Source organism: Medicago sativa, chromosome 4, assembly GCF_051527215.1.
Source record: "Medicago sativa cultivar Bolivia chromosome 4, Bolivia_mono, whole genome shotgun sequence".
Classification (NCBI taxonomy): domain Eukaryota; kingdom Viridiplantae; phylum Streptophyta; class Magnoliopsida; order Fabales; family Fabaceae; genus Medicago; species Medicago sativa.
In genome coordinates this window covers 64418118-64470336 of record NC_140752.1, presented here as the reverse complement: position 1 = coordinate 64470336, position 52219 = coordinate 64418118, and the positions used below count along the sequence as shown (strand labels likewise).

Genomic DNA, 52219 nt, shown 5'->3' with positions numbered 1-52219 from the left:
ACCAAAAAATTGTTTTTTAAAATGGGAAGCCAAAACTTCACTTTTTTAACTTTTTTAATAAAATAGAACGATCAATTTAACTTTTTTAATAAAATAGAACGATCAAAAGTGTGTATAAATTATAAGCAAAAGTTAACTTTTTCTAAATAATTGAGGTTGGAGAGAGTATGTCACATCAACATACATGGGGATGAAAACTAATGTGTTTGGTCTCTAATAAAGACTAAATACTTTAGTTATTGAATAAATCTAAAAAAAAGTTAACTTTTGCTTATAATTGAGGCTGGAGAGAGTATGTCACATGAGCATTATTAGTGATGAAAATTTAGAGAGAAAAATGTGAAATTGAGAGACCAAAAAATTGTTTTTTAAAATGGGAAACCAAAACTTCACTTTTTTAACTTTTTTAATAAAATAGAACGATCAATTTAACTTTTTTAATAAAATAGAACGATCAAAAGTGTGTATAAACTGTCAGCAGGCCAACCCTGTAACGAATATAGAGACCTAACTCAACCCTACAAAACCAGCTTGTACGGTGTTGTATGGTGAGGAGTGCCTCCTCTTATAAATCTCAATTTTTAACTTTTTTTAATAAAATAGAACGATCAATTTAACTTTTTTAATAAAATAGAACGATCAAAAGTGTGTACAAATTATAAGCAAAAGTTAACTTTTTCTAAATAATTGAGGTTGGAGAGAGTATGTCACATCAACATACATGGGGATGAAAACTAATGTGTTTGGTCTCTAATAAAGACTAAATACTTTAGTTATTGAATAAATCTAAAAAAAGTTAACTTTTGCTTATAATTGAGGCTGGAGAGAGTATGTCACATGAGCATTATTAGTGATGAAAATTTAGAGAGAAAAATGTGAAATTGAGAGACCAAAAAATTGTTTTTTAAAATGGGAAACCAAAACTTTACTTTTTTAACTTTTTTAATAAAATAGAACGATCAATTTAACTTTTTTAATAAAATAGAACGATCAAAAGTGTGTATAAACTGTCAGCAGGCCAACCCTGTAACGAATATAGAGACCTAACTCAACCCTACAAAATCGGCTTGTACGGTGTTGTATGGTGAGGAGTGCCTCCTCTTATAAATCTCAATTTTTAACTTTTTTAATAAAATAGAACGATCAATTTAACTTTTTTAATAAAATAGAACGATCAAAAGTGTGTATAAATTATAAGCAAAAGTTAACTTTTTCTAAATAATTGAGGTTGGAGAGAGTATGTCACATCAACATACATGGGGATGAAAACTAATGTGTTTGGTCTCTAATAAAGACTAAATACTTTAGTTATTGAATAAATCTAAAAAAAGTTAACTTTTGCTTATAATTGAGGCTGGAGAGAGTATGTCACATGAGCATTATTAGTGATGAAAATTTAGAGAGAAAAATGTGAAATTGAGAGACCAAAAAATTGTTTTTTAAAATGGGAAACCAAAACTTCACTTTTTTAACTTTTTTAATAAAATAGAACGATCAATTTAACTTTTTTAATAAAATAGAACGATCAAAAGTGTGTATAAACTGTCAGCAGGCCAACCCTGTAACGAATATAGAGACCTAACTCAACCCTACAACCCTACAAAACTGGCTTGTACGGTGTTGTATGGTGAGGAGTGCCTCCTCTTATAAATCTCAAGATTCCTATCTATGTGGGACTAAATCCCACCCGAGAGTTGGCCGCTAACACACCCTCTCACGCTTTTCAACCCAACCCAATGGGCCTGAAGCATGGACCCGCCCAATGGGCCTCAAGATTCCTATCTATGTAGGACTAAATCCCACGTTGGCCGCTAACACACCCTCTCACGCTTTTCAACCCAACCCAATGGGCCTGAAGCATGGACCCGCCCAATGGGCCTCAAGATTCCTATCTATGTGGGACTAAATCCCACCCGAGAGTTGGCCGCGAGTTGGCCGCTAACACACCCTCTCACGCTTTTCAACCCAACCCAATGGGCCTGAAGCATGGACCCGCCCAATGGGCCTCAAGATTCCTATCTATGTGGGACTAAATCCCACGTTGGCCGCTAACACACCCTCTCACGCTTTTCAACCCAACCCAATGGGCCTGAAGCATGGACCCGCCCAATGGGCCTCTTCAACCCAACCCAATGGGCCTGAAGCATGGACCCGCCCAATGGGCCTCAAGATTCCTATCTATGTGGGACTAAATCCCACCCGAGAGTTGGCCGCGAGTTGGCCGCTAACACACCCTCTCACGCTTTTCAACCCAACCCAATGGGCCTGAAGCATGGACCCGCCCAATGGGCCTCAAGATTCCTATCTATGTGGGACTAAATCCCACGTTGGCCGCTAACACACCCTCTCACGCTTTTCAACCCAACCCAATGGGCCTGAAGCATGGACCCGCCCAATGGGCCTCAAGATTCCTATCTATGTGGGACTAAATCCCACCCGAGAGTTGGCCGCTAACACACCCTCTTACGCTTTTCAACCCAACCCAATGGGCCTGAAGCATGGACCCGCCCAATGGGCCTGAAGCATGGAGATGCAGGAAGCCCAACGACAACGACATGGACCCGATAGGCTCTGATACCATCTAACGAATATAGAGACCTAACTCAACCCTACAAAATCGGCTTGTACTGTGAGGAGTGCCTCCTCTTATAAACTCTTCTCAAGATTCCTATCTATCCGATGTGGGACTAAATCCCACCCGAGAGTTGGCCGCTAACAAACCCGTCCACATTGTAACTGCTCTATTTATTTAGCAGGTTAAACGGAACAAACCAACTTAAGTGTCTGAGCTCAAAATCTCATATCACTTTACCTAAAATAGCGGGTTGAATATGCCAGCTCGACGGACCTGGCACGTTTTGTCATCCCTACGTTCAATTGTGAAAGAAAAAAAAAAAATCATGATAAGCTATAAATTCAAACGCCACATGAAATGGTTTATCAAAAAATTCAAAAAAATTGTGAGATGAAATTATTATCAAAAAACCAAAGCCTATAATTTCATGGTATCTAGAAGAGAAGACTTGATTAGTCAAAAAAGTTAAGAGGAGACTTGGACCTCTACCTATTGTATAAACTATGCAGTTGTTGTCATCATATAATAACCCCGTTTGACAATTTTGCAGATTTTGTTTCAAGTATAAATTTTATATTTTTAGATAGGTAACCAGAAAGAAAAAAAATTAAATAGAGGAAATTGAATAAGACTTTTATTTCGTCAATCATCACATGCTTATTTCCATAACAAAGAGTAAATCCACTCCCTTAACCAAACTTATTTTTTTCTTCTTACAATCAAAATGAGTTAATAATAAAAGTCAGAACAATGTAGGTATTATCATGAATTATCAAGTGCTTATTTATCAATAGAAAAGAAGAACAAAGCTAGATGCTGCTGTGAATGACACAAATAACATTCAGTATATAGACAATAAGCTGTGTAAAAAACAATGTAATTTATTCAACAAGTGAAACTAATTCATTCTTCTGCGATTTGCACCAACTTTGTTGTTTGTCCTTTTCAATCTTATGCTAAATATGCTTTCAACAAGTCTTGCAAGCCATTGAGGTTTCCCAATGAAGAACACATTATATCCCAAGAGGAATCCAAGTACTGCCCCACATCCATATCCTATTGCTACTGCTTTCCAGCCAAATCCCGATTCATCATCATCATTAGACGTTGAATATGGTGGCTGATCTTCATCATTTTTGCATGATTTTGACAAGGGAAATCCACATAACATTGCATTTCCTTCGTAGGAGTCATTTCCAAATGTGTTAAATTGTTGGCCGGTAGGTATGATTCCCTCAAGATGGTTTTGTGAAAGGTTTAAAAAAGAGAGGAAATTCAAATTTGTCAAAGCCATAGGAATCTTACCACTCAAGTTGTTTCTTGAGAGGTCCAACCACTCCAAATTTTTCAAATTACTCAAAGATTGTGGAATGGTACCTATGATTTGATTGTGTGAAAGGTTAAGGCCTTTGAGAAAATTTAATTTCCCAATGACTTGTGGAATTTCTCCTTCAAACATGTTATTTGATAAATCAATTGTTGTGAAAGTAGTCAGTATCCTCGTTAGCTCTATAGAAAAGCCTTTCATTATGATCACCACAGAATCATTATAATAATTGGCCTTACCCATGTATTGCAAACCAGATTTGTTGACATTCACGTTAATCATTCCTTGAAAATTCTTGAGGCATGATGTTGGCAAGGGGCCACGGAAATTGTTACCAGACACATCGTAAATTCTCAACTTTGGAAATGTTTGTTTGGTGCTAGAACAAGTGATTGCACCATGAAGTTGATTCGATCGTAAACTGAGTACCTGTAACTCTTGTAGAACTTCTAACCAATTGGGAAATGTATCATTTATGTTGTTGTCTCCAAGGTCCAAAACTTCAAGTTGTGTGCAGTGAGCCAAAGAATGTGGTAATGGTCCCTCCAATTGGTTGCCATTCAACTTTATAGTCTCAAATGCATTCCCTTTCGAAAAGGTTTTAGGCATGCTTCCATAGAGGTTGTTCATTCGTATATCCAATACAGAAAGATAAGGAAATGTTCCCAGGCAATGCGGAATCGTTCCTGTTAAATTGTTGTGAGCTAAATTGAGCAAATTCAGGGAACTTGCATTGCACAATGACAAAGCAATGTCTCCTGTGAAGTTGTTGTTTGAGAGTGAAAAGTATTGAATTCCATAGGGTGGAATTGGAAGTTCTCCTTGCAACTTGTTGAAACTGAGATCAATTAATTGAATTTCCTTCCATGTGTGTAAGAGGTTCTCATGGAACCATTTAGGAACTTTTCCTTGAATTTTGTTATTAGAGAGATCTAAGGCTTGCAGATTTTCAAGACTTGCTAAGAATTTAGGAAAACCATTAACATTACAAGAAGATAAATACAATGAATCAAGGTTGGGTAAGCTGTAGTCAGCGCCGCTATCAACGTTGATAGAAATAAAACTATTGTGGGAAAAACTAAGGTAAACTAGTTCTTTTAAATTTGAAAATTGGTGAAAGTCCACAACACCACTCAAGTTGTTTGATGACAAGCTTAAGTAAGCAAGATTTTGAAGCTTATATATTGAATTTGAAAAATCACCTTGCAGATTGTTATTAGACAGAAATAGAAGGTTCAAAGTATAAGTTGAGAATTCACCAATCGAACCTGTTATTTGGTTGTCTCTAAGATCCAAATCTAATAATGAAGGCAAGGAATAACACCAATGCGGAATTGTTCCATTTAACATGTTATAATCCAATCTTAGAAACTTTAATTTTGAATGTCTGGTGATTTCTGATGGAATGGGGCCTACTAAATAATTGAAGGATAAATCTAGACTCGAAAGTTGAGTTAGATTAAACAATGAAGATGGAACTTGGCCACTTAGATTGTTAAAGGAAAGTGCTAAAAAATTTAATTTGATTAAATTTCCAAAAACATTTGGAATCTCGCCTTTAAGATTGTTGTTTGAAAGGTCTAAGAATGTAAGTTGAGTGAGGTTCGACAAAGATGAAGGAACCAACCCATCAAAACTGCAATTCATAAGGGATAAGTGAGCAAGAGAATTCAACTGACCAATAGAATATGGAATTTCACCTGAGAAATCAGAGAAAGAGAGGTCCAAGTAACTTAGGGGAGTGCTCCAGTTGGACGTTGGAAGTTTCCCATGAAGATCTTCATTCATTGACAAATCTAGTTTTTGAAGATTTGGTAAAGAGAGGGTGTCACTTGACATATTTCCTTGCAACGCAGTGTTTCGTAGACTAAGAGAAACCAAAGAGGATGACAAATTATTTAGCATAGACAAAGAGCTCTCTCTAATTGAAGACATATTCACTCCATTCAGATAAAGCTCCCTTAAATTAGTAGCATTACGAATGAGTTTCTTCCATGTGAAGAAATTGAGTTTGAGTTTCTGTTTCACCGGCCAGGAATAACTTTTAAGATCAAGTGACACTAGTTTTGACAACTGAGAGATTGTGGAGGGAATATTACCAGTAAGGTAACAACTTGATAAATTTAGATGTGTGAGATTCACTAGATCACCAATACCAACATGCATTGAAGGCCAAGAAAAATCATTAAAGGCCAAGTTGAGTTGTTGAAGGTGTCTAAGCTTGAAGATAGTGCAGTTGGGATGTAACTCACCTTTCAGATTGTTGCAACTGAGGTCCAGACCAATCACATAATCTGACATGGTGTCGCACATGACACCATCCCACTCGCAACAATCTGTACCGTTTTTCCAGGATTCTGTCCTGAAAGAAAAAGAGGAACACAGAGACCAAATATCGGGTTCAGATGAAGTGTTGACAACAAATGAGTTCTTGAATTGTAACAGTGCATAACTGTCATGATGGTTGCATAATGAGTAAGTATAGGAAGTAAAATGAGTAAGCAGCAGCAGCAAGAACAACTGAAAGGTAATATAAGGCAATAGAATAAAAAAGGAACCCATGAAGAGTAACTAACACTTACACTCTCTTCTTAGTGTTCTTTCTTTTTTGGATGATTTTGGCTGATGATTTTGGATGTGCCAATTGATTAGCCCTTAATTATATAGGAAACATGGCCTGAAACTAAGCATTGGTATAATAAGATAGGCAAGGACCAAAAAAGTTTGACTTATTAGAGTTGTTTACAAATTGAGTCTTGGCATGCCTCCTTTTTTTTTGACTAAAAAGTCTTGGCATGCTCTTGTTTGGCAGTAACAGATGCTTTTTTTCAATAGTATGGAGCACTCCATTAAGAAGATTTTTCTGTACCAATTTGAGTGATATGATATGACAGTTAACAACAACATTAATTCATTTGTATCCATAAAAATGTTTAGTGTGTATATAAGATGAGCTGGGGCCTGGGAGAAAAGAAAATGAAAACATGCATTAAATTAAATAGCATCTTCTACAAGGGAAGACCAAGACTTTTTGAACATTATGTGGCACTCTAATTGGAATCCTTTTGCATGTTGAAACTTTATTTAATGGCGTATATGATGAGAAATGTTTGTTAAGTAGCAATCACAATGAGTAACCTGGTCAAAAATTGACAGATCAAATCAAGAAAATAACAACATTAATTGTATCCAGAAGCGGAGACTTGGACTTCTTCAATTGTACACAACGATCAAGTTGAATTACTCTTGCATCACTAAATGTTAGTACTAGTGCATGGAGGAGATTTTACACCGAGTAATTTAGACATTTTACACCGAGTATTAATGCATCAGAGGTGTCTGGAAAGGGAATATTTTCCACTATAAAAACCCAAAATTACAGATTTATCTGCTAACATCAGTTTTACGGTAGGTCCAACCTGTTACACCGGTTTTTCAACAAAATAGATGTCAATATAAATAAACCGTTGTAAAAGGTAGCTTCTTGTCCTATAAATGAACTATATTCGTTAAAATCCAATTTAAATTCGAGTTAACTATGCTCAATATATTATGATAAAAGGTAAATTTTCTATGTGGCCATAAATCCAATAAATAAACAAACAACAAAAGAAATCCTAAGTGATATTGCAGGTTTCACCCCTAATAATCTAACTCACTCTTTAAAGAATCTTAACATTTCATGATTGTGGACCCTGACGATCCAAAATGGAAGCTAGTCTTTGAAAGTACTTACAAATTACAATAATACTTTGATACCGTAGAAATTCTGAATAAATAAGAGTATGTATATATGAAAGAAGCAACATTAGGGTAACAGAGGGAGTAGAAATAAGGTACCTTTAATTGGAGGAGAACGAATGTGAGACAATCATGTCCCTTGAGGTATCTTTAATTGGAGGAGAACAGAGGGAGTAGAAATGAGGGAAGGAAGTTACACATTTTACCTTACAAATTGATTTTGTATCGAAGAATTATGCTCAAACTCAAAGTCTAAGATGATATTAGAGTTTATTCATCGAACCATGCAACAAATTATCACCCACCAAGTCCACTAGTGCTTGGCCTCAAGGGTGCATTCGAAATACTCAAATTTCACATTAAAAGCGGATAAGATCTGAAAAAGTTTATAAACAGTGGCATTCCTTATTTCATAAACCGTCGCCTGCCACCCAATTGCATACTTTGAGGAGTTTGATATTGCAAATTCCATTTTCGTTGGGAAAATCTTGTATCTCCCTGCTAATCTGATTACATGGTTCTGAACAAGTACAATTACATAAATATCTTGCATCAAAACACAACCTTACAAAACCATACATGTCCAACCAAATTATCAGCATTAACACAGACTCGAACAACACAGTTTTAAGCTGTGCAATACATATTCCACTTCCACTAGTCATCATCAATATAGATAGTCTCTTGTTTGAACAGGCCACCAAATACCTTCCTAACCTCCTTCGGTTTCTCCTCTATCTTTCTTTTTTCCTCCTTTGGTTTACTCACACTGCTTCTTGGAGTTGTTGTTTGTTTAGTCACTGCTTTGTTAGGAATGAGACTCCGAGCCTTCGCCTGTCCTCTTACGGTGGCAACTTGCACCTTTGGGTTCTCATCCTCATCAGGCTTTTGGATTGCTGTAGCAACCTGTGAGCTGAACTTTTGCCATGAAAACCCTGCACCAAAACCTTTTGCCGGTTGCAACTTTGGTTTCTCATCCTCATCAGGATCTTGATTCGTTGTAGCAACCTGTGAGCTTAACTTTTGCCTTGAAAACCCTGCACGAAAAGCTTTAGCCTTGTTCAAAATGTCTTCTACCGAAGTTCCAGTTGCCTCTGCCTTCTCTTGATCTTCTTTAGCTAGATTAGAAGCCTGTGCTTCTTGTTTTGAAAGCTTCAGTGCCTCTTCTTCCATCTTCTTAGTTGTTGCAGCAGCTTCGCGTGCCTTTTCAGCTTCCACTCTTGCCTCTTCCTCTGCTTTGGCTTTCTCCAATATTTCAGCATAGGCTTTCCTTCTTCCATCTTCCGGAATAGTGCTGTAAAGAAAATTGCAAATAACATAATGATCCTCCTCAACTAGAAGAAAAACCAAAATTATTCACCTATTATTGATGTTGTAAAACACAAACAACTAGCTATGTTAAAGTTGTTTACCTGAAAAGTTCGTCTACACGCTTCAGAGGAGCATTTGGGTCCGAGTACACTTGCACAACCTATTGGTCAATAAAAAGCTTCAATCTTAATGTCCATTTGATTTTAGCTATTGTTTTTCTGCTTTGATTAGTATAATTTTACTTCTGCTTTGCTTTATTTTCGAAACTTTTTTATAAAATATATAGGAAAAGTGAGAGAAAAAATTATTTTATTGTATGATTATTTATAAACAAAACTAAGCAAAAGAAGAATTTCTTTCAATACAAACTCTCTAAGCTCGTGCAACTCTGCACCTAAGTTGTTTGGTCGAGATATAATTCTCTAAACTATTAGATTAATCCAATGACCAAGGTGCAGTTGAAGAGATGGCTGATGAACGAAGTCCATGCTAATCGACTTACTAGACATCAAACTACAGTATGCATTATCCAGCTAATGTAAAACAGATACCTTGTTTTCTGCAACCTGTGTGTTGGAGAAGACATCAGCCACCAACGATGCTATCCTGGACTTTGTTACCTATATAACAACCATCATTTTCTCAAAAAGTATTAGCAACAAATAAGAAAGTAAAGGAAGGTTAAAAAAAAGGACAATTTCATTAAGATATTATGGCATACATTACATTACTTTATAGTCGTTCGAACCGGTGTTTTCTTCGCCTAAGACAACCACATTATAAGAACTCTCCGGCGCAAAATCATCGGTCAAACATGTTTTGATTAAGGTATATTTGACATCTGTTTCAACCACTTTCTGCAAGAACTCTTGAATAGACAAAGGTTGAGACTTGGAGAAGATATTGTTGAAGAAAGAGGAGATGCCATCAAGTACATTGTAGGTTGAGGTGCTGACGCCGTTGTTTTCATCGTAGATGACTGCAACGTGGTCTACGCCTGCTAGCTGAGCAGCCTGAATTACTTGCAAGGCATCTGACGTGGAGACCTCAGTTGCTGGACCGTTCTCTGTGAGACCAATGGTGACAACCACTTTGGTTGCATTGCCTATTGCTTTTGCTATTGAGTCTGCATCATCAAAGCTTGACTGCACAGCATTGAGACGCTTTGCCTCTTCATTTGATATAATCTGAATTGAGCATGCATTAGTATCCCCAATTAACTCCAATGAAAAATTTCATAAAAAAATTATCCAACAGTCCAGTGTCATGTTTTAATTGTTGAATACTACTATAAAATTGTCAACCATGAAATTACCTGTTAGATAAAAAAATTGAGTAAGTAGGAAAAAAAACTCTTAAATTTAATCTTTCAAACCTTTGGAGCAAGAAATTACACGGGATCCCTTCCCCCTAGCTAACTTCCTAATATTTCTTGTTCCATGAGAACTTTTTTATCAAGATATAACAGATAAAATCTACATCACATTAATCAATTCATCAGCTGCATTTGATAGGCTTCCATTACACAAAGGCCAATTTGATCCTTCTATCATTCCTCTAGAAGTGTAATTAATTGAGAAAATAAGAGTATGTTTAAGGAAAAGGTTTAATTTAAAGAAGAGAAGCTAGAGAGCAATACAAGAAGGTTCACACTAGTGACCCTTTTGAGTTTAGTGATGAAATCAAGCAATGACATAAACATCAACGTCGGACACGATACTTAGACACAAACATGCAACCAAAGAAAATGTCAGTGATTAAAGTCTAACTACATGTGTCGAGATATCAGATGTCGTGTCAAACACATGTCAGACACCCGACACACGCCATTGATACTAGATTGTATGCAACATCGTTTTTATAGGATCCTGATCATTAATAATCCAAATTAATGATTGATTAAGAAGTTAAATTAAATTACCTTATATTGAGAAGCAAGACGAGCCAATTCCTGAGCAGAATCAAGTTCAGGAACACCAGCTCTAACACTAAACCCTTCCCTAAGCAAAGTCTGTGCAATGCGGATACCAGCTTGACCAGTAGCACCAGCAACAAATACCGTCGAAGGATCCTTCTTCCTTGTAGGACTTCCAAATGACAAACCTGGCAAAGAACCATTTTTGCTCCCAACAGGGATCAAAGAAGTCACATCAGGTAATTTTCCAAAGTCGAATCCGAAAGGGTTATTATTAGAGTTTGATGAACCATTTGTTTGGTCTTTTTCTTCATCTTTTGGTTTTCCTAATCCAAATGATGGAAATGACCCTCCTCCAGATTTTTTAGCATAGACATTGAACCTTGTTTGGTTCCTAAAATTCAACTTAGGATGAGATAAAGAATTGGATGAAAGAGTGGGAACCATGGATGGTTATAGTTAAGATTTTCCAACAAGTTCACACTCTTTGTTTCAACTATAGAACATGTTTTTTGGTTTGTGAAACATAAACATAGTAATGTTTATCTTTGGCTTTGGACCGTTAATCTAGTTTGGTGTTTGTGGGAATTATCTTGAATAGAAGAGGTAAGCTAGATATAGCGAATTGGATTTAGCCACGTAATCAGAGTTTATCCATTGAAGAAATATTGAACACCAAACGTTCATATTCCACGAAAATGACGTTATATTTCTCCATATGTGGTGATGCATTTCATTTCATCCATTCGTGCTGCATGTTAGATTCGGAATTTGTATCTTCTAACCATGTTTCAGTTCGTGTTTATTTTTCTGTAAAAAATTACTGAACTTAAACTATTAATTGGAGTTAAATGGTTAACGACTTACAGCAAAGAAAGAGAGTTTGATTCCTAGTAAAACAATTTTTGGTTATATTTAGACCGAACTTTGGATTATTATGACTCCCTAGAAACTGAATGGTTAATACCAAAAATAAAAATTACTAAATTTTTCAATGTAATAAACAAGATAAAAAACTATAAGATTTTTTTTTTCTTGGGTCTTAGATGAAGTGGTAAACCACTGAATTTAAACTCACACACAACTGTGAGGTCTCGGGTTCGAACCCGGGTCATGACGTTAGGTCCCGGATTCGAACCCGGGTCATGACGTTCGGCCTTACAATTTCGGCATTCGCCAGTTGAGCTAGGACTTCTAGACAACTACAAGATTTTTATTATGGTACGATATTGTTTAGGAAGATTTGTAAAATAGTTTAAAATTTAAATTTACATTAAAATGATTTAAAGAAAAAATTTACTTTAAAATAATTAAATATAAAGAAGTTGCATGACATTTAATGATTAATACATATTCAATTCTGAGTACATGTGTGTTCATCTAATTTATAACCATTAGACAGTATGTTTATTTGAGTAAAGATATTGATTGGATTGTTGGAATACAATGAAATATAGTAGAACGAACGAAGTGGAATAGAACGAAGTATAATGGAACATAATGAAATGGAGATCTCATTTCGTTATTTTACTTTTACCTTTATTTAAAAAACACTACCGTCTACTACCGTCTACCATGTAATATAATATTACATCCTATGAAATGATTATAGGTTTACGATTTAAATCAACTTCAATCTTTCTTTTGCCACTGTCGGTCACTGTAACAAATATAGTGTCCTTTTATTATTATTATTTTGATAAAATATGGTGTTCATTTCTACCTTGTAGTTTGAACCATGAGTAAAATTATGCATACGATATAGCATAGCACAATTATCTTAGAATACAAGACATACTTTTAAAGAAGAAAAAAAACAGACATGATAGCATATAAATGCTTTCAAAAAAAATACACTAAAAAATTTTGAAAACCCACATGTAATTAATTAGGCAACAAAAAGGGAAAGGGGAAATTCAGATAAAATATGGTTACTAAAACTTCATGAGTTGAAACAAAAAAAAGGACTTCGTAAGAGATAAGAAATGTTACAACGTGGTGAAAAAATAGGAATGATGAAAAAGGCAAAATAGTCACTTGGAATACTTGGCAAAACATGTTTCTGAGGAAGAATGCGGTACACTAAGTTCATACAAATCTGCACATCTCATCAATATATGCCAGCATGGCAACCACAAGTTCTATACCATCTTGTCAACTTTGGCCTTGACTGCCTAGAAGTGCACTTAAGAGTGCGATCTGGAATGACAAATTCGTCCAGAAGTAAAAAGGAGTAACAAATGGCTGTGTATATTAGAGATGATGAAGGTGCAAGTTGTGATGACTTCAATATTATCAGTGATTAGTGAGCCAAGAGCTACAATAAGAAATTGAGGCAGAAAAATCTGTGTTGCATGTCAATTTGTACCTATGCAGCTAAGCGAAAAACTTCCTATTACACAACAGTTAAGATTAGGGTACGTTTAAGCATGAAGGATGTGATTCCTCTGACTAACCTTGTTTGGTTAAGATTGGTGAAATATGTTTAGTAAATAACTTTCTATTTGTAGAGTATTGAGCAATCTATCTACATTGCCCCCGACAAAAAATACACCATGCAATAGATTAATTTCTATGCATAGTCTGTGTAAACTATTTTAAACATGAATCCAATCAAATCAAACCAGTGTCACTTTTATAAGTTAGCTCCTAAAATATCTCTACAAATATCTACATGGTGTGATTTAATCATATGCATGTGTAAAAGAAATTACATTTTGATGTATACAAATCAAAATTCTAATTGAAATTCGAGAGAATGCTTCAAACAAAATTGGGGGCCTTAATTTAAAGAATCTGCTGAAAAGAGTTTACCAAAAAACAGCCAGTGTTACCAAAAATTATAGCCACATAAATAACAAACCATCGAATTAAAATCCACTCTTAATTTCTAACAAATGATATCACAACTTCATTTTATTTCCTCTAAAAGATAATTTCACTTCAAAAATAGTCAAACATATCAAGTAAAATGTCTCTTCCTTGATTCTCACTCCCTCTCTCCCACTTTATTCAAATATCAAAACATTTTAAATATCGAATGTTGGAAAAAAGTCATCACAACTTCTGATATCGTGGTTAAAAAACCCTTTAAAGGGATACACAATTTTTAACCTATCAGAGGCAGGGTCAAGATTTTTGCGGGGAGTTCGGAGCAGGGAACATTGCCATTACCAAAAACGAAGATATAGGCCTTTCAATCAAGACAAACGAACAAATTAAACATACCACCCGTATAAACAGGTACTACAAGAAAAAGTGCAAAGAAGCACAGAAATCATAAACAAATAATTGCACTGTGAAGCAAAGAGTAGAAAAGATCGCCACACAAGAATGATAAAAATTAAAAATAATATAATTACATATTCTAGAACACAATCAAAGAACATATAGGACAACACGTGTACAAAACATACAGCTGCATCAACTTCAAGATGGACCGACTCGGAGAGTTCCAGAAAACAAAACTTCACCTGATTTGGAGTTCAAAATATAGTTCTGCACATAGTCTGCTCACCAGGTCATCTAGAGTTGACATAAATTCATCTACCAATTAACCACAAAGGTAATTTAGTATCAACCTCGTGATTAATATTCAAAAGACCTTTGGATCAATCTAGTCTAAATAAGAAACTAAATGCCAGTAACCGCATCAAAGCCATGGGGAAAAGTAAAAGAAAACAGAGTGAAGGAAAACAAACAAGAAAATTATAAACCAAGATAGCAATCAAAACAATTAAAGGAAATAAAAAATGCACCTCCATAAAAACGTGAAATTCCCAACAAAGGGGAAACAAATATTACCAGTAAATATAGAGGAATGTCTGCATAGAGTTGTACTCAACAGATTTGCTCAGAAATCGTCATTTATCCAATTCGGCTGCCAGCATTAAAGATAGACAACATCAAACATTTACCAAAAAACAAATAACATAACATTTGCAAAACCATATGTTCAAAGAAGCTAAAGATATTTCTGAAGTTTTTAACGCTTAAAACAACTTAAAACAAAGAAATGTAATAGTTAATTATTCATGCTCTTCTTTGCTTTGAGGGACTCAAGAGCCTTATTACGCAGCTCAATCTCAAGCTTCTTTGGATCGTATGGTTCTTCATCATCACTTTGGTGACCATCCCTTCGTTCAGCTTCCTCATCGTCTGAAATATAGCCTGGTTTACTCTTCATTTTCAGCTTTTCAGCATGCCGCTCTTCCCTTTTTCGCCGTCTCTCTTCCCGCTTTCGATGCTTCTCCTCCTTTCGCAGCTTCTTCTTCTCCTCCTTTTTCCTCCTCTTGGCCTCTTTCCTGTCTTCTAACTCAGAATCATAACTATCATTCTCATCAGAAGAAACAACTTTTCTCTCTGACCTTTTATGCTTTCTCCTATCCTTTCCATCCCTTCTATGCTTGCCACTTTCTTCAGAAACAGAATCATAAGAAGCACTCTGATTGATGTGATCAACTTTTCCAACTAAATCTTGAGTGCCTTCTGATTTGTGGTGCTGATCACTACTTTTGGCATATTTTGAATTGAATTGATCCTTGTCATCAGTTTTTTTTGTTTCTGCAGCATAAGAATCGCGAGGCTTCTCGCCAGAAAAAAACTCCTTGTTCACTGGTGACTTCTGTTGACCAGGAGACTCGCCTCCCTTGCCAGAAGATTTATCACTGCCAAAGGAGTTTACCATTATCAGAGATGTACAGTGTGAAGTCATTCAAACTAGTTAGAACAAGTGCAGTATGCCAATCATATTACCATTTTATATCCTGGCCTTTCTTATTCCTTTCATTATTATCATAATGCTTAGAATCAGAAGCCAGATGACTAGCTGCCCTTTCAGGATAAAACTCATCCTCGTGATGAAATTTGGCAGATGAACCTATTCGCTTACTAACTGGGGAGTGTCTTGATTTCTTTTCAGATGAATTTGATTTAGGATCTCTGCGCTCTCTACAAGAGAAATAGGAAGAAGAAAAAAAGAAAAAAAGAAGCAAGCAAAACAATAAACAAATCAATGACAGTGATTTACATTTCGTATATTTAAAAGAAGTAAATGAAAGCTATCCAATTCGTATTCAAACCTAGAATAATTTGCTTCTTCTGCTCCTTCACTCGTCTCTGGGATGTCATGGCTAGGTTTATGGTCTGTTGGCTTCTTTGGGGGACTCAAGCTTCCTTCAATGGTCAATTTCTCTCTTGTTTGCCTCAGAGGGATTTCATGTGGACTATACATTTTCAAAAGCCAAAATAAATATGCATAAACTAACTACTGCAGGCAGGCAGGTAACCATGAGCAGATAAAAGAGTTGTATGAGAAGTCAAGGAAAGTTACCTTCTATTTTTACTGCTGGTCTTACTTCTTGCTTGTGGTGATATTGATCGGATTGGAGACTTATCTGGTGTGGACATTGAATCTTGTGATTTATAGCCTGAAGCTTTGCCATTTTTATCTCTCTGTACAGACCGCAAAGGACTAGAGGGTTGATAAACTTCCGGTGACAATATTTTTTGCACCCTGCAACATGGGTATCACCACAGATTTCACAAATTTTCTTGCAAGAACAAACCTTATTTAAAAAATGGGTCATGTTAAGGATCTAAAAAAAGAATTAAAACACAAGTGTTGTATTGAAAAAATAAGTTTTTAACCTTTCAAGACATTGAATGCACAATCTCCAAAAATAAGTTTCTACATTTGACTTCTAAACTTGTGCCTTAAGGGCACAAGTTAACATTTCCCTTAAAAAATTATTCTGCAAAATTTCACAGCTCCAAACAGGATATGGAGTGGAACCATAATAGTAATTCTGGTTATTAAACTATAAGCCTACTTCAAAATTGAATAAAATAAAAATTTAAAATATTTCATTTTTAAAAGTTTTCGTATCATCACATTAAAATCATGCACACCAAAGAAAAATCAAACAAACTTATTCAAGCATTCCCTCAAGTGTCACTGTACCTGACTCTTCCCATAGAAGACTGCACAGGACTTCTTTGGAGTCTTGGTGAAGTTCTCCTTCTGACTGGAGATGGAGATACACGTGCAGGAGACTGAGAACTCCATTCATCATGAGAAGGAGACCTCTTAGGGGAGGCACTTGCAGATCTTTTCTTGCCCGAAACAGGTGATCTATGCTGCAAAGGAGATGGAGACCTGCGCCGTGGAGTTCTACTATCATACCTTCGCATTATGGGGGATTGCATTGGAGAGCTTGACCTCCGTCCACGGCTTAGTGGTATTCGACGCATCGGTGAAGGTGACCTGCGCCGCATACTAGGAGATCTCTGTTGCAGGGGTGAGGGTGACCTTCGTCTAATAGGTGATGGTGATCTACGTCGGTGCATTGGAGAAGGTGATCTACGTCGTCGTATAGGAGAAGGTGATCTGCGTCTTCGCACAGGAGAGGGAGATCTGCGTCTCCGTGCAGGATAAGGTGATCTGCGTTGTCGTACTGGAGAAGGTGGTGATCTGCGTCGTCGTACTGGGGAAGGTGGTGATCTGCGTCGTCGTACTGGAGAGGGTGATCTTCGTCGTCGCACTGGAGAGGGCGATCTCCGTCTAACAGGAGAGGGTGTTCTGCGTCGACGAAATGGAGAATGCATTCCACGTCGGATAGGAGAAGATGAGCTAGATCTAGATCTTCTCCTTGAATAAGATGGCCTCCTATGAGGAGATCTTTGTGGTGAACGTCTTCGAGGAGAAATAGATTGCCGTCGTGAAGACCGCTGTATCCTTTCAGAAGAAATGGAACGCCCTCGACCCTTTGGAGATCTGCATATACTACTTGACATTAGTTCAAAATGACAAATCCAAATAAAAATTAAATGTGCAATATATTACTCATTAATAAAGGCTAAAAGGGGGGCGGGAGAAAAATAAAGATCCGTTAGCAGGCAAAGTTGAACATCTAATACCCATCAGATTATGCTACTGAATGACAAAAGCTACATGAACATATAAAGCCAAACGAAACTAAGTAAGCATATATGCAAAAGCGGACCTTGAATAACTTCGGGAATTCGAAAATGATTTACTGGTTGCCCTTGCAGGTGAGCCTCTGTCAAAGATAGCAAATACGACATTTAGAGCATTTCAATCCAATATACAAGATGGAAAATGTGTTAAGAAGTGTTATGGTGGTACCGATAAGGTGAATTGAAAACTGCAGGTGAATGTGGAGATCTAGAAATCCTATAAGAGAGTAAAAGCTAATTAGTACTAAAGATTCAAGAACTCATTTAACAGGGTTTTTAGGTGCAGAGCCGAGTTCACCAAGATGCTCTCTGCCCAAACACTGGCCCAACAACAAAATAATAGAGTTTAAGCTAAAAGAAAATTGAAAAACTGAACAGAGGCTATTCCAACATCTAATACAACATACAAAATATCAAAAAACAATGGATTAAAATGACTTCATAACACAGAAAGTTTTACAAATTTCATGTGATTTTCCCAATGCTTTGCATTAACTATTATGTTATCCAATTCTATAGTTGTCAAGGAAAGTTATGAGCAACAACAACAACCAAGCCTTATCCCACTAGAAAGACTTCATACGGCGACTTAGGAAGGTTCTACAAAATTTGTTTTTGTTGGCTTGTTATTAAGTTTATATTCTAAGTGAGATACAACTACTAATGTTCTTAGTTATGCATATTTTTGTTGGGATTAAAATGACTTCATAACACAGTAGTTTGGGGGCCAGTGAGGGCCTGTATATATTATGTATGCATATTTTAGTTATGCATGCAACTGCTAGAATGATGCCTAACCACTTCCACCATGTCTCACTTTATAAAATCATAACACAAGTCCATCCACTTTAAGAAGCTGAAAACATAATTAAGCTTATATATTGATGTTTGACCCACTGTGAAACCAATAAGAAAATGAAATAGAAACAAACATCGGCACATAATGATTAAAAAAGAAGGAATCGGCCGATTTTACCTGTTCCTTGCTCTAACACCATTCCTGTCAGTTTGTTTTCCATCCTGAATGTAGTGCCCTGAATCCCTGGACTTCAAAGTTGGATCTGAAGCAGCATCATTATCCTTCGCATCTAATCCTCCGTCCTACAGTAGTTTGAGGTAAAGGACATGAACCCAAATAATTGCAGAAGCTAGCTGAGCGCAATGAAAACACAAATGGAAGTTAAAACCAAAATCTCAGCCCTATAAAACGTAATCCAGCAACGAACAAATAGTATTACCAGTTTCTTCAGCCTCTCTTCCATGATATCTTTACTCTCCTTATCTTTCTTCCTCTGAATTTCACTTGTTATCCTATCGCTTTCAGCCTAATCCATCGACAGTAAAAAACTTTAATCAGAAAGGCCAAAAAAAAGTGCAAGGATAAAAGGTATTTTGATACCCAATGAATGGTAAATCAAGACTTAAAAAAACCTTCTTTTTCAGGAGTTCTTCTTCTTTAGCATCCAAGAACTGCTGAGGAACACCACTGGCATTTTTCTGTGCACTGAGAAGAAGTGTCCAAAGCTCTTTCATGAACTTACCGGTGTTTTTTTCCATGAATCCAGTAATTTGTATTTGAATTTCCTTCCCGTTCACTTTCTGCATCATTACAAACCGAATGTTGCAAGGTAAAAAATAAAAGCATGGCATTATCAGAAAGTGCATGTAAATCTATGATAGTTCATTTAGAGGAAAAAGATTGCACAGTTACAACTCAAAATCAAAGTGATTATAATGTTTGAAATAAATGCTATATTGATTTCAACAAATACAATTTAATATTTAATGATAATAATAATAATAATAATAATAATAATAATAATAATAATAATAATAATGATAAAGAAACGATAAAGTAAGTATTCAGCAAATAAAAAATAGAACGTTGAAAGCGCCATTAATCTCCAAGATTACCGTATAACCAAAATAGTTCAAAAACAATAAATTACCTTCGCTTCCAGAAGACCATGTATGAAGTTAATAAGCACTTCGTCTTCAAACCCAAGAAGCTCGGTCACTTTTCTAGTAATCCAAGGCCTCATTACGTCCATATTCACCTTTGTCATGTCCACCTACAAATCATTTTTCAAGCACGACTCACATCAAAAAAATAGCAGAGGAAAGCGATGTCGCTAGTTAAAATAAATAAATATATCGAGATCATATACACCATGATGTTTGAGGTTCCAAATTTCAAAAGCAGTTGGAAATAGTTCTCTACAAAGCACTGACACAGACGCGAACACCAGACACCACACTAACATGTTGACACCGGTAATAATTAGGAAAAATGGCATAATTGAATGTAATCACGTTTGTCGGTGTCTGCTATCAAAAGTATCGGTGCTATAGAGACAATTCTCCCTATAAAAAAAATCAACAAATCTAAATTAATCAATCAAGGAAACAAACCAGATGCTCCAATTCCGGTGCAAACTTCTGTGACTTAAGCAGCTTCGCTTGCTTGTTCGAAAACCGAGTGTCTTGATCCGCAGATGTACCCTACATCCAAAATTCAACATGTTATATTTCATAAGCTAACTAGCTAAGTAACATTTTTCAATTATGAATACAAAAATTTAAAAACAGGCCAAAAAATCACTATAACAAGTTGAATTACAACACAACTCTTAATTCAGTTTCATCAACAAATATTCAAAGTTTTGAACCCTAATTTCATAGCATACAGTACTTAATTTCATCAAATTAAAGTCACAAATAAGATCTGAAAAATGATTAAATAACAATTCATTATTACAAAAAGCAAATGAATAATTGAAATGGTGAATTCAACGGTTTGCGATGAACTTACTCGAAAAAAACCGCCTGACATGTTGTGACGGCGAGAGATTCCGAACGGAGAGAAAAGTGTGAGGGTGAGATTGCGATGGCGAATTCGAGAGAAGCGTTTATGTCATGAATTGGAGAATTGAGATGAATAAGTGATTGGAAATGGATAGGTTCTGATTCTGAACGGTGTTTGGGTTCAGATGCTGAAGAATTCGAGTTTGAACTGACTGCACTTAACAGCGAGCGAAGGTGTGGTTTGGTTCAGAACTTACAGCCCTAATTGAATAGCAAGATTTACAACGTCATCCCTCGTTTGCTTCAATTACAATTTTACCCACAAGACTATTTTTTCTCTTCTTGCCTTATTTTACAAAGTCAATAATAAAACAAAAAAATTTATCATCTAAAGTTAATCATATTCGATGCAAGGATGAGAATCACGAACAAATTTAATTAGTTTATGTCAGTGTTACGAACATAAAAAATTTCAACCTCGCTCGTTTTGCCATGCAAGGTTGGTGTATGCTATCAAATCTAGATTCTTTGCTTGCTAGGTGTTTAAAGGCTCGTTATTTTCCACATGGAAACTTCATGAAAGCGAGATTTAGACATGTTTCAGGCTATACTTGACGAAGTATTCGTGTAGCATTATGGGCCATGGTTGTCGAAATCGAGATCCCCCTAAAGATCGTTGGGGTATAGAAAGAGCGTAGATCATAGGATCGTAACTATGATCGTAAGCTCCAGCTAATAGAGAAAATTATAAAAGAAACTAAGAAAAATAACATTTCAACAACAAAAAAAAACTTTCATTAATCATCATTCTCATTATCTTAAACATCACCTAAAAACTTTCATCAAAAAACAAAACATCATCCTAAAACTTCAATTTCTTAAACATCATAAAAAACCTAATTTTTGGACTGTTTTTTTGGAATTGCATAGTGAAATATGAGACGAAATTTGCACAGTGAACTGGTTTTTACAGAGGAAATGAAAGATGACGGGGAATTGATTCATTGAATGAATCATTGATGAATTACAATTTCAAAGAAGAAGATAAGAAAATTCTCAATTTCCTAACCTGATAATGATTGAATTAAACATCAACGAATCCCAAAAAACGAAATTAACGATAAATTATGACCTTTTAGAGTGAAAATGGGTCGAATTCTGACTGAAACGGGTTGAAATTGTAACAGATAGGTCGGGTCAAATCTGAGTCGGGTCGCGTCAAACAACTTCTGAACCAGGTTAAACCCCTTCACAGATTCGGAAAAAAACGACAATTCTGTGAGTTTTCGCTTCTCCCCGGTGCGTCGCCCGATCTGGCGTGATCTCCGATCTTCAAACCGCTCCAGATCAGTGGAGGTAGGTTGGATCGCAAGATCGTACGATCTCAAGATGTAAATCACGATTTCGACAACCATGTTATGGGTTATGAATTATGGGTGTCTTTGGAGAGTAGGAACGAGCCATTTCATAAACATTTGGGAAGTAATTGGCTTCCTTTAAAGAATGGTTTCAGGGTTCCGTCTCCAAAGCCACCTCATACTTTACTTTTTCAAGTGTCTCAACTTATTCATCATTATTTTGGAATTTGAAATGCAACGTTGATAAACGCAAAATTTTTGCCTTTTAAAGATATGAAGTACTTCAACTCTCTTTACCAACATCAACACATATGGGTTCTTAAATTTTGGGCCCTCATAAGAATGACGTTCTCTCGGATAAAAGTGCATATCATTTCGTTAGGCAATGGGAGGAATCTAATCTTTCTCAAGTTTATTCTCATAATGTCAATTTTGAGTGTTCATCAAAATTTTGGAACATTCACGTCATCTCAAAACATATTCATCTTTGCTTGGAGAATTTTTCATGATAGCCTCCCCAATAAAAAAAAAAGTTGATCCGTATTGGAATGATGGTTGTTGGTCTTATTTGTCCTTGTTATGGTAATGTTGATAAACATCGGGATCATGTTTTCAAAGGGTGCACCTGCGCGAAAATGGTGTGGTTTCACTCTCCTTTTGGTGTTCGATTTGAGGATCCTTCCCTAAACATGTCATTTCTCATTCATCGTTAGATGTCATCTCATATGTTCTTTCTTTATGTTCTAGTATTTGGGTTTCTCGTAATAATTTTGTTTTTTATGGGAAACAATTTTATGTAGAGGAGTACTGTTTATAAGGCTTAGAATGCACTGGACGACTACAATTTAATATTGAACAAACATATAATATCTAGTTATTATTAGCCTTCCAATTACCCCATTTATTTACTCAAAAAAAATCCCCATTTATTGCAACCCCCTCCTCCGCATTGTTATAAAGTTAACATTGATGTATTTGACCCGATTAAGAATGTGTGGGGTAGTGATGCTCTTGTTAGAGATTCAGATTGATATAAGGTAGCATCGATGACTTGGTGTGTTGTATGTCTTCCGGATTCTAATATTGGTGAGGATTGGGGTGTGAGGTTAGCGATTCAGTTATATATATATATATATATATATATATATATAGACACACACACACTTTGGTTTTGTGCTTGCTGATTGTAATAGCTCTCGTTTTCATTCATTTTCATTGAGTCATGTTAAACATGATGCTTATATGGCTGTTTATTTGTTTTATCTTCTTCAAATAGGGTTTCAAAGATTGTCCTACTTATAGAACCTTTTTTGTTGAAGCTGGTTTGATTGCTTAATGGAATTTTTTCCATCAACAAAAAAAATTAAGCCATAAAATGTGATAAATATGAGTATCTTTAAACTTCATCAACCCTAGTTGGTACTAAATACCCCTTTTCTGTAGATAGACAGAATGATAATAGTAATTAAAAACTCACACATAAGGGGATATTTAGTGTTTGAACCCCTAATCATGACGTCCGGACTAGCAATTTCGGTATTTTTGCGAGTTGAGTTAGGACTTAGAGAAAAAGAGGTGTATTCAATTGAAATTTGAAAGAATTTTAAAAGAGTTATTTATAACGACAGAGTCATGAGCTATTCAATCAAGATTTTTATTGGTATAATTATTTTATAGATCTCTAAACTATTTCTAAATTTTAATTAAGTTCCTAAATTAAAAAAATTGTCATCAAATGTTTGGATTAAGATATTCTTTGCAATTAGGTCATTGTGTTTCACTTTATTTAGTTAATTGATAGTCAAATTATAATGTAATGACCTGATTACTAAAAATGCAATAGCTCAAAGACTTTATTAAAGCGATTTAAGTTTATGGACTTCTTTAAAAAAATCTCAAATAATTACGAGAATTACAATATAATATATACCAACCACAACTCTAGCAACACAAAAATTCAAATATAAATTTTGCATTGCAACATGTGTCCAACAATCATGCTAGACTTCCCACACCATAATAAAGTCTTTACTCAACTATAAATACAAGAAGATTCAAATATTTGAAGCTAAGAGATTGCATATAAATTCGCTTTTCAAGTGCATATCAATCATTGATCTCTTCAAAACAAACAAACACGCTACAACTCATGAATTATACTTGTTGATCAACTTTTAGAGTGTGTTTGTATCAATCAATCTCACCCACATTGAGTTGTAAAAGAGATAACACTTGAAAAATAACTCTCTTTAGGTGAAAATCTATCAAAATTTCTTCAATATCAAGCACACTTCAAATCACTATATCAAATTTGTAGATCAACTTTGTCGAGTGTGTTTGTACAAATAAATTTCATCCATATTGAATTGCATATCTAATCCCAAACATCATCACATTCATTTTCAACATCATAAAGTCTTTCTATTTCAAAGTTAGTTTGAGTGATCATTTGTGTAAAAAACTATGATTTGTAAGTTTGGTGAGGCTAAGATGATACAAGTTGTAAGATCGAGACCGATCAAAAGAGAAAGTGCAAATTAGACAAGGTATTCAATTAATACTATTAATCAGACACTAGTTTTAGCACTAAAATAATAGCACTTGGATTACTTGTTAAAGGAAGCCCTTATTATGGTCCCCAATTTTAAAGGTTCACCCATATGCCTCATTGCCGATCTCCTATTTTTATTTTTAATTATGTTAGTTTTAGATTTTTACTCTTTTGTCCCTTCTCAATGCCCTAACACACAAAGGTCATAATCATTTTCGACTTTAGCCTAGCTCCTCTCTCTTCTCTGTGTCATTGTCACTGGACAAGACGATCTTGTCCCTTGTCAAGAAACAAAACCTTCGTTGTAAATGTTTCGCCTTTTGTTCAATCCAATACATTTATTTCATATTCATGTTCAGATCTTCATTAACAACATATGGATGGATTAAAAGAAAACAGACAATTCACCCATCATATTAAAACTGCCCAGGAAAACAAAATAGACACAAATACATGTATTTCAAAAGGGGACAGAAGCAAAGGTTGACACAAAATAAAGAACTAAGAATAATAAAGGAACAAAACATATTTGGAAAATAAAAAACTGAGTATATGAACGAGCGTGCGTGGTCACTAGGTGCTAGAGTTGCAATACTCACCTCCAACTAAAGGATATAAAAAGATTAACATCAAAGATTTTGGATCTTGAATAAGTGGGATGAATTGAAAGGGACAAGGTTAACGGTGAAAGTTTTGGGTCTTGAGAAAGAATTAGACCGTCTCGTCCAAACCACAAAAGGGACAACAAAGTAAAAACTCAAATTAAGATAATTAAAAAAGAGCAATATTGATAAATATCTAGGGCCTGAGAAAAAAAGTGACCAGCTCCAGCAAGTAAGCTAATGAGGTCCATGGTTGGACCCTTAAAACGGGATCCACCCGTTCAATACATAAAAACATTCTCAAGTTGAAAAGGTTTTTGAACTAACTCTTTATTTAATTCAATTTCATTTTGAGATTTTTTTAATCAAGTGTGCCTTAAAATTTTAAAAAAGGTCACAATTCAAACTTTCTCTTTTTTATGGCTATTTTTTCACTTCAAATCTTTCTCACATAAAGGTCTCATTTTAATGCTTGTTTTAGACATCAAAGTACGTTGGAACCATCCCTAAAATATTACATGTATTATTTAAATTTGTGTAACTCATGTATCACATTTTCATTTATCATCCATTTTATACTCTTGTGTTGAGAGTTATTATAGTTTTGTATAAGCAAAATTTGTTATCTAAAAAAGGTTGTACTGTGTAGAACAGGAAAAACCTTAACAATTACAATACTTTGTAAAGTATAAGTTTGATGACCAAATGATATTCACAATACTTTGTAATCAAAGAAATAATTATCACATTGATAAAATTATACTTATTATCTACAATTGCATTTGCAATAGTCTTTTGCTCATAGTTTTCTCACCGCCAAATTTTCAATTTTATTTCTTTTGATTGATCTCTTCTTTTAAATTTCTTTTAAATGATCAATTAAATTGTCTTTAAAATTGATGGATCATTATGGAGTATGTCAATCTTTTTAAAAAAATAATCAATCACAATAGATTTGCCTAAAATAATGTATTGCAGGCAGGGTCGGCCCTAGGCATAGGCCGGGGGTGCGACGTATTATATAAGGGGCCATTTTCTCATATTATGTCTAAGGCCCGTAAAACTCTAGGAACGGCCCTGATTGCAGTAAGTGATCTTCTACGGCGTGCTCATGTTGTAATTCTTCAATCGTTTATTTCATCACATTTTGCTCGTATTTGTCCATGATTGTGAGTTTTCCTTTTTATTCATATATGTAGTTGGTGAAAATATAAATACAGAAATTTGATTATACACACACAAAAAAATTGTCATATTTTGAATTGCATGAAATGCAATTTCAAAACTATAATCAAAACTTAACAATGTAATTGAAGATATTTGCAATTAATTAACAATTCACTAAAAACAAATAGTGAGGAAGAGCATAATTAGCTTCATCTCTCGTGTGGTAAACACCCTACTAAAAAACAATTTAACAACTAACAAGCTAACAACATCAAAATATTATACATATTAAGAGAAAAATAAAATAAATCATTGCCCGAGTTGTTCCATCTCAATGAGTATTATTTGCAATAACACACTGCTTTTGTAAGAAATTACACAAAGATGAAGGTTCTTGATAGGGGGCCATAGCAGGATGTTTCCATGTGGTGTTTTGCATGGAGGGTGGACTCCCAACCTCCTTGCTAACACCACTATCAATATTACCATTATTTTGTAACATTTGTGTTTGTGCAGTAATCTCTGCATATAATGCTTGTGAAGATAGCACAAGTGGGGATAACAATGGAATTGCCTTTGAACTTGAAGCCTCCGTAGAAAGAGCAAATGGGTTAGTGGGTCGGTCATTAATCTCAAGAGATGTTGGGGCATGTTTTTTTAGCCTTGTAGAACATTGTTTTGTTCCCTTTTTTATCAAGTTGGATTTGTCCTCCATTTCTTAAAATGGTATGAACTTTGTACGAAGCTCTATCTATTGATTAAATCTTTCTTAGACAATGTGCAAGTTATAAGACAATATTTTCAATCTCTTCTAATATAGGCGCATGCAAATGAAGTTGCAACTAGAAAGGATTTAAAAGGAATGGTGGAAATTAAGACAAGACAAAGCAGGTGGTAAACAAGTTAACTTTTCAAAAGAAGCGCAAAAAAAGGTTTGAGTTTTTGTTGGTTCATAACTTTTATAGGACAATTGTCTCAAAATCCCTTATTTTCGTATTCAATTTTCTTTGCTTTTTTTAATTCAGTTTCTTAATATTGTTGAAGGTTTTTCCTTCATGGAGAATAATTAAGGAGGAGAATGTGGAGTGTGTTACGCTTTAGTAACAATCATGCATCTTATATCCAAATATATGCAACAACTATTAATTGTTGTGTCAATATTAAATTTGTATTCGTGAAACAAGTGATATGAGTTGTTGACATTAATTCTGTTATTTTTGGTTAATTTTCGCCAATTACATGCACAATCATTGTTGCTACTTTTATTGCAAATTTTCATGATTTTTTTTTATAAACTAGACTTTTCACCCGTGCTGCCGCACGGGTCATATACAATGTAAATGTAGTAGGGAAATGCAAAATTACATTGTATAGTTCCAACTTAATATTCAACTGTCATAACTTTAAATTCAATAGTAATTAAAGTTTTTCGTGTCTACGCATTTCGGAAAATTTCTTTAAACACTACTCCCTCCGGTCACCATTATAAGCAAAAATTCACTTTTTAGATTCATTCAATAAATGATGTATGTAGTCTATATATAGACCACATACATCATTTATTGAATGAACCTGAAAAGTCAACTTTTGCTTATAATAGTGACCGGAGGGAGTACATTCGAAGAACTATCAATGCAAACACCATGCGATGCCAGGTCTATTAAAAAATAAATAAAATAGAGATACAACGTTGCAATCAAAATCTTCCTAATACACCCTTTGCTAACATTTGGATCTTATGATTTTCTTTCGGGGGTATAATGACCTTATGAAAAAAATTAACACATGAAAATGGAATATATTGAATTTTTTTTGGGGAATCATATATTAAACTTATTTGTTTGCTTTGACAATAAAAAGAAAATTAGATGCAAATCTGTTAGTAGCATCAAGGATCTATATCAACAAATTAAAAGCAAAATTTTTGTTGTTAAAAGCTTAATTTTTTTAAACGGAGTTGCCCTACAGGTCAAACATATTATAATTTACCTATTTAGTAGAGACTACCTAAAAACACAATTACACACAATAAAATGAGTTATAATAGTATAACTACTTCAACGTTAAAAAGAAACCACAACTTTAGAAAATGAATTAAAACGATTTACAACTGAATTATAGGACTTGTCTAAAGTATTGCAATGGTTATTGTATAAGATGCCACCAATAGATAACTAACAGATACTACATTTTAGTCTCGTAGAAGTATCACATCGCTTAGCATTCTCAGTATTAATAACTTGCTCCCTGCACTAACCATACATAATTGTCCAAATATATGTATATAAGTCGTCTTTTCATCTAACGAAATAACAATTACATGACAAAATTGTAATTAGAACCTTTCATGGTAACCAAAAAAACAAAAACTTTCATGAAAAAAAACGCACAAATATATATGCTTAAAAACCTTTCACCCAATTTAATAGTAAATACATTTCATTTCAGATATTTTTATTTTTTTTAACCAAAGGTAGTGCAAAGCACACTACTAAACTTCATTCAAATAAAAAGAAGGCATACAAAACAAAGAAAAGTGGGATATGGCCGAAACCTTTTCAAAAGTTGGAAAATCTATAATTAGGCATATAATGGTAATAAAAGCTAAAAATGACAAAAATTAAATATAAGACGGGTTGATGGCCATCTCTAAAATCTACCAAAACTTATGGTGACTTGACAGACCTTCACAAATTGGAGGACTTAATTTTCCTTTATTGTTGGCAAGCTCTTGGTTTCTATATATTCCATTGCCTTCTAAATAAGTTTTACCTGAAACAAAAACATAATTTTCTATAAAATTAGCATCTCCAAAGGACCACCTCAACAATAAAACAAAGTTATTTTGGCATAAAGTTTTACGTCTTGCTTAAATTTTAGTAATTGAGTGTGAAATGATATTGAAAAAAGGGGAAGTGCAGGAGTAAAGGTTTTGTAAAAGAAGTGAAGGCCTTACAATGCCAAAATTACTCATAACTAAGTTAAGAAAAATGTTTGCTTATTCTTCAAGGAAAAATCGATTGAACCTTTAAAGCCATTTTTAAATTTGCATGTGTAGAAATACTTTTAGCTTATGTTACCATAACCATTCTTCTAAGTTTTCTTTTTTATTTATTTTCATGTTATTTATATTTATAAACTCTAAAGAAGAAAGAAGCAACAAAATTAATCTAAAGGGTATCTTATCTGTTAGTGTTTTCCACTCCATATAAGCAAACTTTATATTTGCTGGAAAGCACAATGAGGCTTAGTTTACTCCAAACAAAGTTCAACGATGTATATATAAACAGGGCATGCACATAGTCAACGTCAAACTAAATTTGTATAAACAGTAAAGTAACTATAATTACCAAAAAAAAAATTGTACTCAACTTGACATGAAATGCACTTGACAACTAAGAAAATTCTGCTAAGATTGTGTGCAATAACCTTTAAAAAAGTACCAAAAAATTTATGCATAATTCTGCAATTTAATATTTACATCGTTCATCATTCTTTGCTAGTTGCTCATTTTGGGAGCATAAATTAGGTAGGAACTAACCATAAACTTAACTTCATTAAGCACGGATTTGTTTGGATGCGGTTACCATAAGTTTCAGGTGTTCAACTATATGTGCAGTTAATCACGTCCAAATTTGTGGTTAATGAATTTCAACACACACACACACACACATATATATATATATATATATATATATATATATATATATATATATATATATGATATATCCTATTAACCATCTAATTAGCTACATATTTGAACTACCTTAAACACTTAAAATAGTTCATCAAATAACACATCTAATGTAGCAATACAAAATCAGTTCAAGACTTCATTGCAATGCAGTTAAAAACAATGTTTTAACCGTGGCCGCAGTACAAAGTGCAACATCAAGATTAATCTTGATGTAGTCACGGCCCTTGATGAACCTGCATCAATCATATATGACAGTAATTTATCATAAATATCAAATATCGCGAAGCTTACTTATATTTGAAGTAGACGATTTGGATATGTTTTGGTAACAACAGGACTCCATTTGGTATTAAGAAGAACGATCCAAGTATAAGTGAACCAAGATTCACATGAGAAAGCAAGAAACCATGGAAGTGTCATGGAGGAAGATTTTCTTGGTTGACCATTCTGCAAATGATAGAAAGCTAAGCAGAATAAGAGCAAGTTTATTATATTTGAGATTCTTTAGAGAACAGAGAAGTTTGCTACTGCTATATATGCTACTATCTTAATCATAGGATAAGATAACATTTTAATCCATCAATTTGGCATTAAAAAAAATCGTAGGACTATGGTTTATATGCTACTGCTATATATGCTACTGAAGCCTCATGATAAAAACCCATCTCCTACATCATCAAGGCTCCACTCATTTATTGACAGTAGCATATATTTCAGAGTGCAGAATATAATTTGTAGCAGTCCACAGAGTGCAGAATAATAACCAAAATCAGAAAAGAGAATATTATATAGAAGTGCAGACCAAAAAATAATAAGCAAACAATGAGCAAAAATAATAAGAGGACGAAATTTTGTAAGAACCAAAACCAAACACGAAAGTCTAAAAACAAAATGTTGTACATTAGCCATGACAAAAAAAAAAGTTTTTATATAGGTAGTAATTAAAACAAAAACAAAAAATAGTGTATTTGGGGTGACTAAAAATAGTTTTTATATAGCCATGGAAAGAGTCGCATTCTCATAATATATAATAGTTTAATTAATTAATTTAAAATTCTGCACTAATTAATATACTTGTGAATTGTTAACTCTATCTCTTGGAGTATTAACCAAAAATCAAGGAACATTAGAAGGAAGCACATACTCACAGAAAAGGAAAAGGATAGCTCAAAGAACATTATATAAGCAACACGGATAGTGCACACCAAAAATCATTATATAGAAGTGTACACCAAAAATTAAATAAGAGACAAAAAATATAGAAGTGCAACAGGTTATAAGCAAAGAACATTATACAATTCAAGGAAAAGGATAGTTGAACGAAAAGGAAAGTATACTCACAGTTTCGACGTCATACTCGACGATGTATGTTCTGTATTTGAGTTGTAGTTAGTTGATTGCCTTGTCATACTCTGAAACTGGGTTTTTCAAGAGAGGACCTGTCAATGAACGAAAGTGAAATTTTCGTTATGTATAAACCGAAACAAAAATAAATAAATATAAACTGCACCAAAAAAACAATTACATAAATATGTGTTGAAGTGTTTACCAGTTAGGCAGTGATAGGAGAGGAGAGTTTCCATGTTTCTTCCGGCCATAGGTGAAGAAAAGGAGAAAGGATTTCTGGGTTGGAAACAAAATAGGAAGCAACTATTTTGTTTGATTTGCGGCCTTAGTTGTTATAGGGGCAGATAGTTTAGGCTGTTGTTGGTTGGAAACAAAATAGGAAGCAACTTTGGAAACAAAATAGCGGCAGATTTTTTCTCTTCTTATGCTTATCTGTATTTCTTTCTTATGTTCATCGTTATTTAATTTGCGTTTTTTTTTTGTTCTTATAATTAAGGTTTAGGTTAGGGCAAAACAGGAATTTTATTCCCTAAGGCTTAGGTTTAATTAGGGCAACAATATTAGCGTTGGTCAACTTTTATATATAGATAGATCTTTATATCTCTACATAATTTAAGTGCACACATACACATAAACTTACACTTTACTTTCTTTTTAATTTTATATTTTTCCTCCATTAAAACTCCTTATCTCTCATTGTCAAACCTAAAACAAGAGATTTTAAAATCACCCCCTCCCACTTCTTCTCCACTCCTCCATTAAAATTTCTCTCATCCCTCCTACGTCAAATCAAATACCCTCAATGACATGCAGTTGAGAAGACTTCTTCAATACCCGATAATAAAACGTTACGATAAAACTTTCTATAAAAACGACATCATAAAACAACCATTAAAGTATAGCCTTAGTAGGATAGTAGTTGATGCATAATGTATGTGAATCAATGAATGTTGTAAACTCTCGGTTCCAATTTCTATTCGGATATTCCTACTCTTATAAAACCGACTTTAGAAAAGATTTTATTTTACTTCAGTTATATTATGTGGCTTTTCCATCAATAATAAGTTATGTTACTTACTAGGTTAAATATCATATGCGGTCCATTATGTTATATGATTATAACAACTTAGTTCTTGATATTTTTTAGTTACAAATTGGTCCTTTAAGACATAAAGTATTTGCACCATTAACATATTATGATTATAACAACTTAGTTCTTGATATTTTTTAGTTACAAATTGGTCCTTTAAGACATAAAGTATTTGCACCATTAACATATTTTCTTCAAACTCAGCTAAAAGGTGTACATGTGGACGTTTAATGTTAAGTTGGTATGTCGAAATTCTCCGCTCTCAAAACTTCGGTTCAAAAGTGTGTTATTCAGTATTGACTTGAAAAAAATTAATCGATTATTTAATTTATATTATTGTTGATGAGATATTTATCTATAAAATTAGGTTTGAATTCAAAAACAAGAAGAAAAATTGTGCATAAGTAGCCATGTTTGATGTCATAAGCATAATTCCTGTAAGTCTTTCTTCAATCATGCAATCTCATACATGCACGATTTCCGGATCCATCTCATTTCAATGTGAATTCGGTTCGTCCAAAAGCTTTTATGAACCGTTCATTGTCATGTTTTGTGTACCGCTGACCACTCTCTGTCCTCGTTAGTCTTGAGCGTTAGAGCCTCCGTAAAAATATATATAATGTCTTGAAAAGTATTAAACAAAATATACAGCCTCCATTCCCTAAAAAAAAATATACATAGCCTCCATATTAAACATCATTATACTTAATTCAGCCGACAATGTCAACTATTTGGTATAAATTTTTTCGTATTTATCTAAGTTTAAATCTAGGGTTAATAGTGCTTTACCCCCTGTAATATAGGTCATTTTCGGTTTTCCACCCTGTAAAATTTTTTGTTTGATTTTCGTCCTTGTAATTTGAAATTTTTTTGGTTTTGGACCTTCATGGCAAATTTCGCCCCCTGTAATTTGAGAAAATTTCGGTTTACCCCCCTGTGATTTGAGCAAATTTCGGTTTACCCCTTGTTAATTTGAGCAAATTTTGGTTTAGCCCCCTGCCATATCGTCGATTTTGTACTGTCAAAATTCATAAAGGTCCAAAACCATAAATCTTCAAATTACAAGGACGAAAACCAAACAATAAATTTTACAGAGTGGAAAACCGGAAATGACCGATATTACAAGGGGGTAAAACACTATTAACCCTTAAATCTAAGATCTTTTTGGTATGTGAATTTTTAGTGGTATTTTGTCACTTTCTCCTCAATCCAAAAAAAAAAAAGGGTTAATTATGTTTTTGGTCCCTACAAAATTACAAAATTGCGACCTTGTAAGTTTAGTCCTTACTTAATTTTAATAGCATTTTTAGTCCTTACAAAAAATTTCTGCACTCAATATTAGTCCTTACTCAATCCAAATTTGTTTAATTTATGCTTAAACTCTTAAGTTTTTCAACAATTTTTTACAGGCGTGTTAAGAACGTTATTAAAAGGTCCTCCGAAAAAAATATCGCAAAAATTTGATTTCTACGTCCATATTTTTGTTACTTATATCTTAAACTTTTGTCGTTTTAAAAAATTCATATTTAATTTATTTCATGTTAAAAAATTATAGATTTTAGTAAATGAACATTTCATAGTGTTCTAAACTTGTATAAAAAGAATCGTTAAAAAATTTAAGAGTTTAAGGATAATTAAACAAAATTTATTTTAGCAGGGACTAAAATTATAGGTAATTTTTTTTTTGTAGGGATTAAAAAAACTATTAAAATTAAGTAAGGACTAAACTTAAAATGTCGCAATTTTATAGGGACGAGAAACATATTTAACCCAAAAAAAAAAAAATTGACTTCAAGTGACGCTTCCAAAAGTTAATAATTTGACAAATATCTTGCTTGTGCTTCCTGCATCACACATGGCGTATTTACTTCTCAAGATTCACCAACAGATAACAAACAGCCATGATTCCTCACTCCTGAGTCCTGATTCTACAAACTCACCAAAACATTACACTGTCTCTTATTCTTGCTGCCTCAAATGGCATCATCAACAACACTCTTCACTTTCAAACTCTCTATATGTAACTCACTTCACCATCAAAGAGTAAAGAATTCAAAAGCTTCGTTTTCTTCTCATATCAATCCACGCCTCATTTCTTCCTCTTCCACAAACAATCATTTGTCGCCAACACATGTCACTTATCCACTTCTTACCTCTCACTCTTCTCATCACCGTAGATTCCAAGCAAGTACTCAGAAACTGCAAAACTCATCAAAGTTCCTTTGTTTTTAGTCTAAGTCTAATTTTGTTTATTCATCTTCTGGACAGGTTCAAGCGCAGGAGTATTCTGCTGGGAACAATTCTGAATCTGTTGCTTCCGACCAAGAGAAGTTTTCTTGGTCTTCTGTAATTCTTCCGTATGTTTCTGTCACTTTTTTTTTTTTTTTTTTTTTATTTCTCTCCTGAGGCATTGAATTAGATAAGTGTTTTGTGTGTAGGATAATAATGTGAAAAACAGTAATAAATGGGAGGCATTGAAAAACTGTTTTGTATGTGATGTTTTACTACTTGGTTTTGCTTCATAGCCACTTAAAGTGACTACTAATGTGAAAGACAATGGAAAACTTAGGCAAGATTATATAGACTGAATTTCAATTAAGACCTTGATTGGTTCCATAACATGTGCAGAACTGAAAGTATGCAAGAGTAAGATTCTTGGCTAAATTTCAATTATTATGCTGGGGATTGATTCCATTGCTTATAACTTATATGAAAATAGTTTTACTTTGTTTTATATTTTGTTGTAGAAATAACTTATACATAAGTACTTATATGATAAGCGTTTATGCTATAAGTGCTCAATTAAGTTGTTTATCCAAACAATGAGAGGTTACTGTAATTGGTTTATCAGGATCATCGCCTTGAGTTGAGAATGTACTGGGGTTAAATTATCTCAAAATCTAGCTCAAACTGTCCAAATTATTATAAGGAGCACCTTGCCCATTTTCTTTGTTGGAGTGGTATCTTAAAAATATTTAACCATTGACCAAACACAAACACATTCTAATTTTGGAACTAATACTTTGCTTCTAGAGCGAGGGTATACAAGAAATTATGACTTATTGATTGTGCTAAGTTTATCTTCTTTCATAATCAGAACAGCATGATTTCTAATGATCGAGCTTTGAAATCTTTGAAATGTATGAGCTCCTGGTCTATGTTTACCAGTTAATTAAGCATGCTGTTTCAAAATTTAGGTTTGTTTTCCCTGCATTGGGTGGCTTGCTATTTGGTTATGATATTGGTGCCACATCCGGTGCTACAATTTCACTGCAGGTAAAAACTTGTCAATCAGTGTCTGTCAATTGCATTTCTTTAGAGCAGTAACATAAATTGTTTTTCGTTTCGTTGATTTGAATTCACAGTCACCTGAGCTTAGCGGTGTCGCTTGGTCCAATCTTTCTTCCATTCAGCTTGGTCTTGTGGTATGATTTTTGTGTCCTAGTTGGAAAACATCTTGCTTGCAGTTTATGCAAAAGTTATAATCATCTTTATGCATAAGTATAATCTAACTGCTAATGTCAAACATAGGTCAGTGGTTCCCTCTATGGGGCTCTTCTTGGCTCACTTCTAGCATTTGCAATTGCTGATTTCATTGGTAAATGATTTTCTTATTTACATTATCCAGAAAGCAGAAACTGAACTACTTTAGACTATTATTATTCAAGTATTTAATTCATATACACCGTCAGTGTAAAGATTTTTACATTGCAAATCAATCATAATTTTCAGATCATTAAATATAGTTGCTTTCAATCATACTTCTAAAGTCGCACATACGATTAGTTGTGATTTGCTGACAATGTAAAGCTTTTTGAACCGACAGCGTACAAAATTAAGCTTTTATTTTAATGTATTAATTTGGATAAAACACTAGGGAGGAAGCGACAACTCATCGGTGCAGCCATGTTGTATGTACTTGGTAGTGCAATCACTGCCACAGCACCAGAACTTGGTGTTCTCTTAGCAGGAAGGCTGCTTTATGGACTTGGTATAGGTCTGGTAAGCTACTTTAAACCATTACATATAGAATTATAGATTGTTTTTGTACCATCTTACAAGCGAAATGAATTGCAGGCTATGCATGGAGCTCCTTTATACATTGCAGAAACTTGTCCATCACAAATCCGTGGGACTCTAGTATCATTAAAAGAACTCTTCATCGTCTTGGGGATTCTGGTATATTACGTTATTTTCTTTTATGCATCTTTTATCAACTTAAGAGTTTACTGAGTTGGGGACTGAACTATCATGCAGTTGGGTTATTTTGTGGGAAGCTTTCAGATTAGTACAGTAGGGGGATGGAGGTTCATGTATGGATTTAGTGCTCCACTTGCTGTGTTAATGGGACTCGGAATGTCGACTCTCCCCGAATCTCCTCGGTGGTTGCTTCTCAAAGCCGTTCAAGGAAAAGGTTCTTTTCAAGATTTGAAGGAAAAGGCAATTGTTTCCCTGGGCAAACTAAGGGGCCGGCCACTTGGTGACAAAGAATCTGAGAAGCAGATAGAAGAGAGCCTTGTCTCGTTGAAGTCTGCCTATGAAGATCAGGAATCCGAGGCGAGTTTCTTAGAGGTGTTTCAGGGTCCCAATCTGAAAGCATTCGTAATTGGTGGGGGGCTAGTATTATTTCAACAGGTTGTTCCATTTCAGTGCAATGAGTTATTACATAATCATCATAATTGTGTTTGCATACTTCCACTTTACTAATGTTATATTGAAGGAAATATGGAGAACTGTTTCTGCTGTTTTTCTGATTCGATACATAATTCCAATAGATAACAGGTCAACCTAGTGTTCTGTATTATGCAGGTCCCATTCTTCAGGTACTTAATTGTTAAATACATTTTTACTTTATTTTCAATGAATTTTTCTCATTTTCATCTTGCTCACCGTAGATTATATATATGTTATATATCTAGAGTGCTGGATTTTCTGCTGCAGCTGACGCGGCTAAAGTTTCAGTTGTTATTGGCTTATTCAAGGTATACCTATTTAGATTTTTCATTTCTAGAAAGAGCGAACACTTTGTGACACTTGACGATATTGTTTTTGTGATTGATCAACCTGTAGTTAGTAATGACATCGGTTGCTGTCCTAAAAGTGGACGATTTGGGGAGAAGACCTCTGCTGATTGGAGGTGTCAGTGGCATTGTAGGATTTCTATCGCATTTGAACTTGCAGATTATTACATCACTTCAACTTTTCAGATGCAATGCTTATTCACTTTTCTTTTAATTGTGTAGGCCTTATCTTTAGTTCTCCTTTCTGCTTATTATAAATTTCTCGGAGGGCTGCCAATTGTTGCTGTTGGGGCGTTGCTTCTTTACGTTGGTTGCTACCAGGTAATGGTTTTCTGGTCATTGGCCTTGCTACTATTTCTTGTCAGATTCTATTAGAAATGAAAGTCCTCTTCAACAGTATTTGATTATTTTTGCCATAGAATTCGGACAGTAGAATATGGGTTGACATGAAGTCCGATTGAAAGACCTCTCTACTCCTCAAAAAGGGAGAGCCTAGCAATAAATGAAAAATTCTTCTGATTTAACAATAGTATTTCACCATTTTCCCCTCTCTTGTACCCAAAAAAAAAAGTATTTCACCATTTTCCTTAGTGTTGATGCAGCTTAAAGTATGATTATCAAATCGATATTAAATTGTGAATTGGAAGAGCTATTTTGTGAATCGTGAGTCGAATCTTATTTTGAACCGTAAGATACATTACCAATAAAATTATGACATTTTTGAATAAAAACAAGTGACACAACAAAATTATAAGTTGATATATCATATAAGAAACTCAAAATAGTCAAGATTCAAAACTTAAATCAAATGAAAAAGAAAAGTGGTTGGTTATACAAAATTGACAAAAAAAAATGGTTGGTCATGCTAAGTTTTTAGGTAGTGATTCATAAGAACGAATCAGGATTCATTGTAGTGTGTAACAGTATGACTTTAAATTTTAAAGACAAAACCGATAAAATCCACTACTTAATCAGGAACCCTTAATATTTAGAAAAGGGATTCGTTGAGTTCAGAAGATATAGTAACATAATAGAGAGAATGAGGAAGAGATAATAAGTTGTTTTGATAAAAGGGTATATTATTCATCATTGATCCTTTGCCTTGTAAAGGGACTGATTACAACGGTTGGTTCCATCATGACCTCTTCATTTGACAGCTCGACACTATAAAGTCTGTCTTTACAGCTCACATAAATCTAAAACATTCTAGCTAGTAAAGGACAAACTAGAGAGAAGACAACTTCTAAAATTAAGCAAAGTAATTATTAACTACTGATAGTAATTAACTAATTATACTATCACAATACCCTCTCCTTAAAGAGCATCCTTGACCTCAAGGGTGAAAAGTAGGAAAACGTTGCAGGAGATCATAATAATACTCCCAAGTAGTGGTATAGGCTTGGGACCTGGGAGTGTGCTCCTCCTCAAGGTCTCAGGTTCGATTCTCTCTGGTGCCAATTTAGGTGGGCTAATTTAGCTTCAAAAAAAAAAAAAAAAAAAAAACTCCCAAGTAGCCATTTCAGGTGGAGTATCTTTCCACTGGACCAGAACTTTGGTAGCAGCAATTCTGCCTCTCTTGACCATCTTCCTGTCTAAAATGCACTCGGGGACGCGAGCAGGTGGCTGAGACATGAACCCCGGGATGTTATGGACTGTTGCTGTGTTGGGATCTTGGCAGAATTTTAGTTGGGACACATGAAAAACGTTGTGAATTGAAGCATCTTTGGGTAGCTCCAATTGGTAAGCTGCAGCCCCAATTTTGTCTAAGACCTTGAAAGGACCGTAATACTTAGGCAGGAGTTTGTGAAAGTGAGCCTTGCGCAAGGAGTGCTGCCTGTAAGGGTGTAACTTGAGGAACACGTAATCACCAACAGAGAAATTCTCATCACTTCTACGCTTATCAGCCTGTTGTTTCATTCTGTTCTGAGCCTGTAATAGATGGAATTTAAGCAATTTAATTGCATCTTCTCTGACTGAAAGAGAAAGATTGACCCTCATATTCGTTGATTCACCCGGAAGATAAGGTAAGTTTATGGGGAGAGGTTGTCCATATACTACCTCAAACGGAGTGGATTGAATTGCAGAGTGAAAACAAGTATTGTACCACCATTCAGCCAGTGATAACCATTTGGACCAATTTTGAGGCTTCTCCGAACACAGCATCGAAGATAAGTTTCTAAGCTCTTGTTCACACTCTGTCTGCCCATCGGTTTGAGGGTGATAAGCAGTAGATTTGTTAAGAGCCACCCCTTGTAAAGTGAAAAACTGTCCAGAATTGGCTTAGAAATGTAGGGTCACGGTCACTGGTGATTGAATTAGGCATGCCATGTAATTTGAAAATATGATCCAAGAAAACTTGTGCCACATCCAATGCCGAATAAGGGTGAGCCAAAGGAATGAAATGAGCATATTTGCTGAGCCTATCGACAACCACAAAAATTAAATGGTTACCAGACGAAGGGGACAATCCTTCAATAAAGTCCGTACTGATATCAGTCCAAATAAGTGAAGGAATTGGGAGTGGTTGAAGTAAACCAGGGGATGCAGCTAAATCAGGTTTGCAAGTTTGACAAGCTTTGCAATTTCGAATGTAGCGTTGCACTTCTTTCACTAAACCTTTCCAAAAGAAGAGGGGCTTAATTCGAGCTGCAGTAATATCTCGACCAGAATGGCCTCCAGCTGCTGAAGAATGAAGCCAATGTAGAATATGCAGTTTGAGTTCATCACTATTCCCAATGACTAATTTTCCTTTTCTTCTGAGTTCACCTCGTACCCAAGTGAATTTAGAGTGTGACTATGGGTTTGATTCAATGTCCGAAATGAGTTCGGTTATGGACGGATCAGATTTTCAAGAATTCGTAATTTGTTGCAGCAAACTAGAAATGTTTGAGTCAATAAGGGACACCATGAGTTCAGCACCGTCCTTTCGAGACAAGGCATCAGCTGCAGTCTTGGTAACACCCTCTTTGTATTGAATGTCAAATTCAAAGCCCATCAATTTGGACACCCAAGCCTGTTGAAAGGGAGTGTTCAACTTTTGCTCCAGAATGTGCTTAATGCTCTTTTGATCAGCTTTGATAGTGAAAGCAGCATGTGATAGATAAGCTCCCCATTTTTGCACCGCATATGATATATGCTAGCTAAAAGTTTCTTTTCATAGACAGATAGAGCTTGTTGTCGTGGACCCAAAGATTTGCTAATGTAGGCAATTGGGTGTTTGTCTTGCATCAAGACGGCTCCTATTCGTTGAGTTCAGAAGATATAGTAACATAATAGAGAGAATGAGGAAGAGAGAATAAGTTATTTTTATAAAAGGGTATATTATTCATCATTGATCCTTTGCCTTATAAAGGGACTGATTACAACGGTTAGTTCCATCATGACCTCTTCATTTGACAGCTCAACACTATAGAGTCTGTCCTTACAACTCACATAAATCTAAAACATTCTAGCTAGTAAAGGACAAACTAGAGAAAAGACAACTTCTAAAATTAAGCAAAGTAATTATTAACTACTGATAGTAATTATACTATCACATAGTGAATCGGAGGAATTCATCATAATGAATCGGAGGTCAGGATGAGATCGATGCCCATAACAGATACACACTAGGGATTCGTATCGATTCAGCTTTATATCAAATCAAGATACGACTCGTATGTATTGCAAGACATTGATAACCACGGCTTAAAGTATTACCGTAGATTTATGTCAAATATCATTTGAATTGCAGATATCATTTGGGCCGATAAGTTGGCTGATGGTATCCGAAATCTTCCCACTTCGCACTAGAGGACGGGGGATTAGTATGGCTGTTCTTACCAACTTCGCTGCCAATGCTGTTGTTACCTTTGCATTCTCACCATTGAAGGTTTTTGATTCCTTACTTCCAGTTTTATTTTCTTATTGAAGATAACTTTATCACTTTTAAATTTGTCTGAATGCTGTAGGAGTTTATAATCTGTGTTGAATTCCACTGCAGGAGTATCTTGGAGCAGAGAACCTTTTTCTCCTTTTTGCGGCCATTGCATTAGTGTCACTTGTGTTCATTGTAACTTCTGTCCCAGAGACAAAAGGCTTGAGCTTAGAAGAAATTGAATCCAAAATCTTGAAGTGACAGCAGAACTAGCACCTTTTGATGTGAATGTATCATAATTTGTCGCATTGTATATATCACATGTGTGGGATTTGATGTTCATGATAATTTTTGCATTAAGAAGATAATATTATAATCTCTAACCAAGTTACTCAAATCACATCAGGGTTCTAACTTATGATTTTAGTATTTGTGATTAGCAACTATAAAATATTTTGTAGCAAAAAAATACTAGTATATGCAATATTATACAAATATACAATGCATCATCCTTCAGTTCATTACACGAAGAACACAACTTATTAGATACAATTTAATTTTACAAATTTAAGGGAAACTATATTTTCAGCTGAATTATGGGGTACATATACAACAAGGTTGAACAGAAACCGAATACATTCACAAAAATGCAGCAAACGCATCATAGGGACTTTCAATTTGCCTGAAGAATCCTGCCATGGTTTTCTTCCTCAACAGCTGCATATTTAGAATGATCAAATGAAACATTGGCTTATGTAGAGACAAAACTGATGTATATGAAAAAAAAATCAGATGATACAAAATGGAATAGCGGTAAATTACCTTCTTGAGCGTTGAAAGATACAGGGATTTGAGATGGTGCGCGAGTAGTGCTGGTAGATGCTGAGACTTGGGATGGTGTATGCATAGTTGTAGTTGTGGTTGTGTCTGTGTCAGCGGGTTTTTCTGGTTCCTCAGTTCGGAGTAAAGATGTTACAGCTTCTCTCACCTTCTCAATCACGCCTACATCACCGGGAGTTCTCCTAGGACTCATTGCTTCAGATATCACTTTTGAGAGGGCTTTCTCATCTTCACCTGGCTCAAATTTGTTCATCAAGTATTCCTTCACGGAAACACCCTTGTCCCATATCTGTGAGGTGGGGCTAGTATTGCTCGCACCGGGTGGAGCAGACGAGGGTGGTGAAGGTGGTGTTCCCATTCGAATTGATGAAGCTCGAGGTGTGCTTGGACCTGTTTGAGAAGGCATCTTAGCGGGAGGGGTACGTGAAGTACGAAGGGACAACGACGACGGTTTATGAGTTGTGGCAGCTGTTGGTGATGAACTGTGATCCTCTCCAGGTTTTGAAATTGAGAGGCCATGAACTTTCGAGGTTATGTACTGAGCTGTTTCTGATCCTTCAGCATATGCCGGTGACATATTCTCCTCGGCTATGGTTTTAGTTATTATCTTGTTTGGACCAGAGAGTGTAGTAGAAGTAGCAGCAGTTGCAGCTGGCTGTGTTGCTTTCCTCGAAAGTGAACGACTCAGCGTCTTTTCTCTAGCTTGTTCTAATCCAAGTTTCTCACTGTTTGACAGAACATGCGTCTGTGGGCTTCTTGGACTCATTCTTGAATGTTGCCTGACATTTTCTTTGTATCCTTCAGGTGCCATCTCGGATTCATACACTGAAATATTAATTTGAGACAACAATTATATGTATATAAATAAAAAGGAATTAAGAGAAGACAATTATATATTTATTTTATTACTCGGAGCTCCATGATATTCAGCATCTTCTTCTGCTCCATCACCTTCTGACCCTGCTCCCGCAGAGGGACTAGTAGCGGTCCAGTCCTCGTGTTTTTTCTTGCTGAGAGTGTGGCGTAACTTCTTGGCCTTCTCCTTTACTTTGGTGATAACTGATTTCTTCTGATTCTGGCCATGGTCTTCTTCTGAGTCATGATGCTTCAACCTCTGGAAGAAAGGAGAGGATGGGGAAGAACAGTTTGAGGAAGAGGAGGATTTGCTTGGTGACAGCTTTGGCTTTGTGGCGGCTTCTCCTGCTATATATCAAAATAGGAACTTGATATCAGAGTATTATTTTTCTATCCATTTGATGTTCAAAGTTCAAACCATAACCCAAAATATTTCAAATCTTCTCACTTTGTTATCCTTTTATACTCCTTTTCTATGTTCATTTCTCTTTCTTTGTCATCACATTCTTAAAATTTTGGACATATGAAGTGTGGACTAATGTGTATTAATAAGGTTCTTATGCAACCCCTCAGGTTCAGTACTAAGCATTCGAACGTGAACAAATGCGGTTCAAATATCATACATCTCAAGTGTCAGGTACTAATTTTTTCAACACAAATTGTTCAAAATGACGCAATTTTTTTCCCTTCACATGTTTATGTGCTCCTACCTATATTATGCAACTTCACTCATTCCATGGACCCCGGGTTCTGGTTTATTTACGCCTCTTTGGTTTATGAATTTATATATGTTAATGTTTTGTTTGGTTAATGAAAGTATTTGTACGAAATAGAACTAGCGATGTTAGAAAATGATAATGTAAAATGTAGAAATTTCTTCCTTAATTATTTACATATGCATCATTATGCTGCATGGTTAGATATAACATTGATCGTGCCTTTCTTGTTGGTAAAACGTTTTTTGAACATTTGCTATTACTACCAAGATCTGCAACGACCGTTCGGTCCAGGCTTGCGCCTGGGTACATAAACTCTTATATTAGTTAATGTTAATGGCGAGGACGGATTACCTCGAAGAAGTTGTTCCATGGTTTGGATGGTAGCAGGACTTTTTGTACCATCAACATATCTCTGAGGGCGTTCAAGTTGAGCCATTTTTTTCTCTCTTTCTAGATAGCAATTTGTGTCAACACTGCTTTTATTTGTATTTATTCTTCATTTTGACAATAATAAGAGGCATAAATTTAACACAAAATGAACCATGCTCATGCAATTACTTCCGGAATTCTAGCACTAAGCAATGATTAAGAACAACATTGACTTATGGACTTCTTCCGGAATTGTAGACTAATAATTTTGCTTTCTACTAAACCTCACAAACAACCACTAGCTTCAATTAGAAAATTTGACTTGGTCAGGGTGGTAAAAAATGCTTAACATGGAGTATAAATATTGTGAGGGAAAATAAAACTCAAATAACATGTATAAATAGATTTTCCTTCAAAAAAAAAATGTATAAATAGATTTGTACCAAAAAAAAAGTATAAATAGAATAAATGGCGTAAGTAAATAAAGATTGATTTGGATTAAGCATAATACAAAGGAAAATAAATGTTTCACTCTTATTATTTAGATTCAAATTTAACATACAACATCCATATGTAAATAATAATATATATGAGTGTGATAAAAAAAATGTGATGGACGTGTGATGAGATTAAAGAGATATATAAAATGACAATAAAAAAGGTGATATGAAGAAAATGATATCAAAGCTTATGGTTGCTAAAGGGACCAAATACTACTTTTGTTAAAAGTCTTCTTGGCAATGGTGGCGCGTTCTGCTTGTGTGGTGCGTGTCAACAGTAGTGCAAGTGTATTGATGAAAAAACTTTCGTTTGAGGGGGAGCATGTCTAGATGAACGGATGGACTCACATTTGAAAGAGAGATTGTCGGTATATCAAGGGTCGTGTTAGAAATCTCACATTATATGAAATATTGGATGTTGAACAACATGTAAATAAGAGAACACATATACTTAATGTCTTAACGTTTTAGGTAAAGATGTGGTGTCTAACTCATGTATGTGGTTTCTTTTGGCCAAATACGAATACGATAATTCACTAGACTCTCTTCATGACCCAACATTCAACCACGCTTTAGTTGATACGAACAAAATATTTGTAAATTATAAGGTTATACATCGAATGAGTGGGTGTCAAACGGTTGTATACAAATAAAGGGTGTCCATGTACTAGGACCCAAAAAACTTATTATTTATAGAGAAATGATATTTGTACAACCATTTTTTGACAACTTTTAGACAAATTTCTCTCTCATACTCACATTATATTCTTACTCTCTCTCTCTTCCTTTTTCTCTCTCCATTGTTTTTGACCAATGAAAAGAGAGAAAAGAGAGGTTGTCATAAAAGTTGTTAGCAAATGGTTGTTCGAATATCATTGCTCTTATTTATATTTTGTGATTTTCCTCCATCTATCATGAAAGAATAAATCATACATAAAAATATGAAAGATGATTAAAAAAGTAATGATTTATTTTTACCTTCAAACTTTTTTTTTAATATGATAATTTTACTATAATCAACTGATCGATTTGATGAGATAAAATGATCGATGTAGTTTAGAGATGTTTAAAGGTAATATTGTCATTCAAAGGACATATAAGAAATAAAAAACAATGAAAGGTCCAAAAAAAGAATAAAATTTTTCAAAGTACTTTAGAGACATTTAATTGTCATGTGAGATCTACAATAAAGTCATATAATCAGTTGGCTCAACCAAAATAACAAACAATACACGTCAATGTATTTTAGAGACATTTAATAATTATATATATATATATATATATATATATATATATATATATATAAGGTTTTATACAATCGTATTAAAATTTATGTGATTGAAGTAAACAATGTATAAGATTTTTTAGACTATAAAGTGATTAAAAACATTTCACATAGTTACATCCAAAAGTGATAAAATATGTCTAAAGTTCTTAACCTTGTTTATGTTATGATCATATTTATTTTCCTATTTTTTGTTGTAGCCAACACCGAAAGTAAGCCATTTATCATCCTTTTTTATTTTTTCCTTTGAGGCAAACTTTAATCCCTATTCAATAACATGTTTTTTTCTTATTGTGGATCACAGCATATGTTTTATGTTTTTATGATTCTGATTGTCCACAAGATAAATGTAAGAATGCTGATGATGTTCCGAAGTGTATTTTTCCAGTGTGTCACTGCGTTAAATCATAGGTAAGTTGAAAAATAATTATATGTTATGAATAAATATATAGTTTTGTTTTCTCATCATAATTTTATTGCTCTTATGTTTTCTCCAACACTTTTGTGGATGTTTCTCTGACATTCTCATCTCTCTAATATCTATACACAGTGGTAAGGGGATGCCATAAATTGATAAAGGTTGGAATAATTTATTTTTAGCGACTCATAAATTTGAGTAAATTGACCATATTCCTTTCCTACCATTTAGAGCACCAAATTCCGTTAGAATATAATTATGTAAAATAGAGTAAAATAGTTTGTATCTGCCTCCCCTTATTTATTTTAATTTTTTTATAAATTTATTTATTTAATCATGAAACGATTTTAAAATTAAGTAAACCTGTGTTCTTCAATTAGAAAGGAAATGTTATGGGTTCTTTTGATTTTTGGGTAAAACATTTGGTTGGAGACATGATAATTTCTTTTATATAGGTTTATGTTTTTAAAATGGCCATACAACAAAATAAACTCCTAAAAAAAACATAAAAGAAAGATTGTCATCAACTTAATTAACATTAATTATTAATTTACAACTAATTTGATAAGATAGAAACCATATCTATCAAAGTTAAAATGTTTTTTTTTTGAGAAATCAAAATGGAATATATCACTTTTGGATGTAACCACCTTCCCACATGAACATAAAATTGAGATTATTATAAAACACTGAAATTTTATTACCAATAACTCATAGGGTTTTTCTCTAAAAAAAAAACTCACGAGGTTATTTCTTCTCACCTACACCCACTGTTTCACAATACTTGTCGCTTTTGAAGAAATTATACATATTAAGAAATTAAATAAATTTTGTTATTTTTTATGAAAGTCTTTGTGTTTTTATATAATACCCTTACTCATTTATTATTTCATTCTATTGTTTCTCTCTGTAATAAATAAATAAGAATATTATTGATAAACCAATAATTAATGTTGAATTGAAACTTGAAAACGACAAATAAATTGAAACAAAATTATTCTCTAAAAACGACATATATTGTAAAACGTAGGAAAGACCACTCTATTTATTTTAGTGAAGTGGTAGCGATACATTTTGTTACACACTTTCTCCAACACTTTGTAATTGTTGAATGGAATTTATATTTATTTACTTACTTTACGAGTCAAATCCAATTCAATAGAATTTATGTTAACTTTACTCAATTATAAATATAAGTGTTAAAAGAAGAATCCTATCGAAAGTATTTCTACACACACCCCGACCCATCTTATTTGTATGTGTGGGAGACGAGATTTATTTATTGTAATGTATGATAAATTGGACACGTCTCTCTCTGCCTAGGGATCCAATTCCCTATATAAAAGAGTATCACGCCACACGCCTCTCTCTCCTCTCTCTCTCTCTCTCTCTCTCTCTCTCTCTCTCTCTCTCTCTCTCTCTCTCTCTCTCATACCTAGCGGCTACCTTTTCTTTTGCATATGATTGATAAAGATAGGTTAACAAGTATGACATGGGTCTTTGATATACCATGTAAGAATTTTAGAAATATTATTTAAACATCAAATGACTGGTTGATTGATATTGATATTTTAAAATGTTATTTTGAGGAAATTTGAATATATATTTTATCAGACTATGTGATAGAGTTATACTTGGTATTGTGTGATTTAGGTCTAGAAAGGATAGAATAATACTTGGTCTATATTGTCTGCTCGGGATGAACGAAGTGAAAAAGATACCAAGTGAACTATGATGAACAATGCAAGCATGATACATGGTTGATGACTATTGGCCAAGGCTAAGAAATATTATGATGTAATAAATAAATATTGTGATTGTTAGGGACTTAGCTTATAGAGGTAAGGATGGTGTTCACTTGTTATTTGATGTATCATGGTCATTCAAAATATTTATCAAGAGACTGGCCATGTTGAATTGATGAAGTGGATGCGAAATAGGGAGGCATTTAGGGCAAGATCCTAACCCTATAAAGTTTGATGAGAAAATTCTAAATGACCTAGAATGACTATATTATGTTGGGTCATACCATATTATACACAAGTAAACTAATCATTTAATGATATCACATTAGTGATAGTGTACTAAATGAAGATATATAATCCACATTTACACTTCACATGTGAGACAAGATGCCCTCTTTATCAAATTTTTCATAAGTTAGTTTGGTACCATGTTGATATGGATTAGTGCATGTTGAGTAAGACATTTGTAATCATTATATCATATGATATTATACTATCATGATTGTTGTGATGCTCTCTCTGTGTGTGTGTGTGTGTGTGTGTGTGTTCATATGTTTTTACTTTATACCTTTAAAAGGATATAATATGTACTCACTTCTTCTTTGAGTATCATCTTACTATATGCATTATATGTAGATTGTAGTCAACATGATGATAAAAAGTTAACAATGGAGCTTTGATTGTGAGAGTGAAGTAGATGATTTCCTTTAATTTTTAATGTTGTAGTTGTGTTGGTGTTATTGTATTTTGTATAAGATATCTATCATGCAATTGTAGGCTAACATTGGTCAAAATGTTGTATTGTTGTTATTTATTTTATTTCTAATTTAGTAAACCTATCTTCTAGAAACATGAAAAAATAATTTGGGTCTAAGTTTTATAATTTTATGAGTTTTGTCGTGTTGACGTGTAATCCCACAATATAACATCTTCTGTGACACTCACTAGTCTCTACTCCAAAAATGGTTAAATTTAATATCATATAAAATTAAGATAATATTTGTTTCCATTTAAAACACTCATAAACATACAACGTATCACATAATTAAACATGTGAAATACATATAATCAATTGCATAATACTTTGTTAAGTAGATTGATAGAGAAAAGCCCTAATAGTTTTATCATATCATATTATATTATATAGAGTTGACTCCAAAATAACTTAAATGGAAATCATACACAATGTCGAATGACTTATTAACAACTTAAAATAAATATTCATCTATTATGAGAATGACATGTCAATCACTCCATGTCTTCATCTTCAATCTCCTCATCGAGTGTTATTGTCTCACCATCTACATGTGCAAATTCATCAACGTAGCCATTTTATGTTGCTTTTCCAATGGCCAGAATTGGTTGTTGTTCCAAGAACGTCGTCATAGGTGTGATTTACACCACCATGTGACTTCGTTTCATGGTACAAATTATGCAAGATCATATCCTTTTGTCGATTCATAAAGATCATGGGGTCACCGTTCATTCATCGGTTCCTCAAGGAGAGACTTCCTGCCCTAGGAAATCGAGAAATCCCTTAAACCTCAACAATTTGTCCTCCACATGTATCATCGTCTTTCGTTCACCAGAACACGCAAGGCCAGAACCACCAAGTACAATTTTTTCAACACTCAGTTGTACCGTTTGGTGTCCCTAACCCAAACGGTATGCTCGCAAACATTTTCAACCTACTCCTGCAACAGAATGTGCGCCTTGCTCGAGTAGAGGAAAATATGGATAAATTCTTACTGCAATCACGAGCCAAATTGGGGTCGCTCAACGCAATTAATAGACGACTAGTCTAATGAACATGGTGTCAAATGTTGCGTCAGGGGAAGAGAAACATTGAGATCTAAATGGAGGAGGAACCAATGGAACTCCCCCTTCTCAGAGTAGACATAAGAAATATCATGTGTGTCGGCACAACATAAGCATGATGACAAATCTCTAGGGAAAAACCGCCCTCGTCATTAATGAGGACCATTCAAAAAGAAAATATATGACTATGACATTCAATGGTCCCTCAAGAAACCTCCGGAATCTTATGATGGAATCAGGGACTCGGATGAAGACGTGGACATTGTGCTCGATTATCATCAAGCCATGGGAGATGCGAAATGCAACAATGATGTGGTTAAAAAGATTGGAAGATGACTCCCTCAACTTATGGAGGACCCTATGTTAATAATTCCCATCACACTTCACGACAAGGATATGCCAACAAAAACCATTGGCTTCCCGCAATACCGTAGTCCAAGGAAAAATGAAACCCTCTACAAATACATTGAAAGATTCACCAGAGAGGCGGTTAAAGTTCGTGGAGCAAACAACAAACTTAAATGATTTAACTTTTAGAAAGGCTTGAGGCCAAATTGCATGTACAAGGAAAAGTTAATCTTGGAAGAGCCCAAGAGTGTGAATGAGTTATTGGTCAAAGCTTAACCCTATATTACTTATGAAGAGAAACTGATCACTGAAGAAATTGATGAGAACAAACCTTCCAACGAAGGAGGAAACAAAAATCTACGGGAAGAAAGAGAAAGGAGCAAGGGTAAGTTCTAGGGACGGTGCTATAAGTATACCCTTTGAACATATCCAATGACATAATTCTTCAAGAATGCGTAAATGTTGGATTCATGGAAGTCGGAGTGAAGAATCCCTCATCTTTGAAGGACTCTATAAGGCTCGACAAGTCAAAAAAAATTGTAACCCACTTGAGTTGACCTGGTGGTATTGGTGTGAGATAATGTAGTATGCTCATATCCTCATATCTAGATCCCTAATTCGATTCTCCATGGTACCAAATTTTTTTCCTCCAAAAAGGGCATATTCTTCTTCTCTCATCAGTCACAACCCTATCTATTTCTTCTAGATCCTCTCAACCCTATCCTTCTATGCTCGCTCTCCGTAAAATCTTGCGACATTCGTCAATATTACATTTTGCATATAATTCACCCGTACGAAGCACGAGTACACGATCTAGTTAATTTATAAAGTTAAATAAAATATGAAGACAAAAATACTTGTACTAAGGGTTTTGTTAATACATGCCATAGTGAACTTCTTAAAGGGTCCAAAAAAGAATTTAGAGAGAAATTTTGCATTGAATAAAATAATTTTAAAATTTTAAAAAATTAAATACACAATTTTAGTCCAATAAATACAACTCTAACTAGCTACAAAAAAGTTGACATGTTAGGTTTGTGTTTGAAATCGAGATTTCTTATTTTTTTCACATTTAATGTACGTGAACACTAGATTATTTGACTGAAAAGAATACATAAATTTCAAGATAATATTCTTATATATAGTTTTTTTTTCATGTTATAGATACAAAATTTCCATTCTTTGTTTAGCAACGATTAATTGATATGTGAACACATACAATGAGTTCTTCCTTGACAAATGAATTTTTTTTCCATTAAAAAGATACAAAGATTGAACTTCTAACCTTAATTAATTTGGTGTAAGGTCAATCCATCCTAGTTTATATTTAGTTTCTATAACATGAATATTTTTGATTTTTTTTTAAGAGTGTATATTTTTTTTTTATCTCTAGACGAAACGGTAAGCTCCACATAAAATTTAGGGTTAATTATGTTTCTAGTCCCTATAAAATAGCCACCTTGTAAGTTTAGTCCTTACTTAATTTTAATAGCATTTTTAGTCCCTATAAAAAAAATTTACTTATAATTTTAGTCCCTGCTAAAACAAAGTTTGAGACAAGATTAGAACACTATGAAAGGTTCGTTTACTAAAATTTAGAATTTTCTGACATGAAATGAATTAAATATGAATTTTTTAAAACGACAAAAGTTAAAGATAAAAAGTAATAAAATCTGAATGTAGAAATCAAATTTTGCAATAATTTTTTGCGGACGAACTTTTAGTAATGTTCTAAACATGTCTGCAAAAAATTGTTCAAAAATTTAAGAGTTTAAGCATAAATTAAACAAATTTGAATTGAGTAGGGACTAATACTCAGTGCAGAAAAACAAAATTAGGGACTAAAAATGCTATTAAAATTAAGTAAGGACTAAACTTATAAGGTCGCTATTTTATAGGGACTAGAAACATAATTAACCCTAAAATTTATACACACAAATGAGAGATTAAGTTTGAATATGTTTGAAGATGTCAAACATAA

At 34.2% G+C, this 52219-nt stretch overlaps 5 protein-coding genes and 1 long non-coding RNA gene across 10 annotated transcripts; 2 read left to right on the top strand and 4 right to left on the bottom strand.

Annotated features, from left to right (window-relative positions):
- Positions 1–3401: 3401 nt before the first annotated feature.
- Positions 3402–6354, bottom strand: LOC146930707 (receptor-like protein 6). The gene has a single exon (XM_085702178.1). It carries the CDS (start codon positions 6213–6215, stop codon positions 3474–3476), a length of 2742 nt encoding a protein of 913 aa, XP_085558304.1. The 5' UTR covers positions 6216–6354; the 3' UTR covers positions 3402–3473.
- Positions 6355–8114: 1760 nt separating this feature from the next.
- On the bottom strand, positions 8115–11406 carry PTAC16 (plastid transcriptionally active 16). Its single transcript, XM_085702177.1, has 5 exons — positions 10876–11406; positions 9686–10141; positions 9506–9574; positions 9056–9114; positions 8115–8937 (listed from the first exon to the last, which is right to left on the bottom strand). Exons 1-5 carry the CDS (start codon positions 11314–11316, stop codon positions 8301–8303), a joined length of 1662 nt encoding a protein of 553 aa, XP_085558303.1. The 5' UTR covers positions 11317–11406; the 3' UTR covers positions 8115–8300.
- A 3228-nt stretch (positions 11407–14634) lies between these two features.
- Positions 14635–20890, bottom strand: LOC146930705 (splicing factor PWI domain-containing protein). 4 transcript variants are annotated; one of them, XM_085702173.1, is made up of 13 exons: positions 20660–20890; positions 20260–20349; positions 19797–19919; positions 19279–19446; positions 19086–19172; positions 18824–18948; positions 18017–18064; positions 17874–17930; positions 16832–17644; positions 16202–16384; positions 15951–16094; positions 15625–15819; positions 14635–15536 (listed from the first exon to the last, which is right to left on the bottom strand). In XM_085702173.1, exons 1-13 carry the CDS (start codon positions 20678–20680, stop codon positions 14894–14896), a joined length of 2697 nt encoding a protein of 898 aa, XP_085558299.1. In that variant the 5' UTR covers positions 20681–20890; the 3' UTR covers positions 14635–14893. The 4 variants fall into 4 exon arrangements, with proteins under 4 accessions (XP_085558299.1, XP_085558300.1, XP_085558301.1 ...); XM_085702174.1 differs by having other exon boundaries at positions 15625–15810; XM_085702175.1 differs by lacking the exon at positions 18017–18064.
- Positions 20891–34314: 13424 nt separating this feature from the next.
- Positions 34315–41850, top strand: LOC146930704 (Major facilitator superfamily protein). Its single transcript, XM_085702170.1, has 14 exons — positions 34315–34648; positions 34733–34821; positions 35662–35740; positions 35830–35889; positions 35996–36062; positions 36342–36466; positions 36542–36643; positions 36722–37099; positions 37240–37287; positions 37384–37446; positions 37535–37615; positions 37708–37806; positions 41219–41356; positions 41468–41850. The coding sequence occupies exons 1-14, from the start codon at positions 34442–34444 to the stop codon at positions 41600–41602; spliced, it is 1671 nt and encodes a 556-aa protein (XP_085558296.1). The 5' UTR covers positions 34315–34441; the 3' UTR covers positions 41603–41850.
- On the bottom strand, positions 41811–44890 carry LOC146930703 (low-temperature-induced protein). 2 transcript variants are annotated; one of them, XM_085702172.1, is made up of 4 exons: positions 44107–44890; positions 43091–43381; positions 42164–43006; positions 41811–42058 (listed from the first exon to the last, which is right to left on the bottom strand). In XM_085702172.1, exons 1-4 carry the CDS (start codon positions 44189–44191, stop codon positions 42015–42017), a joined length of 1263 nt encoding a protein of 420 aa, XP_085558298.1. In that variant the 5' UTR covers positions 44192–44890; the 3' UTR covers positions 41811–42014. The 2 variants fall into 2 exon arrangements, with proteins under 2 accessions (XP_085558298.1, XP_085558297.1); XM_085702171.1 differs by having other exon boundaries at positions 43091–43384; positions 44107–44816.
- Positions 44891–45941: 1051 nt separating this feature from the next.
- LOC146930702 (uncharacterized) lies at positions 45942–48583 on the top strand. Its single transcript, XR_015006452.1, has 3 exons — positions 45942–46121; positions 46214–46320; positions 47981–48583. It is a non-coding gene; the product is annotated as an uncharacterized LOC146930702 (long non-coding RNA).
- Positions 48584–52219: the final 3636 nt, after the last annotated feature.

What these genes read in the sequence shown, in the direction of transcription:
- LOC146930707 (XM_085702178.1), bottom strand. Translation starts at nt 6,215, where the DNA reads ATGTGCGACACCATGTCAGATTATGTGATTGGTCTGGACCTCAGTTGC.
- PTAC16 (XM_085702177.1), bottom strand. Translation starts at nt 11,316, where the DNA reads ATGGTTCCCACTCTTTCATCCAATTCTTTATCTCATCCTAAGTTGAAT. An exon ending in CCGGTTCGAACGACTATAAA is followed by an intron (nt 9,575 to 9,685) that starts GTAATGTAATGT and finishes GTTGTTATATAG; the next exon opens with GTAACAAAGTCCAGGATAGC. An exon ending in CGTGTAGACGAACTTTTCAG is followed by an intron (nt 8,938 to 9,055) that starts GTAAACAACTTT and finishes TTTTCTTTACAG; the next exon opens with CACTATTCCGGAAGATGGAA.
- LOC146930705 (XM_085702173.1), bottom strand. Translation starts at nt 20,680, where the DNA reads ATGTCAGGCGGTTTTTTTCGA. An exon ending in TGTCAGGCGGTTTTTTTCGA is followed by an intron (nt 20,350 to 20,659) that starts GTAAGTTCATCG and finishes TTTTGGATGTAG; the next exon opens with GGTACATCTGCGGATCAAGA. An exon ending in ACCAGCAGTAAAAATAGAAG is followed by an intron (nt 16,095 to 16,201) that starts GTAACTTTCCTT and finishes GAAAATGTATAG; the next exon opens with TCCACATGAAATCCCTCTGA.
- LOC146930704 (XM_085702170.1), top strand. Translation starts at nt 34,442, where the DNA reads ATGGCATCATCAACAACACTCTTCACTTTCAAACTCTCTATATGTAAC. An exon ending in TGCAATTGCTGATTTCATTG is followed by an intron (nt 36,063 to 36,341) that starts GTAAATGATTTT and finishes ATAAAACACTAG; the next exon opens with GGAGGAAGCGACAACTCATC. An exon ending in ATGCAGGTCCCATTCTTCAG is followed by an intron (nt 37,288 to 37,383) that starts GTACTTAATTGT and finishes TTATATATCTAG; the next exon opens with AGTGCTGGATTTTCTGCTGC.
- LOC146930703 (XM_085702171.1), bottom strand. Translation starts at nt 44,191, where the DNA reads ATGGCTCAACTTGAACGCCCTCAGAGATATGTTGATGGTACAAAAAGT. An exon ending in CATGGAACAACTTCTTCGAG is followed by an intron (nt 43,385 to 44,106) that starts GTAATCCGTCCT and finishes TTTGATATATAG; the next exon opens with CAGGAGAAGCCGCCACAAAG. An exon ending in TGAATATCATGGAGCTCCGA is followed by an intron (nt 43,007 to 43,090) that starts GTAATAAAATAA and finishes TTAATATTTCAG; the next exon opens with TGTATGAATCCGAGATGGCA.